The sequence below is a fragment of the Nicotiana tabacum genome, chromosome 12 (assembly GCF_000715075.1).
Source record: "Nicotiana tabacum cultivar K326 chromosome 12, ASM71507v2, whole genome shotgun sequence".
In the NCBI taxonomy this organism is placed as follows: Eukaryota; Viridiplantae; Streptophyta; class Magnoliopsida; order Solanales; family Solanaceae; genus Nicotiana; species Nicotiana tabacum.
In genome coordinates, this window is record NC_134091.1 from 128,538,108 (window position 1) to 128,610,196 (window position 72,089).

Below are 72,089 nucleotides of genomic sequence, written 5' to 3' on the forward strand. Positions count from 1 at the left end.
TTCAGACAGTATTTGGAGTTTTGTATAATCTACTAGATGCTCATGCACTTGTAACACCGGGTCTTGGCACACACACATTGGTAGAAGTTGGTATTTTATTATTTTCTTGGAATAAAAGTTTAACCAATGTACGTTTGACTTATTAGTTGGCTTGCTTAGCTGTAGTGTTGGGCACCATCACGACCTATAGGTGAAATTGGGTCGTGACAACATAGTATCAGAGCACTTGGTTCACGTAGGTCTCACAAGTTATGAGCAGACCTAATAGAGTCTTGCGGATCGGTACGGATGCGTCTGTACTTATCTTTGAGAGGCTATATGGTGTTAGGAAACTACCTTTCTTCATATTCCATCGTGCAATTGATGTAGTACTAAATATCCTTCTCTTATTCTCTCACAGATGGTGAGAACACACTCTAATGAGATTCCAGACCATGGAAGAGCTACTCCCCCAGTTGCTAGAGGCCGAGGTAGAGGCTGGGGGAGGGCTCCAGGCCGTGGTAGAGGGCGAGGACGTCCCAGGACCGTTCCATTTATGCCGCTAGTAGATCCAGCAGAGAATCCCATTATTGAGGAGCAGGGTGAGGTGCATGTGGCAGAGCCAGCTCCGGTGGACTTCACATCTGCACCGGGATTTCAGGATGTCATGGGTCGTATGCTGCGATTCATGGACAATATGACTCAGGCCGGTTTATTTCCGGCAGACCCAGCCACATCTCAGGCGGGCGGGGGAGCACAGACCCCTACCGCGCAGGCTCATGGACAGGCAGCTGTTGTATATCATACCTACGGTGCACTACCCGTGGGTGGAGTCCAGCCTGTGGCAACAGCTACACCTGAGCCCATGCCAGCTATAGTCGCCGATCCTCAGAAACTATTGGTCAGATGGAATAAACTACATCCTCCTGTCTTCGGGGATGAGCGACATGAGGATCCACAGGATTTCATTGATTGTTGCAAGGATAGACTGTATAACATGAGGATATTGGAATCCCATGGGGTTGATTTCGCTACTTTTCAGCTAGAGGGTAGAGCCCGTAGATGGTGGCAGTATTATGCTCTTGGCAGACCAGCAGATTCTCCTCCCATGACTTGGGACAGGTTCACCCGTATCTTCTTGGACAGGTATATTCCACCCTCCCAGAGGAAAGAGTTGTGGTTTCAGTTTGAGCAGCTCCAGCAGGGTCAGTGTCAGTGACTGATTATGAGGCGAGGTTTTCTGAATTATCTCACCATGCACTAATGATACTCCCTACTGAGGCGGAGAGAGTGCGAAGGTTTGTAGTCGGTTTACATACTGGTATTCAGTACACTATGGCTCGAGAGGTTGAGATGGGTACTTCTTATGAGCGAGTTGTGGAGATAGCCCGGAGGATTGAGGGTGTACGTCAGCAGACCCCCATATCCAGCACCACCACCTCCTCGAGGTGCTCCAGTATAACCTTATTTCAGTGTTATACCAGAGAGTTCTTATCGCCCACCAGCTATTCAGGGTTCTTTCCGTGGGTATTCAGGTCCCCAGGGCCAGACACTTAGTCAGCAGCCCATCGCACCGAAGAGTTGTTACGAGTGCGGGGATCCAGTCACATGCGGAGGTTTTGCCCCAGGCTTCGAGGTAGACCAGTATAGCAGGGTCAACAGCCTATGCTTACCGGACCAGTTGCTCCACCAGAAGTCCGACCACCTAGAGGCGGAGGACAGGTGGGTAGGGTTCGTCCTAAAGGTGGAGGTCAGCCAGGCGGAGGCCAGACAGTTGGCGCTCCATCTCGGTTCTATGCTTTTTCAGCTAGACCAGATGCAGAGGCCTCAGATGTCGTGATTACAGGTATTATTTTTGTTTGTGGCAAAGATGCCTCAGTATTATTTGATCCAGGATCTACGTATTCATATGTGTCATCTCTATTTGATCCATTCCTGGGTGTTTCTCGTGAGTCCTTGAGTACTCCTGTTTATGTGTCCACTCCTGTGGGGAGATTCTGTTATTGTGAACCAGATCTACCGGTCCTGTATTATTACATTCTGTGGTTATGAAACTAGAGCAGATCTCCTATTGCTTGAGATGACCGATTTTGAAATTATTCTGGGCATGGACTGGTTATCTCCATATCATGCTATTCTAGATTGTCATGCCAAGACTGTTACCTTGGCTATTCCAGCATTGCCTAAGCTGGAGTGGAAGGGTTCACCTGTTAGTTCATTTAATCGAGTTATTTCTTTTATAAAGGCTCAACACATGGTTGAGAAGGGTTGTTTGGCTTATCTAGCCTATGTTCGGGATACTACTGCAGAGACTCCGGCTATTGATTCAGTGCTTGTAGTTCGGGAGTTCCCCGATGTATTTCCGTCAGATCTTCCAGGTATGCCACCTGATCGTGATATTGATTTCTGTATTGACTTGGCTTCAGATACCCAGCCTATATCTATCCCACCGTATCGAAAGAATTGAAAGAATTGAAAGAACAGCTTGAAGAGTTACTATCCAAAGGGTTTGTCAGACCGAGTGTATCGCCTTGGGGTGCACCAGTATTATTTGTGAAAAAGAAGGATGGAACAATGCGGATGTGTATTGATTATCGCCAATTGAACAAAGTCACTATTAAGAACAAGTACCTGTTGCCGCATATTGATGATCTATTTGACCAGTTGCAGGGTGCTAGGGTATTCTCTAAGATCGACTTGAGGTCGGGGTACCATCAGTTGAAGATTCGGGATTCGGATGTTCCGAAGACTGCTTTTCGGACTAGATATGGTCATTATGAGTTTCTGGTGATGTCCTTCGGTTTAACTAATGCCCCGGCAGCGTTTATGGATCTGATGAACAGGGTATTCATGCCATATATTGATTCGTTTGTCATTGTCTTCATTGATGACATATTAATCTATTCGCGCAGTAAGGAGGAACATGAGCAGCATATGAGAGTAGTGCTTCAGACATTGCGGGAACAAAAGCTCTATGCTAAGTTCTCTAAATGTGAGTTTTGGCTAGAGTCTGTAGCATTTTTGGGACATATTATATCAGGCGAAGGTATTAAAGTTGATCCCAAAAAGATTGAGGCAGTTCAGAATTGGCATCGTCCCACTTCGGCGACTGAGATCAGGAGTTTTCTGGATTTAGCAGGTTATTATTGTCGGTTCGTGGAAGGTTTTTCAACTATTGCAGCATCGTTGACCAAATTAACCCAGAAGGGTGTTCAGTTCCGATGGTCCGATGACTGTGAGTCAAGCTTTCAAAAGCTCAAAACAGCACTGACTACAGCACCCGTGTTAGTGTTACCATCTGGTTCGGGAATATATACAGTGTATTGTGACACGTCACGCGTTGGCTTGGGTTGTGTATTGATGCAGGAAAGGCGAGTTATTGCATATGCTTCATGTCAGCTGAAGCCCCATGAGAAGAATTATCAAGTACATGATTTGGAGTTAGCTGCGATTTTTCATGCTCTAAAGATTTGGAAGCATTATCTTTATGGGGTGTCTTGTGAAGTTTACACTGATCATCGCAGTTTGCAGCATTTATTCAAGCAAAGGGATCTAAATTTGAGGCAGCGCAGATGGCTGAAGTTACTAAAAGATTATGATATTACTATCTTGTATCATCCGGGCAAAGCAAATGTGGTTGCAGATGCCTTGAGCAGGAAGGCGGAGAGTATGGGTAGTTTGGCTTTCATTTCAGCAGAGGAAAGGCCATTAGCCTCAGATATTCAGTCCTTGGCTAACAAACTTGTGAGGCTGGATATTTTAGAGCCCAGCCGAGTTCTTGCATGTGTGGTGGCCCAATCTTCACTATTTGAGCAGATCAAGGCTCGCCAGTATGATGACCCATACTTGATGGTTTTTCGTGAAACGGTACCACGAGGTGGTGCCAAGGAAGTTACTATTAGAGCGGATGGTGTTCTGCGACTGCAGGATCATCTATGTGTTCCTAATGTAGATGGACTGAGGAAAACAATCCTGGAAGAGGCACACAGTTCTCGATATTCTATTCATCCAAGTGCTACTAAGATGTATCGTGACTTGAGGCAACATTATTAGTGGCGACGAATGAAAAATGACATAGTTGAGTATGTATCTAGGTGTCTAAATTGCCAGTAAGTTACATATGATCACCAGAGGCCAGGTAGCCTACTTCAGCAGATGACTATACCGGAGTGGAAATGGGAACGAATTACTATGTACTTTGTAGTTGGGTTGCCGCGGACCTTGAGGAAGTTTGATGCAGTTTGGGTGATTGTTGACAGGTTGACTACGTCGGCACATTTTATTCCTCTTGTGACTACGTATACTTCAGAGAGGTTGGCCTAGATTTATATTCAGGAGATAGTTCGGTTGCACGGTGTGCCAATTTCCATCATATCAGATAGAGGCCCTCAGTTTACTTCACATTTATGGAGAGCAGTACAGATTGAATTGGGGACCCGTGTAGAGCTCAGCACAGCCTTTCATCCGCACACCGATGGACAGTCAGAGAGGACAATTCAGATTTTGGAGGATATGCTCAGGGCATGTGTGATCGACTTTGGAGGTCAGTGGGATTGTTTCCTGCCTTTGGCCGAGTTTGCTTATAATAACAGTTACCAATCTAGCATCGAGATGGCTCCATTTGAGGATTTATATGGTCAGCGATGTCGTTCACCTATCGGATAGTTTGAGCCAGGTGAGGCTAAGTTATATGGTACTGATTTGGTAAGGGATGCCTTGGAAAAGGTAAAGTTGATTCAGGGGCGACTTCGTACAGCACAGTCCAGACAAAAGAGTTACGCGGATCAAAAAGCGCGTGATATATCATTTATGGTAGGTGAAAAAATTCTCTTGAAGGTTTCGCCGATGAAGGGAATTATGAGATTCGGAAAGAAGGGCAAGTTGAGCCCAAGGTTTATAGGCCCATTTGAGGTGTTGAAACGAGTTGGGGAGGTTGCTTATGAGCTTGCATTGCCTCCCAGTCTATCGGGAGTTCATTCGATTTTCCACATATCTATGCTCCGAAAGTATCATGTCGACCTATCACATGTGTTAGTCTTCGGCACAGTTCATCTAGATAATAGCTTGGGTTATGAAGAGGAGTCAATTACCATTGTTGATAAACAGGTTCGCCAGTTGAGATCCAAGAAGATTTCTGCTGTAAAAGTCCAGTGGAGGGGCCAACCAGTCAAGGAAGCAACTTGGGAGGCCGAGGAAAACATGCGGATCAGATATCCAGACTTATTCAGCACTTCAGGTACAATTCTAAACTCGTTCGAGGACAAACGTTTGTTTAAGAGGTGGAGAATGTAATGACCCAACCGGTCATTTTAACTTTTAAAAACCTGTTCCCTAAAAATAAAACTTCCTATAGGTGCTTGTAATGATTTATGACTTGCAGGGATGGTTGGTTCGGGATTTGGAAGTGTTTGGGATGAAACCAGAACACTTGGTTCCTTAAGTTGGCCTTAAAGTGCTAAGTTTGATTTCGGTCAACATTTTGTGAAAACGACCCCGGAATAGAATTTTGATGATTCCAACAACTCTGTATGGTGATTTTGGACTTAGGAGCATGTTCAATTTTATTTGGAAGTCCGTAGTTAAATTAGGCTTGAAATGGCTAAAAATAAGAATTTAAGTTTGGAAGTTTAACCGATGAGTTGACTTTTTGATACCGGAGTCGGAATCCAGTTCCGAAAATTTTCATAGCTCCGTAATGTAATTTATGACTTGTGTGTAAAATTTGAGGTCAATCGGAGTTGATTTGACAAGTTCCGACATCGAATGTAGAAGTTGAAAACTCTTAGTTTCATTAAGCTTGAATTGGTGTATGATATATGGTGATATCATAGTCTTTCAATAGCTCCAGCCACCTCCTCTGCCTCAAATTGAGTTCCTTCTGCTTGAACAAATACTGCAAGCTCCGATGATCAGTGAATACCTCACATGGCACGCCGTAAAGATAGTGCCTCCAAATCTTCAGCGCGTGAACAATGGCTGCCAGCTCTAGATCATGAACAGGGTAATTGTTCTCGTGAACCTTTAGCTGCCGTGAAGCATATGCAATAACCTTGCCACCCTGCATCAATACCGCACCCAGACCAATACGAGATGTGTCACAATATACTGTATAAGATCCTGAACCTGTGGGTAACACCAATACCGGTGCCGTAGTCAAAGCTGTCTTGAGCTTCTGAAAACTCGCTTCACACTCGTCTGACCACCTGAACGGGGCACCCTTCTGGGTCAATCTGGTCAACGGGGCTGCTTTGGATGAAAACCCCTCCACAAATGGACGGTAATAGCCCGCCAAACCCAGGAAACTACAGATCTCTGTAGCTGATGTGGGTCTAGGCCAATTCTGGACTGCCTCAATCTTCTTAGGATCCACCTGAATACCCTCTGCTGATACAACGTGACCCAAGAAAGCAACTGAACTCAACCAAAACTCGCATTTTGAGAACTTAGCATATAACTGGCTGTCTTTCAGAGTCTGAAGAACGATCTGAAGGTGCTGCTCATGCTCCTCTCGACTGTGGGAGTAGATCAAGATATCATCAATAAACACAACCACAAAGGGATCCAGGTAGGGTTTGAACACCCAGTTCATCAAATCCATGAATGTTGTTGGGGCATTTGTCAGCCCAAATGACATCACTAGAAACTCATAATGCCCATACCGAGTCCGAAAAACTATCTTAGGAACATCTGATGCCCTAATCCTCAACTGATGGTAGCTAGATCTCAAATCAATCTTTGAAAACACCTTGGCACCCTGAAGCTGATCAAATAAATCATCAATCCTCGGCAATGGATATTTGTTCTTGATGATGACTTTGTTCAACTACCGATAATCTATACACATCCTCATCGATCCATCTTTCTTTTTCACAAACAATACAGGTGCACCCCAGGGCGAGACACTAGGTCTAATGAAGCCATTATCCAACAAATCATGCAACTGTTCCTTCAATTCTTTCAACTCTGGCGGGGCCATGCAATATGGCGGAATGGAATAGGCTGAGTGCCCGGAGCCAAATCAATGCAGAAATCAATATCTTTGTCGGGTGGCATCCCCGGCAGGTCTGCAGGAAACACTTCTGGAAACTCACGAACAACCGACACTGAATCTATGGAAGGAACCTCCGCACTAGTATCGCGGACATAAGCCAAATAAGCTAGAAACTCCTTCTCGACCATATGCCGAGCCTTCACATAATAGATAACCCTGCTGGCAGAATGGCCAAAATTCCCTCTCCACTCTAATCGAGGCAACCCCTGCAAGGCTAAGGTCACCATCTTGGTGTGACAATCTAATATAGCATGATAAGGTGACAGCCAATTCATACCCAGTATGACATCAAAATTAATCATGTCGAGAAGTAGAAGATCTACACGAGTCTCAAGACTCCCAATGGTGACCACACACGAACGATAAACACGATCTACAGCAATAGCATCTCCCACTAGTGTGGACACATACACATGAGCACTCAAAGAATCACAGGGCACAACCAAATAGGAAGCAAAATAGGATGACACATAGGAGTAAGTAGATCCCGGATCAAGTAGAACTGAAGCATCTCTACTACAAACTGAAACAGTACCTGTGATAACAGCGTCAGATGACTCAGCCTCGGGCCAGGCTGGGAAAGCATAACACCGGGGTTGGGCCCCACCACCCTGAACTACGTCCCCGGGACGGCCTCTAACTGGTTGGTCTCCACCTCTAACGGCCTGGCCTCTACCTCTAACTGTCTGGACCCTGACCCCTGCCTCTAGCTGGCTGAGCAGGTGGTGCAGCAACTGGTGCCGGAACCATGGCATGAGAACTCTGATGTTGTGAGTTGCTCGTTTCCCGAGGGCAAAATCTAGCATTGTGCCTCGGATCACCACAAGTATAACATAACCTCGGCTGCTGTGACTATTGACCCTGAAACTGACCCTGTCGACCTGAATAACCACCCTGATAAATTTGGAGTGGAGGTGCACTAATAGGAGCTGGTGGTGCACTGTAGGCTAGCTGGTCAGAATAATGCATCTGAGGGCCACGACCACTTGAGGCACCGTGGGATGCCTGAAGCGCTGAATGAAACTGCCTGGGAGGATGGCCTCTACCAAAAGTACTCCTGCCTCTAGATGAGGCACCACTGAACTCACTGGAATGATGAGGCCTCTTGTCAAACCCCTGACCTCCCTGAGTAAGAACCATCTCGACTCGTCTGGCGACATTAGCAGCCGCCTGAAAAGAAATCTCACTCCCAGTCTCCTTAGCCATCTGCAATCTGATAGGCTGAGCAAGTCCATCATAAACCTCCCCACCTTCTCTCTCTCGGTGGGAAGCAGAAGAATAGCATGACGGGCCAAATTCACAAAACGGGTCTCATACTGAGTAACCGTCATACCGCCCTGCTGGAGATGCTCAAACTGACGGCGACGCTCCTCTTTCAATGTGATAGGCAAAAAATTCTCTATGAAGAGCTGAGAGAACTGGTCCCAAGTAAGAGCAGGCGACCCAGCTGGTCTAGTCAACAAGTAATCTCTCCACCATTTCTTGGCGGAACCAGTCATCTGAAATGCAGCAAAATTTACCCCATTGGTGTCCACTATACCCATGTTCCGTAGAACCTCGTGACAACTGTCAAGATACTCCTGGGGGTCCTCTAAAGGAGCACCACAGAAGTGAACAGGAAAAAGCTTGGTAAACCTGTCCAATCTCCATAAAGCCTCAGAAGACATAGATGACCCATCTCCGACTTGTGCCGCAATAACCGGCTGAACTAACCCAATTGGTTGAGCCGCTGGAGCCTGCTACTGGGGAGCTATCTGCTCCGGAGCAGGAGTGGTAAGAGTCTGGACTCCTCCTCTAGCCTGAGAGACTGCTGGTGCCTTGGGAAATGCGCCAGTCTGGGCCACACTCTCCATAAGGCCCACAAAACTGACCAAATCGTCCTGAAGTACTGGGGTAGCAATGAACCCCTTAGGAACCTGAGCTGGTCTGACAGGAACAGTCTGGGCTGGAACCTCTTCGTCAATCTCTATCTGAGGCTCCACTGTTAGGGCTGCTGCTCGGGCCCTAGGCTGAGCCCTGCACCTGCCTCGGCCTCTGGCACGGCCTCGGCCTCGACCTCTACCCCACGTAGGAGCTATCACTGGAGGCTCTGGCTGCTGCTCAGCTGAGGAAGTGGTACGTGTTCTCGCCATCTGCGAGAGAATAAGAGTAGAAGAGTTCAATCAGTATTGAGAAAGTAAAATCGCATGACAAGAAAGAATAGAAGTGAAACTTGTTCCTAAACTTCATAGCCTCTGGAAGATAAGCACAAACGTCTCCGTACCGATCTTCCAGACTCTACTAAGCTTGCTCGTGAATCGTGAGACCTATGTAACCTATTGCTCTAATACCAACTGTCACGACCCGAAATTTTTCACCGACGGGACTGTGTTGGCGCCTAACATTCCACTTGCCAGGCAAGCCAACGTTAGAGAATCATTAAACCAATTCCTTATTTCCATTCAGTAAATAACAATAATTAACTAAAATAAAATATAATAAGTGCAAAATATCATAAAATAGTATTAATTACTACCACCCGGATCTGGAGTCACAATTCACGAGCATTCTAGAATTTACTATAAGTAATAGTCTGAAAGAAATACAACTGTCTAAATGAAAGAAAACAGTAGGACATAAAAAGATAGACGGGGACTTCAAGGTCTGTGAACGCCAACAGATCTACCTTGAGTCTTCGGACAGCGGACCAATAGCAAATCTCGATCAACCTGAGCCGGTATCAAAATCTGCATAGAAAGTGCAGAGTACAACATCAGTACAACCGACCTCATGTACTGGTAAGTATCGAGCCTAACCTCGATGAAGTAGTGACGAGGTTAAGGCAAGGCACCTACAATCAACATGTACAATTTAACAGTGTATACGCAAATAACAGGAATTAAGAACTAAACAGGAAGTGTCAGGAGGGGAGACGTACTAAGGGGAATACAGATAAAGAACTATAACATAATGATCACCGGAGCAGTCAATATACCATGAATCGACAGGAATAATGAATACAGTAAAGGAAAATGCACGGCATCACCCTTCGTGTTTTTACTCTCAATCTTACCATAAAACTAATAGAAACGGCACGGCATCACCTTTCGTGCTTTTACTCTCATATCATGGCACGGCATTACCCTTCGTGCATTAACACTCACAATATGGCACGGCATCACCCTTCGTGCATTAACACTCACAATATGGTACGGCATCACCCTTCGTGCATTAACACTCTCCCTTACCATAATGCAATGCATGAATAACAATAGGAAGATAGAATAACAAGTACAAACCTTACTTCAACATTTGGTTCCATAATATCAATCTCAACTTTGAAATAAAAACTCAATTATCACCAGAAAATTCCGTAAACATGATAAGAACGATAATTTGAACAACACCAGTATAACACGTAGCAATTTGTCATAGGAATAAGACAATATAAGAAAAACAGAGAAACATGGAAAACAAGTAAATTGGCGGCGCATAAGTACTCGTCACCTCACATATACGTCGCTCACATGAATTTCACTTAGCAAATAATCTAAGGTTCCTAATTCCCTCAAGTCAGGATTAGACACAATACTTATCTCGCTCCGAAGGCCACTTAATTCTCAATCACAGCTTTTCCTTTGGAATTCACCTCCAAACCACTCGTATCTATTCAAAAATGACTCAATAATATCAAATATTGCTAAAGGAATCAATTATATTTCATAAACTAAATTTTCTAATTTTTCCTCCAAAAAGTTGAAAAATCGACCCCGGGCCCGCTTGGTCAAAACCCAAGGTTCGGACCAAAATCTTTTTACCTATTCACCCCCGAGCCCGAATATGTAATTAGTTTTGAAATCCGACCTCAAATTGAGGTCTAAATCCCCAAATTTCCGAAATCCCTATTTTCTACCCTAACCCCTAATTCTACGATGAAAACTCTAGATTTTAGGTTAAAAATTCAAGAAATGTAATGGGTAACTGAAAGAAAATGGTTTAGAATCACTTACCAACAATTTGGGGAAGGAATGACTCTTAAAAAATCGCCCCTCACCGTTTGGTTTTTGAGAAAAATGAGTTTTTTGGCAAAAATCCCGTTTTGGATTCTGTTAAGTGCTGGGCGACAGTGTTCATCGCGTTCGCGAGAGCACTGTCGCGTTCTTGAAGTGTATGCCTGCCAAGCCTTCGCGTTCGCGAGGCAGTGATCGCGTTCGTGTAGGCTACCCTTCCCTGGTCTTCGCGTTCGCGAGACATTGCTCGCGTTCGCGATGAAGAAAAGGTTGACTCTCCCTCCCTAGTGCCTAACGCTACGCGTTCGCGATGGGCTTGTCGCGTTCGCGAAGGGTAACGCCCCCATCGCTTTGTGTTCGCGACCAAGCCTTCGCGTTTGCGAAGAAGAAATCCTCAGCTGCCCAGTTTACTCTTCGCGTTCGCGAGAGTGCCTTCGCGAACGCGAAGAAGGACATGCCAGAACACAGATTCTGCAGAAAAACCAGATTTACAAATATGCACACAAGTCTAAAAATATCGTACGGACCTGCTCGCGCGATCAAATCGCCAAAATAACACCTAGAACTCTAAATTTAGCACCAATTCAAATAAAATTCTCAAGAACACTTTAAAATTTTTATTTTCTCAACTGGACGTCCGAATCACGTCAAATCAACTCCGTTTCTCACCAAATTTCACAGACATGTCTTAAATATCATAATGAACATGTACCGGGCTCCGGAACTAAAATACGAACCCGATACTAACAATGCCAAATATCAATCAATTCTTAAAAACAAATAATTTCCAACCTTTTAATTTTCATCAAAGATTCATAACTCAAGCTAGGGACCTCCAAATTCGATTCCGGGCATACGCCCAGGTCCCATAATTTGATACTGACCTACCGGGACCGTCAAAGCATGGATTTGGGCCCGTTTACCAAAAATATTGAGCGAAGTCAACCAAAATCAACTTTTAAGGCAAAAATTCTTATTTTCATTAGTTTTTAACATAAAAGCTTTTTCGGAAACCTGCCCGGACTGCGCACACAAATCGAGGAGGGTAAAAAATGAGATTTTTAAGGCTTAAGAGTGCAGATTCGAGTTCTAAAACATAAGATGACCTTTTGGGTCATCACAGTATATTTTGATCTTACTTAGTTGATCTTCTTCTAATTTTTGTGTATTATAATTCTTCTAAGGATTTTTTATATTTGTTAAATGTAACAATTCATAGACCACTAACGGTTGAACCCGAAAGAGAATTCTCTGTAAAATTTGTCTTAGGTAAATTTTATATCGGAATCAGAAAAGAAAAATCAGGAGTCATGTAAAGACGAGTTCAGAATTCAGCTGCATATCAATGTATTGATTTTTCTTTAATTTTCAGATTTATACAAGACTAAGTTGAGGGAGGATATCAAGCAAGCTCGAGAAAACATGTATATGACTCAAACTCAACTTGCTAAGGTATATCTGATGTTTAATCTGCAGCTTACATAGACAGAAAATTTGGTAGGATTTAAAGTTTAATTTATAAGCTGATAGTGTAAATTTGAACTTGCATTTTTCTTATGTTAAGTTTTATATGCTATTGTGAATTTTAATTTGTGATACAGTGGCTAAACCAAAAATCTAACAAGGAATTTCAAAAAAGTTCAAAAAATGACGAACATGCAATTTTCTTATGTTAATGTGATTCAAAAATTTTATTATACATAAAAAAATTCACATTATTTACACAATATAATTTTTAGACGGCATATGATTTAATTGAATCTTCATTGCATGCGACTCCATAACTGCTACCATAACATGTTAGTTACTATTTTCATAAAACTTACCTAATAATGTTTATCAAGAGATTTATCTGTAATTATTATACTCTGTCAGTACATAAAACTTAAAATTTAAAACTCAATTTGATACTCCCTCTGTCTCATATTATGTGCCGTATTTCTCTTTTATACGCCCCTTAAGAAATTAATTAGGAAAAGGATTGGACTATTCTACCCTTATTTATGTCTTAAGATATAATCTCTCTTCATCGAATATTTATTCTATTTATGTGTTATCTCCATCTTCAAGAACAATTATTACTAAGGGTAAAAAAAAAAAAATAATTAATTTTGTCTTGAACTACTAAAATGACAAATAATTTGAAATAATTATTTTTAGTAACCACGACTGTTAATATGAGATGGAGGGAGAAACTAACCTATGTTTTTACTATACTCAGAAGCTAAAAGTGAAGGTGCAAATCATTCAAGATTACGAGAATAGAAAGACAATCCCAAAACAAAAAGATGATCTCTCAATTGGAGAAAGCTCTTCGGTTGAAACTTCACTGAAAGAAATAAAGTGTAGGAACGGCGGCCTTCCCCGCACCTTACGTGAATGTGAAATATTTTACGTATCGAGTTGCTCTTTTTCGACTATAGTAGATTACTTTATCTTCTTTTTTCATGTTAGTAATCCACGTTTGGTATATTAAATTGGAAAAATGATCAAATATACTCATCTACTTTTGAATATTATCTGCATTTAACCTCCGTTATATTTTACGTGCGAATATACCCATACTGTTAACAAACTTATCACAAATACCCCTAACCCTAACGGAACCTCCATCATCACCAACTGCCGCCCCTCCAATCTTCTTCTTCATAAATTAACTTTCTTCTTCACCTCATCTTCATATTTCAACCCATATATTTTGCTAGAAAATACTGATTATGAATTCAGTCCAAATAAAAAGCTAAACTCTCACAAAATTATAAATTATCCAAAACCTTTTTAAACCAGGTTTAGATGAATGAGAGTGAAGGATTTTTATCTAATTGTGTTTACATTAGGCGGTGAAGGGGTATATTTGTATGTAAAGTATAACTGAGGTTAAATATATATAATTTTCGAAAGTATAGGAATATATTTGACCATTTTCCCTATTAAATTTTGTTTGCACTCTCACTGTATAAAAAATCCCGGAAGTCAAATGGCAAATGGATTAAATTATGTATAACAACCAACCAATCACCTACTCCCTTGTTTCAATTCATTTGTCTTTCTTTCCTTTTAGTCTGTTTTGTTCGATTCTTATAATTTTTAATTACAATATTTTCAGTTTAACAACACTTCATTATAGGAAATAATATGATATGTTTAACATTGTAAGATTCAAATAGTATTTTTAGTATGTTATACACATTTTTATTTTAAGATCGTAGAATTTAAAGGTCTTCTTTATCTTATTAAATTTTGTGTCGAATCAAAATAATAAAATGGATAGAATATAAAAGATAGTGCTCAAGGCTAAAACTCAATGATTTTTGAACTCAAAACCTTTTCTTTTCGTAATAGTATTATTCGCCTATTTTTATAAAGTCGCGTCATTATCTTTTTTTTTCTCTCATCTTACCCTTTCTTATTATTATATAATACTATTTTATCATTTACCCTACCTTTTTATATAATAATTTTACCTTGTACTTTACTCTTTTTTTTTTTTATAATATTGCAAGTTATTCTTCATAGTGTTAGTGCATGATATCATAAAATGACGAAAAACAATACAATCTATCTAAATATTGCATACATCAAAACGATACAGTATAATACAACACGATACATTATGAAGCGATACATAACAACCATTCAAACAAGCTGTAGATCACTGAAAATAGTAGCAGGTTATGAACAACATCTTTATCGCTAGTTATACAAACTCTAAAACAAATTTAATTTTCTTTTCATCTGCATATACTTTTATGGACAAAGTTACTTAATACGGTAACAGTGGGAGGTTGCAGGTACACCACACAATAACTGAGATGGGCTCGTAAGGCTTTTCCGGAATTTCTCCCGAGCCTGTTAAAATTTTTGTGGATTCTGTCATATTACCAATTTGTACTAAATAACAAGCTAATGAGTCTCCTAAATAAATAAAGTAATGTAATAAAGAGAGTAAGATTTCACGTTAGATTCGTATAGAAAGGAATTGTCCCATATCTAGTATATTGGCAACCATTATATTAAAAAAAAAATCTTTTTGTTCCATAATAGAAAAAATAAAATGCAAGTGTTGAAGCTAGAAAAATTACGATGACTATTAATTCAATTCTCTAAGAAATTGGAAACATGATACAACAACAACAATATACTCAGTATTATCCTATACCGTGGGGTCTGGGGAGGGTACTATGTATGCACACCTTACCCCTACTTTGTGAGGATAGAGAAGTTATTTCCAATAGACCCTCGGCTCATGAAAGCATAAGCACCACATTAATGAAAATATAGACATAAAAGGACAGTACCAAAAAGTCATATTAAAGCAGAATAAAACAACAAGATAATAAGGTGATCAACAATGGAATAAAATAACGGTTAGTCATAAAAACATACTACCAACAGAAAGTGAAACTGCGTGCCAATACTACTGTTATGAACACCATATACTACCTACTCTACTACCCTAATTTTCGACCTTCATACCTTCCTATCAAGGGTCATGTCCTCGGTCAGCTAAAGTTGCGTCAAATCTTACCTAATCACCTCTCCTCACCTCTTCTTTGGCCTACCTCTACCTCTCCCTATGCCCTCCAATGTCAACCACTCACACCTCCTCACTGGGGCATCTGTGCTCCTCCTCCTCACATGACCAAACCACTTAAGCCGCACATCCCGCATCTTGTCCTCAATAGGGGTCACACCTACCTTGTCACAAATAACCTCATTTCTGATCCTATCTAACTGTAATGATCCGACCATTTGTTTTGAGCATTACAGCCTCGTTCCCCTATTTACTGCTAAATTTATGCTTTACAGTTATTATGTGACTTGCCAGGATAATTGGTTCGGGTCCGGTGAGGTTTTGGAATGAAATGGAACACTTAGTTCCAAGGTTTAAAGTTTAAGTTGAAATAATTGACTGGATGTTGACTTATATGTAAACGACCTCGGAATAGAGTTTTGATGATCCCAATAGCTATGTATGGTGATTTTGGATTTAAGAGCGTGTCCGAAAAATTATTTGGAAGTCCGTAGTTAAATTAGGCTTGAAATGGCTAAAATAGAAATTTAAGTTTGGAAGTTTGACCGGGGAGTTGACTTCTTGATATCGGGGTCGAAATTCGATTCTGGAAATTTGAACATATTTGTTATGTCATTTATGACTTGTGTGTAAAATTTGAGGTCAATTGGACTTGATTTGATAAGTTTTGGCATTGAATATAGAAGTTGAAAATTGTTAGTTTTCATTAATCTTGAATTGGGGTGTGATTCGTATTTTTAGCGTTGTTTGATTTGATTTGAGGCTTGTACTAAGTTCGTATGATATTTTAGTACTTGTTGGTGTATTTGGTCGAGGTCCCGGGGGCCTCGGGTGAGTTCCGGATGGTTAATGGATAAAAAGTTCAACTTGAAGCATTGTTGGAACTGTTGCCGACCGCACCTGCGAAGCTTTTGATCGTAGGTGCGAAGCCGCATGTGCGCACAAGACATCGCAGAAGCGGCCAAGAGTAGAACAGGGAAGTACTCGCAGGTACGAAGAATTTGCCCGCACCTGCGAGGCCGCAGATACGAAGGGAGGGGCGCAGAAGCGAAAAATTGTGAGGAAGCCAGGCAACGCACGCAGGTGCGGAATTTTATCCGCAGATGCGGAGTCGCATCTGCGCTTAGCTCGCCGCAGAACGAAGGCAGACTCATGGGCAACCGTAGAAGCGGAGTTTTGAGCTGCACCTGCGAGACCACATATGCGGCTAAGTGAGTCGCAGGTGCGAAAAGCCCTAGACATAATATATTCGAAGGGTCCGAGATTATTTCTCATTTTTGGACTTTCAAGCACGGCTTGGGCGATTTTTCAGAGGAAATTCACGGGGAAACTTGAGGTACGTCACTTGTGATCATTGTTAGTCAATAATATTGAATTATCATTGAGTATTTTGACTAGATTACGTATTTTTGAGGTGAAATTAGAGGATTTGGACCTAGAGATTTGAAAATAAGATTTGAGGATTTGAAGGTCAAGTTAATGTCGAAATTTGGTAAATTTGGTATGGCTGAACTCGTGGTTGAATGTGCGTTCATATTTTATAACTTTTGTCGAGTTCCGAGACATGGGAAACACGGGCAATTTTTGAGTGTAATTTCGGATTCTGTTGAAAAATTAGTATTTTCAGATGGAATTAATTCCTATAATTTGTATTGACTGAATCGAATTAATTGTGAATAGATTCGAGGCGTTCGGAGGCTGATTCGCGAGGCAAGGGTATAGCAGAGTAAAGAATCACACTGTTTGAGATAAGTAACATTTCTAAACTTGAAGTCCCCGAATTTTGCGTTATATCAATTGTTGGAGGTGACGCACATGCTAGGTGACGAGTGTGTGGGCATGCACCATAGAAATCATGACTTACATAAATTCTGTGGAGTTGCAAAATTAAAGAATCATGTTATTATCCGAATATTCTCCACGTGTTAGGGAAATTGAGTTGAGACTTGTATTAAAGATCATGTTTAGGCTACATGTCAATATTTTAGGACTCATGGGGTCGTGTTGTTGTTGAATTTAATTGTTTAAAAATACACATTTCATACTCAGTCATGTTCATCCATTGTGAGGATATTGATGGGATCGAGTTGTGCGCCGCAGTAGGCCATATCAGCTTTCTATATTTTATTATTATATTGATCGGGGTTGCCCGCTGCAGCAGGCCTTATAGGCTTTATTATTATATGGATCGGGGCTACCCGCCTGCAGCAGGCCATATAGATTTTATATCACGCTTGGGCTGAAGGAGCCCCTCCGGAGTCTATACCCCCACAGTGAGCGTAGATGATTTATATTCGGGATGGACTTCCTAGGGCATGGACTTGCCTTATTTATTTATCATTGTGATGAATTTTCCTGGACATGGATCTTGTCCGAGTCATTTAAATTTGGGGATAAATTTACCCCTAGAATGGATTGGCCTTATACAGTATTGAGTGACTGACTGTCAGTTGATGTGTATATATATATGGGATGGAACTTTTCTAGGATGGATTGGCCATATACAGTACTGGGTGATTGAGTATTTTGAGATTGTGAGTACTCGAGGTTTTTTACTATTGAACTTGAAAGCATACCTACATTTCTGTACTGTTATTTCTATACTTGATTGTACCAGTTGAGCTCGTCCCTACTTTCAGCCCAAAGGTTAGTCTTGTTACTTATTGAGTTGGTTGTACTCATACTTCACTCTACACCTCGTGTGCAGATCCAGTTGCTTCTGGATACAGTGACTGTTAGATCTCAGAGTGTTATCAATTGGAGACTAGCAAGGTAGTTGCTTGGCGTCCGCTAACCTTGACTCTCTTCCTTTCAGTTATTGTACTGTTTTATATTTTCAGACAGTATTTTTATCAGTCAGACTTTGTTATCATTTAGATACTCATGTACTTAGTGACACCGAATTTTGGGAATGTATTAATATCTGTATTTGTGAGATTTTATATGGAATTCAAATATTATGGTTTCAAACTGAAAAGATATTGTGGTTGTTGAGGTTGTCGGCTTGCCTAATATTTAGATATGCGTCATCACGACAGGTTAGAATTTTGGTTCGTGACACTAACTTGGTGTGCCCACACATCCATCTCAACATCCTCATCTCTACTACCTTCATCTTCTGGACATGAGCGATCTTGACTAGCCAACACTCAGCCCCATACATCATCGTTTGTCTGACCACCACTCTGTAGAACTTACCTTTCAGTCTTGGTGGATCCTTCTTATCACACAAAACACCGGAAGAGAGTCTTCGTTTCATCCATCCCGCCACTAAACTTACACTCCAAGTATTTTGTCTTGGTCTTGCTCAACTTGAAACCTTTAGACTCCAGGGTCTGCCTCCATACCTCTAATTGCGCGTTCACACCATCTCACATCTCGTCAATCAATACAATATCATCTGCAAATAGCAGGCACCACGGTACCTCCCCTTGGATGTGGCGCGTCAGTACGTCCATCGCCAGAGCAAACAAAAAGGGGCAGAGTGACGACCCCTGATTCAACCCCATCATAACCGAAAAATGATCCGAGTCCCCATCCACTGTCCTCACTCGGGTCTTTGCTCCATCACACATGTCCTTAATCAACCGTTCGTAGGCAATAAGTACACCTCTAGCCTCCAAATATCTCCACAAAATCTCACTCGGAACTTTATCGTACACCTTTCTAAGTCGATAAACACCATATGCAAGTCCTTTCTCTCCCTGTACTGCTCCATCAATTGAAAACATGATATTATCCAAAATGATGCTGAAAATTACTTTCGAAAACTTAGGTGGAAGGACTATTCCACTGCTTTTTTGATAGGAATCTAAAATGCAAAGCCTCTTAATTGCGAAAGTAGACATCAATTACGAAAGTAGCCATCAATTAATATCTAAACCACGTGTTGGCTATTTTTGGTCGTATCATTTTTGCACCAAATCTGAATGCTTTTCCAAAATTTCACATTCCAATTGCTGCTTTTTCATTGTCGACTTTTTCATTGTTAATCTCAATCGTGCACAAAATGAAAATAGAAAAATTACTAATCTATCTACATCTATATATAATAAAAGGAGAGGCAAAAGTACACTATTAAGACAAGTGGCATAACCACAAAAAGCCAAGTGACATTGTTAAGACAAAATAAATAACCTTTTTAACTAAAAAAATATTTTTAAATTTTGAATTAATTGGTCACTCTATTTGAATTAATAAATATAGATATCTTATAATTCATTATATTAAAAAAAACGAAAATATATAATAAAAACAATAACTACTCATTCAAACTGGGGAGTAGTTTCAAGTTGGAGTTTTAAAGTAATTTTAAAATAAAAATAAGAAAAAAATAAATTAGCTACAATAAGAAAACGAAAATATTAATAATAATAAAAAAATACGTATTCAAGTTGGAGAATAGTTTCAAGTTGGAGTTTTAAAATTATTTTAAAATAAAAAAGAAAAATAAAGAAATAAAAAATTGCCAATTCAAATTGGGTGTGGTTTCAATTTGGAGTTATAAAATTATTTTAAAATAAAAAACGGGATTAAAAAAATAAAAAAATTACCAATTGTTAGTTTTCATTAATCTTGAATTGAGGTGTGATTCGTGTTTTTAGCGTTGTTTGATTTGATTTGAGGCTTGTACTAAGTTCGTATGATATTTTAGGATTTGTTGGTGTATTTGGTCGAGGTCCCAGGGGCCTCGGGTGAGTTCCGGATGGTTAACGGATAAAAAGTCAAGTGGCATTCAAACTGGAGAGTAGTTTCAAGTTGGAGTTTTAAAATTATTTTAAAATTAAAAAACAAAAATAAGAAAACATTAAGTTAGCTACAGTAAAAAGCGAAACTATTAAAAAAAGGAGAACAAAAAAAAAAACTACCTATTCAAGTTGGGGAGCAGTTTTGGTTACTCCCTTTCTAACTAAAAAATCTTTGAATTTTAAATTTTGAATTAATTGGTTACTCTATTTAAATTAATAAATAAAGATATATTATAATAATCTATAATACAAAAAAGGAAAAAACAATTACCCATTCAAGTTGTAGTTTTACAAATATTTTAAAAATAAAAAAAAATTAGCTATAATAAAAAAAGGAAAAAAAAAATATTACCCATTCAAATTGGGGAGTAGTTTCAACTTGGAGTTTTATAAATATTTTTTTAAAAAAAGAAATATAAAATTAGCTATAATAAAGAAATGAAAATATATAATAAAAATTACCCATTCAAATTGGGGAGTAGTTTCAAGTTGGACTTTTAAAATTATTCTAAAATAAAAATAAAAGAATAAAAAAATAAAGAAACTTTCAATTCAAATGAAAAATACAAAAATATAAAGATACTATTAGGATATTATACATAAGATAAGCATATATATTATTAAAAATATTTTATTATATATATAAATGCTTATCTCTTTATACTTTTGATGAATTCAAAATTATAATTTAGTAAAAAAATATTACATTATATAATTTTTTGTTAAACTACAAAATTTGAAAATTACTCAAATAAGTATTACAGTAGAATGGAATGTATAAAAAGAGGGGGATAGAGATAATTTTATCATATTTATATTTTGAATTAATTAAAAAAAATAAAAGATAAATAAATAACACTCAAAGAAAATTATCAATAGTACTAAGTACTTGCTAATTCAATAATAAAAATAAAAAGAATTAAACAATTTATTTGATTACTATATGATGTGTATCCTTTAATTTTGTATAGGTTGTGTTATATTTCTGCATACTATATTAAATGATAAAATAAAACTAATATTTATTAAGTTAATATGATATATTAGATCATAATTTTATAAGATTAATATTCTGTCAAATTATCTGTGTATTGCGCGGATTCTTATACTAGTATATATAATAGGAGAAGCAAAAACAATATATTAATATAAGTGACATAACCACAAAACGTCAAGTGGCATTGTTAAGACAAACTAAACTACCTTTCTAACTAAAAGTTTTTTTGAATTTTAAATTTTGAATTAATTGGTTACTCTACTTGAATTAATAAATATAGATATCTTATAATTATATATTAAAACAAAAAAATAAAAAACAATAAACTACTCATTCAAATTGGGGAATAGTTTAAGTTGGAATTTTAAAATTATTTTAAAATAAAAAATAATAATAAAAATGAAAAGCTACCAATTCAAATTGGAGATTAATTTCTTTCTAATATAGTAGTGTGTGTGTGTGTGTGTATATATATATATATGTCACGACCCAATCTCACCTAAAGGTCGTGATGGCACCGGACACCGCTATCACGCAAACCAACAATACAAACTTCACTTAATTACACATTTAGTATTTGTGAAATCAAAATTTCTTTAATGAAACGGCAATGATATAACTCATATAGTAAATGATAAATATTTTTAGCAACTAAATTTCTAAATAATTCGTAACTGTTCCCAAAATCCGGTGTCACAATTGCATGAGCATTTACTAAGGAATTAAAAATAAAATACAACATCTGTCGAGAATACAAATTAGACAGAAAAATATAAATAACTCTGAAGGAGACTCTGTTGGCTGCTGATCGTAATATAGAATGCAGCTCACCTAAGTCCCCGCATTTTAACCACACCTCTATGCCCACAAGGCCGCTAGACATATTTGTACTTGTACAATAAAATGTGCAGCAAGTGTAGTATGAATACGTAAACAACGTGTACCCAGTAAGTATCAAGCCTAATCTCGAAGTGGTAGAGACGAGATGGCCGACTTTGACATTCACTATGGGTCAATAATAAAAATTAAAATAAAAATAGAATATCTAAATCAACATGATTCACAGAATTTACAATAATTTATTTAACCAGCAGAATTAATTAAATTCCTTCAAATGCAACAATTCTAAATATATTAATTAAATTCCTTCAATTCCAATAAATTTCTAATTTATCAATTAGTCTCATTTACAGGAATAACAATAATTCCTTAACAAGCACGAATAATAATTCTTTAAATTTCAAAGATTTTCAATTTATCAATTAGTTTCACAGGCTACAATAAACTATAAAAGTATCGTGTAATTATTGTTATTAAGCACGATTTCTGCCGAGGTCGTTCGGCCCGATCCAGAGTATTGTGTACACTGTCGAGAGACGTGCGACACGATCCATATATGCATCTAGCTTGCCGAGGCGTTTGGCCAGATCCACAAGAAAGGAGGACATTTTCTTATGTACCTCCGGAATAAGTGTATTTATTATAAAATTTATTCGAGAGACTAACAATTTATTTCAATAATTAATTAATCTAAACAAAAATTAAGCATATAAAAATTTTATCTTTTACTACCTTTCATAACAATTCACAATATATATACATCAAATAATTTAATTAATAAAGAATATAATTTACACAAGTAATTCATGCTTTGAGTCCTAAACTACCCGGACTTTAGCATTAATAGTAGCTATATGGGGTAAATTTCTCCTTCACAAGATTAGACAAGAGACTTACCTCGTCTTGCTCCAATTTAATCCACTAGTAGGCCTTTTCCTCGATTATCTAACTTCAATTGGCTCGAATCTAACCAACAATAATTCAATACAATCACTAAAATTTATAGGAATCACTTCTATAAGAAAATACTGCATTTTCATTAAAAATCCCGAAATTAATTAAAAATTCGTCTGTGGGGCCCATATCTCGGAATCCGGCGAAAGTTACGAAATCCGACAACCCATTCAATTACGAGTCCAACCATACCAATTTCACTCAAATCCGACTCCGAATCGATACTGAAATCTCAAAAAATCGTTTCTAGGAGATTTCTAAAAAATTTCAATTTTCAATATCAAAACACTAATTAAATAGTGAAAATAATGATATATTTATGTATATAGACCAAATCCGAGTTGGAATCACTTACCCCAATGTCTTTCCTTGAAAATCTGTCAAAAGTCGTCTCTGCTCAAGCTCAAATTTGTCAAAAATAGCAAATGGGTCGAATGCCCCTATTTTTATAACTTACAAATCAGTCCAGTCCGATCAGGGAGCTCGATCAGGGAGTCCGATCAGGGAGCTCGATCAGGGAGTCCGATCAAGGGAGCTCGATCAGGGAGTCCGGTCATGGGAGCTCGATCATGGGCCTCGATCTTAGGCTCGATCACAACCCAGAATTTCCAGCATAAGAGAAAAATTGCAGGAAATGTTTAAGTCTAATTTTTTATTTGTTAACCATCTGAAACTCACCTGAGGCCCTCGAGAATTCAACCAAATATATCAACAAGTCCTAAAACATCATACGAACTTATTTGAAACCTCAAATCACATAAAACGACGCAAAAATTATGAATTATGCTCCAATTCAAGCTTAATGAAACTTAAAATTTTCAACTTCTACATTCGAAGTCGAAACCTATCAAATCAAGTCCGATTGACCTCAAATTTTGCACACAAGTCATAAATGATATAATGAAGCTGTAAAAATTTTCAGAACTGGATTCCGACCCCTATATCAAAAAGTCAACTCCTCGGTCAAACTTCCAAACTTTAAATTTCTATTTTAGCCATTCCAAGTCTAATTTCACTATAGACTTCCAAATAAAATTTTGATCACGCACCTAAGTCCAAAATCACCATATGGAGCTGTGAGAATCATCAAAATTTTATTCGGGGTCATTTGCACATAATGTTGACCGAAGTTAAATTTGGCTTTTTAAGGCTAACTTAAGGAACCAAGTGTTCCGATTTCAACCCGAACATTTCCAAATTCCGAACCAACCATCCCCGCAAGTCATAAATCAATAAAAGAATATTCGGGGAGTTTTATTTTGGGGAACGTGGTTCTAAATGTTAAAATGACCATTTGAGTCATTACATTCTCTCCCACTTAAATATACGTTCGTCCTCAAACGTGCTAAGGATTATTCCTGAGTTGCACAAAATCATTGTGTAACACCTCGTGCACCTACCCGTGCTACCACACCCGGTTTAGCACATTAGCTCGAGCAAATCTGAAGATTCTCCCCTTTATTTTGGCAAATAAGCCTTAGAGCCAAATTCTAACATCCAGAATTTTCCACCATGCTCGTTTCCAACTTATGAACACCGTATCAATCACTACACGATGCACCAATACAGGATTGCATACCTTGGTTGAATTTAAACCATGAACCGCACCATTCACATGCCCATAATAACATACTCGATAACAATAGTCGAGATTCCACGAATTTGGTGTCCACAACACATCTCATGATACATATAAGTCATGTTCCAACTCTCGCAATGCTTCCACGATGGAAGAAATGTGTATAAATTCATAACCAACTGTCGAGTCAATAATTTACTGAGTTTCTCCTTCAGACAAGGACCATTATCTCATTCTGAGCTGAATAGCAATGTTTATTCTTTAATATACCTTATATAATTCTGATTGCTTTCATTTCAGGTCTAATAGTCTCGTCTCACCCAATATAAACTACGCAGGAAATAAGCTGCCTCAAACCCTGACCAAGGTCTCGTATGACGCTAACAATGCGCCAACATGCTACAAACTGGAATGTGATACATTAGGAAAAATGAACTATGGAAAGAACTACTCAATTCGCGTAACTAATTAGACAACTGAAAAGGTGTCATGAACCTTCCTCAGAAAATGGGATACAAAACACACCAAATAGAATATAGGGGACTGTACTCAACATCACACTGTTGCGGCATGCAACCCGATCCAAATAACATACTCGTGGCGGCGTGCCACCCGATCCGCACAAAAAGAATCTATAAGGAAATACTTACCGAGTTAGAATGCTCATTACTACAAAAAATCCGAACATCGGACACAAGCACGCTAAGTGCATAACACCATCCCTGGAAGGACCAACAGTGACATGCGCTACAAAACTCAAGCACGACTAAGGTGCGACATATGATCTGAATCTCGAGAGCCATCCTGCTCACATAACACCATCGCTACGTGGAACCTCAACACATAAGAAATTTATCAAGACGTTTCACAACTCACACGGCACAATATAGTATTACATGAAATAACCGACGACGAAACGACATCCAGCATCTGAATACTCCTCCATAGGGAGCGCTTATGCTGAAATGAACACGCCCATCCTGATATAAAGCTCATATTCATATTTAAATCCATCCACAGACCTCAAGCCGATTCTGGTCGCACCGTAATAGGCTAATAACTTTTCAAGTATCCATAATACCCCTTTTTCCCATAACACACAAGAACAACCATCATAACCGGAACAAACTTCCACAGTCCACAACCAAATGAACCGAGCACCCTCCAGGCATAAATTCTCAAATTAGCGATACCGCCACAATCTTCATACTCAGTTATTAAATATTTAATCAATCAGGTGACTGCTTGTCACACTTATACAATCTTCCAATAGAATACACTCCCACGACCTTCCGCAACAGATAAAAAGTCTGCACATCCATACCACCGGCTATACTAATACTGTAAGGAGAATCAAGGATCCGCAAATAAATACACAAAGCCTCTTACACATAACACCGATCTCAGGTGACACTAAAGACAATACCAGCTTGCTTTAAACCTCTAAATCCTTTTCTGCTCATTCGAGCTTGTGACACTCTTGTCAAAACCGAACTGCAACCTCGATCCTCAACTTCCATATTCCCATACCATTCACTGTACCTAGCATGCCAATACTCGAGAGTACAAGAATTCCATCATAACTCTTGAACCACTAACAGACCCAACACTTCATCATATAGCAACCTTTTGCTTAACTCAATTCAGGAGACCCATTGCAACACGCGACTGAATTCCCATATCCGCAGGAAATAAACTCCTCAAGTAGTGGTCTAAACCACCAAAACTCTCCTGGAATCCATCTGCACATAACATGCCATAATACTTGAATTCCTCCAAATACAATCAATTACGGCGGCCGTCAAGCCTCGCACGTACCGCCACAAATCACACGCATAACTCAATGCGCTGAAGGAACTGATCATTGCCACCATCATGCCAATTCAACCATTGTTAGCTGACCCGTCTTTTCTCAATTTGTTTTTAACTTGCCTTAGAAATGATAATAGTCCCAGTCATTACATCATGAATTCAAATTCGCACTCATCCCGAGTGACTTATTTCATGAGATCACGATGTTTCAAAACCCACGAATCATCTCATACTCTTTCTTGTGCGCACTTTTACATCTTCAACTAGTACATCCCTTCTGATACTTTTAAGAATCTGAAGTTATTTTCTTCCGTTTTTCTACTGCTACACCACAACCTGAAGATAACGCAGAGTACTCCAAGTCCCATTTCATAATCTCCTGTAAAACCTCGATACTCAACCATACTACGGACTCGAAATCCTTAGACACCGTACTTTAAATTTTTGAATCCACTACGACCGTTGTTGAGAGTCACTTGCTCTGACTTGTTCCCAAACATGATAAACTCCAAGGCCTTGTTAACACATGGACACTTTATCAAGGAAACACCTGACTATCTCACTTCCCATGTGCATTACATCTATACGAAGCATAAACTCAGAGTCTTCCCAAAGCCTGAATATGAATCGATAAGGCCAAATATGGCACACATTCCCCCAAATCCTTTGCTCAAATTACCATTGATGTTTTCTTTCCTTAGTTGAAATGACCCACCAATACACCGATAACCAGAAACCTCACAAATAGTCAACCATGCAATCCAATTGTAGACGGTGGGGCTCTCCCACTTAGCTTGAAGCTACAATTACATAAATTCTGGAATCTACCGAGATTCTTTCTTCATCGTTTTCATGATTTTGCACACGCAACTCGCCTCTATTAACCTTTAATAACCGCTCCAAACCACTAGCCACATTTACATATTAAATCTCTTACCGGGTAGCCAGTAGAATTCTTCGCAGAAGCTTCGTCAACACCACGCGACCGCTAACCTATTCACAGGAGATAACCCGCATGTGAAAATTACATGCCGACATATTCCAATGTCGCTGCACTGGGTGCAATTACTACGAAATCAGTAGATCATCCTGAGTCCGAGCTCATTAACCAGCTGCACCAATCTGTTCACTCCTCATGGACATCAACTAGAGGTGCAGCGATACATCCCAATCCAAAATCATGTTGTATCCCTCTTCATATTAAGCAATTCCCTCCTGTCACGCCCAATCTTCCTCAATATAGCAGCCAATATTACAACTTTAGTTCGTAGACCTAGTCATGTCCATCATGAATTCAAAATCACTTCAAACTTTCCTCAAGTTGTGTAGTTATCCTACCACGTAACCTATGTGCTACCTTGCCACTCTCCCACTTTGGTCAAACCCTCTCCTTTAAGCAACTACTCGACTTTTGTTTCTCACACTTGGCCTTCTAGGAACTTAACCACCACAAGAAACCTTCCACATGTCCTTCCTCATCCTTCGCTGCCCAAATATTGTATCAAATCAACATCCATTTCTATAACACCTGAACTAACAAATTGCTACCAGCCTTAATCCTCCTAGAAGATCATCTTCCTTAAGCCGTGACATTATAAATATCAATTGAATCCTGAAGTATTTCACAATGCTATTTCCGACAACTACTTCCCCGATACCAATTCCTAACACCTCGTCGTGAAGGCGAGTTAAAGAAAACCATAACACCGGCGAACCTTAACGTATTTAACCAGGCGATGACACCACATCACAATTAAAAATTTTACCACGCTCGAAAATATCAAGACTCATTACTCCATCAATACCAAACCTGAACATTCATAGTACGATTACCTTCCCTTTGCTGGAATTAAACGTAGAACCTTTTCATCATATACTGAGAATAACCTCTTTTTTTCAAGTCGTTCACTGCGTCGGTACATAAATGAGCACCCCGTCATAAAAAGAATCAAACAATTTATTTGATTACTATATGATGTGTATACTTTAATTTTGTATAGGTTGTGTTATATAATAGGAGAAGTAAAAATACTATATTAATATAAGTGACATAACCACAAAACGCCAAGTGGCATTGTTAAGACAAACTAAACTACCTTTCTAACTAAAAGTTTTTTTGAATTTTAAATTTTGAATTAATTGGTTACTCTACTTGAATTAATAAATATAGATATCTTATAATTATATATTAAAACAAAAAATATTAAAAAAATAAACAACTCATTCAAATTGGGGAATAGTTTAAGTTGGAATTTTAAAATTATTTTAAAATAAAAAATAAAAAAAATAAAAATGAAAAGCTACCAATTCAAATTGGAGATTAATTTCTTCCTAATATAGTAATGTGTGTGTGTGTGTGTGTGTGTGTGTGTGTGTGTGTGTATGTCACGACCCAATCTCACCTAAAAGTCGTGATAGCACCGGACACCGCTGTCAGGCAAGCCAACAATACAAACTTCACTTAATTACACATTTAGTATTTTTGAAATCAAAATTTCTTTAATGAAACGGCAATGATATAACTCATAGAGTAAATAATAAATATTTTTAGCAACCAAATTTCTAAATAATTCGTAACTATTCCCAAAATCCGGTGTCACAAGTGCATGAGCATTTACTAAGAAATTAAAAATAAAATACAACATCTGTCTAGAATATAAATTAGACAGAAAAATATAAATAACTCTGAAGGAGACTCTGTTGGCTGCAGATCGTAATATAGAATGCAGCTCACTTAAGTCCCCGTATTTTAACCACACCTCTGCGCCCACAAGGCCGCTAGACATATCTGTGCATGTACAATAAAATGTGCAGCAAGTGTAGTATGAGTACATAAACAACGTGTACCCAGTAAGTATCAAACCTAATCTCGAAGTGGTAGAGACGAGATGGCCGACTTTGATACTCACTATGGGTCAATAATAAAAATTGAAATAAAAATAGAATATCTAAATCAGCATGATTCACAGAATTTACAATAATTTATTTAACCAGCATAATTAATTAAATTCCATCAAATGCAACAATTCTCAATATATTTATTAAATTTCTTCAATTCCAATAAATTTTCAATTTATCAATTAGTCTCATTTACAAGAATAACAATAATTCCTTAACAAGCACGAATAATAATTCTTTAAATTTCAAAGATTTTCAATTTATCAATTAGCTTCGCAGGCTGCAATAAACTATCAAAGTATCGTGTAATTATTGTTATTAAGCACGATTTCTACCGAGGTCGTTCGGCCCGATCCAGAGTATTATGTACACTGCCGAGAGACGTGCGACACGATCCATAGATGCATCTATCTTGCCGAGGCGTTTGGCCCGATCCACAAGAAAGGAGGACATTTTCTTATTTACCTCCGGAATAAGAGTATTTATTGTAAAATTTATTCGAGAGGATAACAATTTATTTCAATAATTAATTAATTTAAACAAAAATTAAGCATATGAAAATTTCATCTTTTACTACCTTTCATAACAATTCACAATATATATATACATCAAATAATTTAACAATTCACAATATATATACATCAAATAATTTAATTAATAAAGAATATAATTTATACAAGTAATTCATGCTTTGAGTCCTAAACTACCCGGACTTTAGTATTAATAGTAGCTACGCACGGACTCTCGTCACCTCGTGCATACGTAACCCCCGCAATTAGCAACAATTATTTAATTTAATCACCTATGGGGTAAATTTTCCCCTCACAAGATTAGACAAGAGACTTACCTCGTCTTGCTCCAATTTAATCCACTAGTAGACCTTTTCCTCGATTATCCAACTTTGAGTGGCTCGAATCTAACCAACAATAATTTGATGCAATCACTAAAATTTATAGGAATCATTTCTATAAGAAAATACTATATTTTTATTTAAAACCCCGAAATTAATTAAAGACTCGCATGTGGGGCCCACATCTCGAAATCTAACAAAAGTTACGAAATCCGATAACCCATTCAATTACGAGTCTAACCATACTAATTTCACTCAAATCCGACTCTAAATCGATACCGAAATCTCAAAAATTTGTTTCTAGGAGATTTCTAAAATTTTCCCAAATTTCAATCTCAAAACACTAATTAAATGGTGAAAATAATGATATGTTTATGTATATAGACCAAATCCGAGTTGGAATCACCTATCCCAATGTCTTTTCTTGAAAATCTGTCAAAAGTCGCCTCTGCTCAAGCTCAAGTTTGTCAAAAATGGCAAATGGGTCGAATGCCCCTACTTTTATAACTTACAGATCTGTCCAGTCCGATCAGGGAGCTCGATCAGGGAGTCCGACTAGGGAGCTCGATCAGGGAGTCCGATCATGCGAGCTCGATCATGGGAGCTCGATCAGGGAGTCCGATCATGGGAGTCCGATCATGGGAGCTCAATTAGGGAGTCCGATCATGGGAGCTCGATCATGAGAGCTCGATCATGGGCCTCGATCTTAGGCTCTATGATGATCCAAAATGTCATCTTTAAATTTAATAATTAATTATGTATTCTAAGACCTCAAAAAATACTATTTATCATTTCTAAATTTGCGTGCGCAATTCGTAAAATTTCATGGAAAGTTTTTATGTGAAAAAATGGATTAAAATGTGGATTAGAGTTTTAAAACTCAATTGAGTTGACTTTGGTCAACATTTTTAGCAAACGGACTCGGATCAGTGTTTTGACAGTTCCAGTAGGTCTGTATTGTGATTTGGGACTTGGGCGTATGCCCGAAATCAAATTATATGGTCCCTAGCCCGAGATATAGAATTTTGAAGAAAAATTAAAATGTTTTAAGTTCGAATAGAGACCAGATGTCTAATTATGTGAAAACGACCCTGGAATAGAATTTTGATGATTCCAACAGCTCTGTATGGTGATTTTGGACTTAGGAGCGTGCTCGAAATTTTATTTGGAAGTCTGTAGTTAAATTAGGCTTGAAATGGCTAAAAATAAGAATTTAAGTTGAAAGTTAGACCGACGAGTTGAATTTTTGATACCGGAGTCGGAATCCAGTTCCGACAATTTTCATAGCTCTGTTATATTATTTATGACTTGTGTGTAAAATTTGAGGTCAATCGGAGTTGATTTGATAGGTTCCGACATCGAATGTAGAAGTTGAAAACTCTTAGTTTCATTAATCTTGAATTGGGGTATGATTCATGATTTTAGCGTTGTTTGATGTGATTTAGAGGTTCGACTAAGTTCGTATGATATTTTAGGACTTGTTGGTATATTTGGTTGAGGTCCCGAGGGCCTCGGGTGAGTTTCGGATGGTTAACGGATCAAAAGTTGGACTTAAAAAGCTGCTGCAATTTCTCTTCTGCTGTATATTCTGGGCTGTGATCGAGCCCCAGATCGAACCCAGATATCGAGCCCACGATCGAGGCCTGAGTTGAAGCCAGGGACGAGACTCAGTATCGAAGTCAAGGCTCGAGGGCATGATCGAAGGTAAGACTCGAGGGCTAGGATCGAGACCCATGCTCGATGCCCTTATCGAAGGCTCAAGCTCGATGCCATGATTAAGGCTATGATCGAAGGCCCAACCTCGATGCCCAGATCGAGGCCATGACCGAGGTCCAGGCTCGAGCCTGTGATCGAAGCCCCGATCGAGGCCCAGTTCGAGGACCAGTTCCGAAGGCTGCTTGGTAGTTTTATAAAAAGAGGGCATTCGTCCCATTTGCCATTTTTGACGAACTTGAGCTTGAACAGAGACGACTTTTGGTAGATTTTCAAGGGAAAAACATTGGGGTAAGTGATTCTAACTCGGATTTGGTCTACATATATAAGTATATCATTGTTTCACCATAAATTAGTGTTTTGAGATTGAAATTTGGAAAAGTTTAGAAATCTCATAGAAACGAAAATTTGAGATTTCGGTATCGATTCGGAGTCGGATTTGAGTGAAACTGGTATGGTTGGACTCGTAATTGAATGGGTTGTTGGATTTCATAACTTTCGCCGGATTCCGAGATGTGGTCCCCGCGGGCGAATTTTTAATTAATTTCGGGATTTTTATTAAAAATGTAGTATTTTCTTATAGAATTTATTTCCTATAATTTTTAGTGATTGTATCGAATTATTTTGGCTAGATTCGAGCCAGACACAGTTGGATAATCGTGAAAAAGGCAAAATTGTGGATTAAATTGGAGCAAGACGAGGTAAGTCTCTTGTCTAATCGTGTGAGGGGAAATTACCTCATAGGTGATTAAAATTAAATAATTGTTGCTAAATTATGGGGGCTACGTACGCACGTGGTGACGAGAGTCCGTGCGCAGCTACTATTAAATGCTAAAGTCCGGGTAGTTTAGGACTCAAAGCATGCCTTACTTGTGTAAATTGTATTCTTTAATTTGTTTATATTAATTGATATCTATATGAATATATTGTGAATTGTTAGATAAAGATATTAAAAGATAGAAATTTCATAGGCTTGATTGTCTGTTTTAATCAATTAATTGTTAAAAGAAATTGTTCTCCTCCCAAATTTGTCTTATAATAAATATACTCTCCTTCCGGAGGCACATAAGAAAATGTCCTCCTTTCTTGTGGAGCGGGCCGAATGCCTCGGCAGGATAGATGCATCTATGGATCGCGCCGCACGTCCCTCGGCAGTGTACACGACACTCTGGATCGGGCCATACGTCCTCGGCAGAAATCGTGCTTAATAATAATAATTACACGATACTTTAATAATTTATTTCAGCTTGAGAAGCTAATTAATTATTTGAAAAATCCTTGAAATTTAATAAATTATTATTCTTGCTTGTTTATGGAATTAATTGTTATTCCTGTAAATGAGATTTAATTGATAAATTGGAATTTTTCTGAATTGAAGGAATTTAATTAATATATTGAGAATTGTTACATTTGAAGGAATTTGATTATCTCTGCTGATTAAATAAATTATTGTAAATTCTGTAAATCATGCTGATTTAAATATCCTAGTTTTATTTCAATTATTATTATTGACCCATAGTGAGTGTCAAAGTCGGCCATCTAGTCTCTACCACTTCGAGATTAGGCTTGATACTTACTGGGTACACGTTGTTTACGTGCTCATACTACACTTGCTGCACTTTTTGTGCGGGATCTGAGACAGGTACTAGTGGAGGACCTATCATCACATACCCACGTCATCCCGAGGTATAGTGGTGAGATGCCTTTCTGAGCCGTTCTGCAGCTACCAGTGTCTCTTCTTATATTTATATTCTGTCTATTTCATTTCAGACAGTATTTGGAGTTTGTATAATCTACTAGATGATCATGCACTTGTGACACCGGGTCTTGGCACACACACATTGATAGAAGTTGGTATTTTATTATTTTCTTGGAATAAAAGTTTAACCAATGTACGTTTGACTTATTAGTTGGTTTGCCTAGCTGTAGTGTTGGGCGCCATCACGACCTATAGGTAAAATTGGGTCGTGACAGGCTCGATCACAGCCCAGAATTTCTAGCAGAAGAGAAAAATTGCAGCAAATGTTTAGGTCCAATTTTTAATCCGTTAACCATCCGAAACTCACCCGAGGCCCTCGGGACCTCAACTAAATATACCAACAAGTCCTAAAACATCATACGAACTTATTTGAAACCTCAAATCACATAAAACGATGCTAAAACCATGAATTATGCTCCAATTCAAGTTTAATGAAACTTAAAATTTTCAACTTCTACATTCGAAGTCGAAACTTATCAAATCAAGTCCGATTGACCTCAAATTTTGCACACAAGTCATAAATGACATAACGGAGCTGTGAAAATTTTCAGAACTGGATTCCGACTCCGATATCAAAAAGTCAACTCCCCGGTCAAACTTCCAAACTTTAAGTTCCTATTTTAGCCATTTCAAGCCTAATTTCACTACGGACTTTCAAATAAAATTCTGATCACGCACCTAAGTCCAAAATCACCATATGGAGCTGTGAGAATCATCAAAATTTTATTTCGGAGTCGTTTGCACATAATATTGACCGAAGTTAAATTTGGCCTTTTAAGACTAACTTAAGAAACCAAGTATTCCGATTTCAACCCGAACACTTCCAAATTCCGAACCAACCATCCCCGCGAGTCATAAATTAATAAAAGAATATTTGGGGAGTTTTATTTTAGGGAACGAGTTTCTAAAAGCTAAAATAACCGGTTGGGTCATTACAATATATATATATATATATATATATATATATATATAAGAGAAATAAATTATATTATGATGTCAAGTGGCAGAACCATAAGACGACAAGTGTATATTTTTAGAACAAAACTCCAACAAAGTTGGAGATTTAAAATTACTTTAAAAGAAAAACCGAAATTAAAAAAATTAAAAAGTTTCCAATTCAAATTGGGGAGTAGTTTTAAATTGGAGTTTTAAAATTATTAAAAAAAAAGAAAAAAAATAAAGTAATAAAAAACTTTCAATTCAAATTTAGGAGTAGTTATTATACTAAATTGGTAATTTATTAAAAAATCATATGTCAATTTAATAATGTTAAGTTATGGATAATACAATTAGATAAGCAAGGAACAAAAAATAAATAAAATATTTAGTTATGGGAAAAAGAAACAAAAAACCAAGTGGCATTTTAAAGACAAAATAAACTATCTTTCTAACTAAAAATCTTTTTGAATTTTAAATTTTGAATTAATTGGTTGCTCTAGTTGAATTAGTAAATATAGATATCTTATAATTATCTATAAAAAACAAAAAAAATAAAAATAAACTACTCATTCAAATCGGGGAATAGTTTCAAGTTGGAGTTTTAAAATTATTTTAAAACAAAAAAAATAAAACTGAAAAACTACCAATTCAAATTGGAGAATAGTTTCTTCCTAATTTAGTGTGTATATATATATATATATATATATATATATATATATATATATATATATATATATATATATATATATATATATATATATATAAAGAGAGAGAGAGATAATTCTATGATGCCAAGTGGCAGAACCATATGACGACAAGTGTGGATTTTTAGAACAAAGTTGGAGATTTAAAATTACTTTAAAATAAAAAATGAAATTAAATTTCTCATGTAGAAAATTTTAGTTAATAAATAGAACTCATAATTTCATAATGAAAAATACAAAAATATAAAGAAACTATTAAAATATTATACATAAGATAATATATTATATATAAAATACAAATTATTAATTATTAAAAATATTAGTATGTTCTTTATGAAAATAATAAAAGGCTTATCTCTTTATACTTTTGATGAATTCAAAACTATAATTTAGTAAAAAGAATTATATTATTTAAATTCTAGTAAAATACAAAATGAGAAAACTAATCAAATATTATAGTAGAAAAGAATGTACGAAAAGAGGGGGATAAAGATAATTTTATAATAATTGTATTTTGAATTAATTAATAAATAAAATATAAATAAATAACACTCAAGAAAATTATTGATAATTAGACAATTGAAGAATTTTGAACAATTAAACATAAGTATAAAAAAAAGATATTTCCAGAATAAGAAAACACATACTTCTGTTTATTAAAAGAGAAGTAATATCAAAATATTAAGCCAATTGACAAGTTAATAAAAAGTCTCATTAGTAAATGTATAGTAATAAGTACTTGCTAATTTAATAAAGAATAAACAAGGAATAAGTAATTTATTTGATTACTATATGATGTGTATCCTTTGATTTTGAATAGATTTTATTATATTTCTGTACACTATATTAAATAATAAAATAATAACTACTCCATCCGGTACACAATAAGTAATTTTTTGTATATTTTCACGCAGATTAAGAAATTCAACTTTTAATTTTAATTAGCAATAAAATTGTCTGTATTAACATTTACTATCTTTTCACATAAATACTCCTTAATACATACTCCAATACTATTTACTCCAAGGACACTGTAGGAAATAAATAATTAATTCATTCTTGAAATCTAAAAAGGTAAGATATTTTGGACCACAAAAAGATCAAAAAATCACTTATTGTGGACCAAAGAAATTAATATTTATTAAAATAATATGATATTAGATCATAATTTTATAAGATTAATATTCTGTCAAATTACGTGAGCATCGCAGGTTCTAACACTAGTAACAAATAATAATATGAAGAATTTAAATCATTAATCCAGCAAACAATAAATTGAAATTATAAAACTAAAGTAATAAAGTAGTAATAATTTTACATCCGGCGCCGGCGAAATATAGCAGTCGGACGATTTTCGCCGCCGCCTCTTCTCTTGCAGCTATCATCACACACAGAGAGAGAGTTCTTTCTTCTATCAAGGTGAAAAACGGTTTTGGGCTTTTGATTGGGCTATTTAGCTCATGTTAAGTGGTGGGCCTAAAACTCAAAACTGACCCGTTTCTTTTACTTCTGTTTTTTCCCCATATCAGCATTTTCTACAGAAACACCAATGGAGAAGAAAGGGAGCAGCTCGAGGATGAATATAGCCATAATCCATCCCGATCTCGGAATCGGTAATTATTATTATAAACGTATTTTAATTTCTTGATAAATCTTTTGTAATTGCATTTTGTTGAATCATTTTTTTTCATTCATCAAAATGATTTATAGGTAGGAAATCATGAATTCCAAAATCCTAGACCTATAAAATAGGACAGTTGTGGTAGCTTGACGGCCAACATAATGATAGTCGTAATGTGGTAAATCCACTAAAATTAAGCTCATTGGATGTGCTCAGTGCTAGAATACAATGGAAATATATATATAATATTTTGGCTAAGATTGAGTGGGTTTACAAAGCCGAGCTCAATGAGTTTAGAATTGAGGTGTAGTTGAATGGTTCTTTGATAAGGAAAAGAATTGTAGGGAGTAGATGAAAGTAATTAACATCATCCAAAAGAACTGGAGTTAATGAATTGATATTTCTTGTGTGTTTCAAAACGAATGAGGAGTTAACACTTAACAGTCCATTGGGTTTTTTTCTATCTACTTTTATATTATTAGACATCAAGGTTGCATAGGGAAATAGAATTATTAGTCTGACTATGTGAGCTTAGCATATTCCGTCTCAAGCTCTGATAAAGGAAGAGAGTTGCAGTAGGTTGATGCCTGGTCTAAAAATAATCATTATATGAATCCTTTCAAATATGAGTTAGTTGGGACTCAGGGTGCTGCATAAAGAGGAAGCATAGATGATTTTACGATGCCAACATGCCTTTCTTGACCTTTTGGCTAAGATCATTAGGATTTATATAGCCGACCCGAACTAGTTCGGGATTGAGGTGTAGTTAGATGGGTTCATTTATAAGGACGAGAATTGTAGGGAGCAGGTGGTAGTAATTTACATCCTCCCCATTAAATTGTTTTAGTTAATCGACCTTCTGAAAGAATGATTTTTTCACAAAAGAGTGTTCTCTGTGGCTTGGTAACTCCCTGTCTTTCATGCGATTTCTGTTTTTTTTTTTAAATTGTTGATTACTTGGTTTGATACTTTGCCGTACAAATCAAGTTAAGTCTCTTTAGATGCGAGCAATAGAGGTGTCTAATAAATAGGATGGCATTATGCATCTGAGGACTGTATTTTCTTGTAAGGTTATTTTGCACTTTTATCATTTTAGCATGGATGACAGATTCTAAAGCTGTTGATATGCAATTAGCCTACTCTCTTCCCTTTGGGTTAGACATTTCACATTTGTCAGCTTTTCAGTACTTTATGTTTTCACAATCCAATTGGTCCTTGAGGATGGTTGATCGAATCTGTAAAAATGAGTGGTAAGTTCTTAGGCTATTTTCTTGGTTGTACAAATTGTGGTTTAAAATTTCCTTGAAATGAAGAAAAGAAAAGGAACTTGCATTAAGATTTTATCCTTTACGATTTATTCACAGTAAGAGATGCATCATTTTGCACTTAACTAATTAACTAGGCTAGAAATTTTCTCCAGTTCATGTTGATAGGCTTCGTCATGACTTTTAAGACCTTCTACCTTCAGCTGAACATATAAATATCTCTTGTATACTTGTAGTAATGCTTCTGCAATATCTAAGTGTGTACGTTGTGACTGTCATATGCTTGTGAGCATAATTCTGTGGTAACCTAGTCTATGCAATGTGCAGATCTATGGGTTAATGGAGGCTCATCTTATGCGTGTAGCGTGTCTCTGACATTTTGTGATGTTCAGGTGGAGCTGAAAGGCTAATTGTTGATGCCGCTATGGAACTTGCTTCTTCGGGGCACAAAGTTCACATTTTTACTGCACACCATGATAAAAATCGATGTTTTGAGGAGACTCTGTCTGGTCAGAATTCTTACTTTATATTCTCTCATCGTACACCCGAAAAGAAAAATGTATTACGCCCTTTGTTGACTGATATAATATACATTTACACCCTTTGCAGGTGTCTTCGATGTTACAGTATATGGTGCTATCCTTCCCCGTCATATCTTCTATCGGCTTCATGCAGTTTGTGCATACTTGCGGTGCATGTTTGTTGCTCTCTGCTTGTTGCTTATGTGGCCTTCATTTGATGTAATACTAGCAGATCAGGTCTCTGTTGTTATTCCGCTATTGAAGTTAAAGAAGTCAGCAAAGGTATTTGGATGCTCTAATAAAATCAACTCCTAAGATATGTCATAGAGATAAAATGAAGTTTATACCTCATGCAGGTTGTATTCTACTGCCATTTTCCAGATCTCTTGCTGGCGCAACATACAACTGCACTTAGGAGGATATACCGGAAACCTATTGACTTCATAGAAGAAATAACAACAGGTCTTTCACGACAGTCTGTCTTTTATCCGTGTTGTTTGTTTTTTTCTTTTATCAATGTTTTACTTGTTTTTTCTCATCTGTTCAAACATCTGCATCTCTTTACTTGCTTGGTGAAATTATAGGAATGGCAGATTTGATCCTGGTTAACAGCAGGTTTACTGCATCTACTTTTGCGGAGACCTTCAAGAATCTAGATGCGCGTGGGATTAAACCAGCTATCTTGTACCCAGCAGTCAATGTGGATCAGTTTGAGAAACCTAATGATTCCAAGTAAACACACATTTCCTTCTCTTGGCACCTTCTAGTTCTTGGTTTGATTGCAATAACACAATACAATCCCTTCCATGCACTTTCCCCTCTAAAAAAGAGAGGGGAGCTCTCAAAAAACAGATGTTAGTATAACTTCAGTTGTTCGTTTGTTTTAGGTTAAATTTTCTATCCATCAATCGATTTGAGAGGAAAAAAAACATAGAGTTGGCAATATCTGCCTTTGCCATGCTTCACACCCATGAAATGCATGATCGTCAGGGAGTTAACATGAATGATGTTTCCTTGACTGTTGCAGGCAAGTTTATTTAATTCTAAGTTCGATGTATTTTGCATTATCCACTGTCATTTTCTTGTGTTCTGTTTTCATTCTATCATCTCTTTTATTTGCGGTTGGTATTTATCTTGTATGGTTTATTTGCATTATTAAAAGACTCAGAAAGTAACTGCTTTTACTATCTTGTCTATTTCTAGTGCAAAAATATTCTGATATTCCATTACAGATATTCATAGATCACGGATAGCCAATAGATTTAATGAATTTCTATGTGTATATAGCTTGTCTGATCTCATATGTAAATGAAAAGGATATTCAGTGCCCTGAAACTATACAAATATTGTTTTATGCTGTTTTGTGATTACTGAGATGTTGCTCAGTTCACGAATTTAGCGATAAGCCTTATTTTCTCAGTTATGTTGCCGAAAATTGCTTTGTTGCACTCAAAATTATGAAAATGTTGCTCTTTGATATGCCGTTAACACCTTTAAATAGATGGATTTGAAGATTGCTTCATTAAACGAAATCCAAGATACCTGTTGTCTACTATCAGTGGCAGAATATATGCTCAAAAGAAATTTTTATTGGCTTAGAAAAATTACCATAAAACCTGTTGTAATTTAATGGAGTTATTCCTGCTTTTTATTTCAGGCGGCTTTGATAATCGCCTCAGAGAGAATGTTGAGTATCTGGAAGAACTGAAAAAGTTGGCACAAAGGGAAGGTGTTTTTCATCGGGTCAGATTTATTACATCTTGCTCTACTGCTGAAAGAAATGAACTCCTTGCCCAATGCCTATGTGTTCTTTATACACCAAAGGTATGTCCGATTTTGTTATCTCTTCGACGACGGAAAGCGAACAGCCTTTCTTTAGAGAGTGACTTATAGGATGAACAGTTTTTGCCTTAGAATTTGCCCAATGCCTATGTGTTCTTTCTTGAGAGAGTGACTTAAAGGAAGAGCATCCTCATCTTTTCTCAAATTTTTTCACCTTGAAAGCAGGATGACCTTTTCTTTTCTTCTTTTTTCCTTTTTATTCTTTTTTGGAGGAGTAGGATGAGCATTTTGGCATTGTCCCTCTGGAAGCAATGGCAGCCTACAAACCGGTTATTGCCTGCAACAGCGGGGGTCCAGTGGAGTCAGTAAAGCACGGAGTAACCGGCTTCCTCTGCGACCCTAGCCCACAGGAGTTCTCTTTGGCAATGGCTAATCTTATTCAGGATCCTCACATGGCAGAGAAAATGGGGCAAGATGCTCATGAACACGTCACTGAGTCATTCTCTACCAAGATATTTGGCCAGCATCTGAATAGATACCTGGTTGATGTCGCACGAGGTAAGAATGAATAGCATCCTTTCGGACTACTACATTCAAAGGAGTGGACCTATCAGGAAGTTGTTGTTAGATTAACTCACAGGGTGATTGTACTACACTTATTGTGATACAGAAATAGCTCCCAAAAGTTAGGACGACTTTTTGTTTTTATCCTTTTAATGCTTATGAAAAGGTGTACATTACATAGTAAATACTAGAAGGTTATGGCTTTGTGGATGTGGTTTCTCGGCATTCTTTTTCCTTTTACTTGCTTAAAAGGATTCTTTTTTGGTCTCTCAAGCTTACTTAGCATAGGCATTTCATCTTATACCTGATTGATGAGATCTCTCAATGAACTGAATGTGTTATTCTTATGCTAAGAACAATTCAGTGAATGACATTCATCTGATTGATGAATTCGCTCGTCCGTAATGAAAATATTAGTATCAATTTTTGTATTCTTTTAGTATCCCTTCCCTGAACCCCGCGCATAGCAAGAAATTAGTACGACACGCTGGTCTTTTGTTTGTCTAATTAATTGAGAACATTTACAGAATTTGTGAATATACAATTATCGTATAAGTCAGTTTAATTGCAGATTTGACCATATGTCATTGGCATAAATCTTGTCACAAGTTGAAGATGATTTGATGAATCTGTATTTTTTACCCTAACCGACTGTGGAATATCAAATTTAGTGGTCTTTTAGCAGTCAATATTGATGGCTATTAAAAGCAGTCCTCCAAAGGCAGAATGCGAAAACAGAATGGAAATATTGCTCACTGCTGCTTCCTTCTTTGAGACTTAAATACTGCTTCCATCCTTAATACTGCACTATGATAATTTACATGCATTTCGTATTCTGCAAAAAAACTGACTTATTTTAAATTATGTACACGTCATGAATATACTCAAAATTACAAAACCAATGAATTAATTAAAAAATTATCAAAATCTGAAGGAGAAGTTATTGGCCGTCGATAGACCACCAATGGCGATTTGCAAGTTATTCTCATGAACTCATGCTTAGGCCGGAAGTTCATTTTCTCCATTGTTATTTGTCGAGACCTCTACTTTCCCCCATTTTGTCAAAAAAGTCAGTAGCAACATGCCCAAAGATTGGCAAGCTAGACCAGAAATCAAGCCCAACCATAAACCCTGCATCAAATATTTTCCAAAAAAAAAAAAATACTTGGTTAGAGCAACAAAAACTAGGTTACATTTGTAGAAAGAGTATAAGATCTATGACAGGGAAAGTCTATAGATTTTTAATACGATCATGTTAAATGACGTGCAACATGTAATAATTTGGTGAGTCATAGAACAAAGCAAATAACCTGCTATAAATAGTGGTCGATGCACTTAAATTACCTGAGCGTGGAGTTTGAACTTGAAAGCAAGGAGGCCAGCTATTGGCATGCCAATGAAATAGAAAGTTGCCAAGTTGATGTACATAGCCAAATGCTGCCATCCGCATCCCCTAGTTACTCCTGATCAATTCATTTAGAGTTTCTGTTTTAGCAGGGTCTACTGAATGTGTAAACTAAAATATAAATGTCTCGCATAATATCATGCATTGCAACTATAACAAAATATTTAACCTGATAGGATTCCTTGAACGAAATCGAACACAAAGGAGATTAAGAGGAGAGGTGTCATGGAGGCAAATTTGTGAATTATCTCCGTGCTATCGCTGAAGAGGCCAGCCCATGCATTATGCCCAAAACCCAGAGCAAAATCAACTACAATGGCAAGAAGAATAGATAGCTTGAGAGTAACAACCATAGCATTCTTAGCTCTGTCAGTATTTCCAGCTCCTAACTCGTTCGCCACTCTGGTGCTGCATATGTTTTAGAATACACATTTGGTATTAGCAAAAAATTAAGGGAGAATTAACAAACAAAAGGTTCAGAATTTGGACAACTTTTTGTTGGTCACATTACCTCGCAGCTGCACTCAGACCATAAGATATCATGTAGGCAATGTTTTGCGTATTTACACTGGAAGGTCACAATTCAAAACAATTGGTATTAGCAACCAAAATTCAGCTTTCAAAACTATGAAAATGTGTCGTTGACAAGGAAAGAAGCTTACCACATTGCAACAACGGAAGTATTTGTTCCTGAGTTTGGCATCAAACCAGCCAATAACACAAGTAGCTCGAAAGCCCAGTACTCCAAACTGGTATACAGCAAAATAGGAAATTATTGATAAGACTTGGATGGCAATGTGTTTTATTGTAATAACACAGAGTTTAAGTTTTATTACAGTGTAAAAGATATTTAAAGTCAAGTAACTTAAAGGATAATTGAAGGTAACTCTATGTAAATAACTGTTGATTAGTGACCTGAGAAAATGGTAAGCGGACTGCTATACATGCTAACATGCACTTATAATATAAAAGAAATTTATATTGTCAGTGCATATTACTTAATAAAAAAATGACAGCTAATTCTCACCACACCATGGCAGCAGAGGGCAAAGCCAACTTCAAGTTTGTTAAAATATGACGAAATGGCTCAAATGAGTAACCAACTGGCCTTATATGGCTGAATCTCTTGGAGAAAAGCACGTATATACCCAAAGTGAGGAGTGAGATCCAGATCGAAATTGAAGCTGCTAATGCTGCTCCTTTGAAAGCAAGACCTGTCCAATTTACCAACGCATAGGCAATGCCAATGTGGATAACCAAAGATCCAACTGAACACAAAGCCAGAGGCATGATGATTGACTGTGCCTGAAGAAATCTTAAAATGTTTTGCAGAAAGCTATATGCAAACAATCCAGGAATGAGGAACCTCAAGAACACGCCGGCTTCTTTAGCTATGTCAGGCTCTTGATGGAGTAAAATCAGAATTATATCAGAAAACCACCAGATAACAGCAATCACTGTAGAAAAGAAGAATGATATGATGCATGATGTTTGTAGATGCACTCCCAGCATTCTGTACATTTTTGCTCCGTATCCTTGGCCGCATAATGTCTCAAGTGCACCACTTAGGCCAACCTAGATTGTTAATCGACAAGTTCAATATTATTTTTTTAAATAATTAAGTAACTACATGTTGGACTGACAGCAACTTCCCAAACAGAATTATTATGCAGAAGATACGAATGCCCACACCACTGCAATCTGGGTTGCCACACTCTAATCATAGAATCATAAGGCCCAAACAAGTTAAACCGGTTAGTAGAATGCAACAGTAGTCCTCTCACATTATGTGTATGACCCCTTAGCTGCATGGTGTTGGAACATATTCCGGGATCCCATACACAAAAAAATCATCCACTTTCTAACTAAAACAAGATATATTTAAAGACATGTACTGTAGTGGGGCGATTATCTCTAGCAGCCACATGAGCATACAATTGAGATTGAGTGTGCAAGGAAAAACTCCCCTTCGAGCTATTAGGCAGAATGTTTTCAATAGGAAATGAAGTTACTGATCCTCTGATAACATTTGAATAATCCATCTCAATTGTATCCAAATCATTCTTAATTTTCAAGAAAAATTCACCAAGATACGGATCTTTCAAGGCATAAATTTGAGATGTCTCGCCCACATTTTCCATGAAAAGTGTATCAAGATACATCTATTCAACAGATTCAAGTTCGGCGTTTCTTCCATTTAAGCCACTATTTAAAGATTCTACATTGGTATCCCTAATTGGCAATTTTTCTAACACCTCACAAGCATCATTCTTGCATTCACCTTCCATGAAAAGCACATTGAGGAACATCTTCTAAAGCTTCAGCAGATTCTATAAGAATGAAATCTGAAGAAAAGAACCCTAACTCGAACTTATACTGCACTGCTTAGCTAACAACTCAAGTAACTAACTGTAACTATCTTCTAACAGTTCTAATTACTTACTGCTTCTGCCTATTCAGCTCTTTTTCTTACCTCAGCTCTAGAATTGCATCAACATGATACAAAACTTTTCTTGATAATCTAGTTAATTGTTAAAGCTTTAAGTATGAGTGGTTCAGACAAGATTTGGAGTACTATCTCAGGCATGAATCCGAACACGTAAAACTCAGCGTCTTTTAAATATTTTCGAGTTTTGTCGTTTAAATAGATAAGTCAGTTACAAAAGAACAAACCATTAGCTATAATAAAACAAACTAATACTACATCAAAATTTATAAAAAAAAAAAAAAATTAAAAAAACTTGTCTACATAAGGCATGTGCATTATTAGCTCTATCCCCAAATGTCACCGAATATCATGTGTTTCCTTAATATAAGGTCTATCAACATTATAATTGTTTACACCAGCAGTGTAATATAATAGATTGTTTACCATTTATTCTAAGCTTACCAATAAATATTATTAAACATAGTTACCTATAATTACCTTTTAAGCTGCCTGATCATGTGTAAATGTTTTTAAAACTTAAACTAAGCAATAAGTATGAAAGTTGTAGATATGCATACCATGAAAGAGAAACCAGTAACCATAGCCCAGGAATTAGCAAGATTTGACGAAGCAAGTTCAAGCTTGCCAAGATGACCCGCGAACATGACGGACACAAGGTTAATGAAGTAGAAACAACTGTTCACTACAATCATAGGTAACGAAAACAGCAACTGATTCTTAGCTTCTTTTACGTCGATCACGTTTGCCCACCACCTGTTTGATGAAATGTCTCTTTCGTTGCTGTCGCCGGACGATAATGATGGCTGTAACATAGGACTTTTTGGACTAGATGAACAATCTTCGGAAGCCATTGCCACTTTCTTGTTTTACTCTACTGCATCAGTTTAGTCGTCGTCCTTTTGTTATAGTAGTTTGTTTCTTTACCGGCAAGAAAAGTGTAGTTCAGAATTCGACCAAAGATAGTGCAGTTCGATTTGGGATAGAGAACTTCTCTTAACAGTAGGAGAGAGTTGCATATGAGGGGTTTAAAAAAGATTAAAAAAAACGACGGGTCAAATAGTATTAGTAGTTTTTTTTTTTTGTTGGTATTTATGTTATCTTTTTTGTTTTTATACACTCCTTAAGAAAAATATTAAATAACTCTAACCATAAGAGTATACGTTTGTCAAATTTATACCTTATAATAGTTTCACTTTGATTATTAGTAGTATTTACTAATTGAAGCAGTGATGATTGATTAGAGTAATATAGTACGTAAGATGAGTTAGTTTGACTCGACACGGAGTTTAAGAAAAAAAGAATACTTTTAAAATTTGTGGTTTTAAAAATTTAAGGGGTAAAAATTTTGTGGGGCCATGACATTTGTGTGGTTATAAAAGCTTCTCATTAAGAGTAAAATGAGCAAAATAAAAAGTTTAAAGTTGAATTGTTTTTAAATTTAGAAATGTGTCATTTATTTTGAAACAACGTACCTCATCTAGTTTGAAACGGAGGAAGTAATAATTATTTTCTATTTTTCTAAAAGATAAAATGTAGGGAAAAAAGGTTTGCCTAATATTTAAGAGCTTCTACACTAACAAACGAGATCCGAGACCTCTTTTAAGGACGGAAAAATCTCATCCACCCCACTACACCTTTTATCATGTATTTCATCAACTAATTAGTTTTTAATAAAAAGCTGCTAGTTAAAAAAAATTAAATACAACGTTTAGCTGACCAAACATGGACAGATCTAGCCTTAAGCCTACGAGTTCCCTTATATTTGTTATAATAAATTTACTAAATATTTATAAATATCTGACTGTGAATCTAGTTATTGTTGTATATATAAATCGAGGTTCTTAACAACATGACTGGTCATTTTGAGTATTATAGCCCCTCTCCCTTATTTATTGCTGATTTCATGCTCATTTATTGTTATGTGACTTGTTGGGGTAGTTGGTTCGGTTCTAGGGATGTTTCGGGATGAATTGGGACACTTAGTCCCAAGGTTAGAAGTCTAAGTTGAAAGAGTTGACCGGGCGTTAACTTATGTGTAAATGACTCCAAAACGGAGTTTTGATGGTCCCGATAGCTCCGTATGGTTATTTTTGACTTAAGAGTGTGTCCGGATATTGATTTGGAGGTCCATAGGTGATTTTGGCTTGAATCAGCGAAAGTTGTAATAATAGAAGTTTCATAAATTTTAAATACTGAGTCACAAACATATGGTTGAGACGAACGAACTGTCAAAAATAATCACAAACTACTTGTATACGGTCAAATCCGAGTTTTTCCTCCATGTAATTGGTCGAGATTGGAACATGATGAACCGAGGGTCGTCATTGTAACATCAAGATAAGAAGCAAAATCAGGTTATCGAGTTCAAGATTTAGAGACTAATCAATATCGAGCTCGAGTCAATATCGAGCTCGAGTCAATATCGAGCTGTGATATGAAGTAGTGTTATCAAGCTCAAGAGTCAGAGACCGATCAATACCGAGCCCGAGTAAGTATCGAGCTCGAATCAATATCGAGCTCGAGATCTAGAGATCGACCAATACCAAGACCGACCAAGATCGAGCTTAAAGACAAAGAGCCGTTGCAACCGCACTTAGGGAGAGAATCTCGGCGAGAATTAAGGAAATGCTAATTAATTAATCTATCATGGGATCTCTAATATGTATTTTTTATTATATCCAAAGTAGCATTTTTTCACTATATTAAGAGTGGGTATCATTTCTATAGAGGGGGAAACATCCAGACAAGAGACATTAATACATTCTCACATCTCAAAGGTTATTGAGATTTACACAGAAATATAGCAAAGATTATCCTTTTTGGGCTTTGGACATTGATTCATCTTGCTTGTTTATAAACCATTCCCTACTCAACTTGGTTTGTATTTCATTCCTTTTTACAGTCAATATTCGATATATTTCTACTCATTTTTTTGATTTATACCAAGTTATACCACGTATCCTTAAAATTACGTATAAATTTAACTCTATCTATTTTTCGGTTAAACAGTTTGGCGCCCACCGTGGGGCTAAGGATAACAGTAGTTGTTTGATACAAATCTCTACAAAATACACTATTTTACACTTGCTCCTGGAAGTATCTTTGATTACAGGTTAAAAATGACGAACTCTCAATTAATGGCTCTACCTATCGACAATGAAGTTGGGCTTCAAGATGAGAACAGCAACCTCACGACGGGGATGAAGGGCCACCAGTCGATCTCGTTGGAGCTCGGGCCATAGATCCAATTGATGATAATTCGCATGTGGCCATCAAAGCGAACCAGCATTCCGACCCCGAAAATAACATTCATGGAGGAACTCGATCTGCAATTCGAAATACCCAAAATGTTGGAGACGACGGGATCAACCTGCGTATGACTTTCGAAATATTACAAGCTCAGCACGTAACGATAGCTCAGTTGCAGAGCTAAAATCAGACACCAAGCAGGGCTGAGCCCGGTCCACCTTGAGAAGTCACACACGAAACGGGGCCAGTTGTAGTAAGATCAAATGAACAAGAATCGGGGACTAATCCCTAAATTATTAAGGTGTTAGAGGAACTGACAAAACGAATTGAGTTAGTAGAAAAGAGGATTGAAGCAAACGACAAGAAAGTAGAAACTTATAACTCCAGGGTCGATCAGATCCCGGGGGCACCACCGATATTGAAGGGCTTGGATTCCAAAGAATTCGTACAAAAGCCTTTCCCCCCGAGTGCGGCTCGTAAACCGATCCCAAAGAAGTTTCGCATGCCCGAAATTCCTAAATATAATGGAACGACTGACCCCAACGAATATGTCACCTCTTACACATGTGCCATTAAAGGGAACGATCTAAAAGATGACGATATCGAATCCGTACTACTGAAGAAGTTCGGGGAAACCCGGCCAAAGGGGGAAATTATATGGTATCATAATTTACCGTCTAACTCTATCGATTCTTTTGCTATGCTTGCAGATTCTTTCGTAAAAGTACACGCCGAAGCCATAAAGGTCGAGACCAGGAAGTCAGACCTCTTCAAGGTAAGGCAAAGGGACAGCGAGATGCTAAGAGAGTTCGTATCTCGTTTTCAAACGGAACGAATGGATCTACCACCGGTCACTGATAATTGGGCTGTACAAGCTTTAACTCAAGGACTGAATGAGCAGAGCTCGATGGATTTACGACAGTTGAAGCAGAATTTGATTGAGTACCCGGCTATTACTTGGGCCGATGTACACAATCGATATCAATCGAAGATCAGAGTTGAAGACGACCAGTTGGGGTCTAGGTCCATTATTAAAAGGGACATCGACCAAGAACCAAGGTCAAGCAGGGATCGATTTCGGCCATATAACGAAAATCGGGGGAGCATCGGACCTGGTCGGAACCATGTGAGAAACGAAAGAAGAAATGATCAAGGTCGAGATAATCAGGGGTCATGACCAAAAACGACTTCGACATGCCCGTCAGGAAGCACAGAGCATGTCGGGCCTAACAATTGAAAGTAACTCAACTAAAAGCGATACTACTGTTGAGGTACGACCCTCGTTCGTTTCTCTTTTTTGATGCTTCAAAACTAACAATTGTAGGTAACTTAGAACAGCAGTTCAGTGTTAAATATTGCGTCAATAATATCAGAGGTTTCTCTATCTGATCAACCTCGAATAAAGGGGGGCGTCGCCCTCGGATATTAGCTGCAGCAAAGAAAAAGATTTACGTTAAAAGGTCTTCAAGAAGACAAGATTATTGTACGGTCAAATGAACCGTGCCCGCGTAGATTTCTCAAGCCTTAAGCATAAAATATGTACGCATGTAAGATTATTTCACACAAGAATGAAAAGAGGCCCCTATAAGAATTTATTGCATCTGATTTCTATGGATCTATCGAGCCCAAGGGCTGCCATTAATTCGAGTTTGAGAAATCATTTTCACTCGACTACAAAGCCCAAGGACTACCTTATTTCGAGTTCGAGCAAGTCCTCACTCGACCACTAAGCCTAAGGGCTATTCTTATTTTTAGTTCGAGCAAATCCTCACTCGACTATAAAGCCTAAGGGCTACCCTAACTCGAGTTCGAGCAACCATTCTCACTCGGGGACTATCTATCAAGCCCAAGGGCTTCCATTAATTCGAGTTCGATAAATCATTCTCACTCGACTGAAAATCCTAAGGGCTACATTAATTCAAGTTCGAGCAAACACTCACTCGACCATAAAGCCTAAGGGCTACCTTAATTCGAGTCCAAAGAAGTCACTCTCACTCGACCGAAAAAGCCTACATACTACCTTAGCTCGAATTCGAGCAAATCATTTCACTTGAACTCTATTCGTCGAGTCTAAAAGCTATCTCAGTTCGAGTTCGAACATTCACTCGGGGACTACCTACAAGAAAAGACCGAGTTTGAACATTCACTCGGACCTTCAAGTAATTGTCCCGTGCTAAGGCACTTTTTGGCCTTTGTATAAATTAACGAGAAAGGCAAAAGATTCAGAGGCCATAAAAGAAAGAAAGTTTTATATATACCAGAAATCATTTACAAGGGCACCATGGCCCAATCAAGTTTTTCTATAAAAGACCAAAATGGTCTTAAAAGAAAGAAGAAAAATACTAAAAGGACTTAGTCTTCTCTAGGAGAAACATCTTCACCCTCGAGGCCTCCTTCGCTCTCAGAACCGCTCATACTCCCGATATCATCATCATCGGGAAAAGCCAACACCCTGGCTTCGGCTTTGAGCTCTTTTTCATTCTCGATCTCGGCTGTAAGATCGAAGCCACGAGCATGGATCTCCTCTAGAGTCTCCCTCCAAGATTGGCATTTAGCATGCTCAGCAACCCAATTTGCTCGAGCTTGAGAAGCCTCGGCAACCTTTTTTTCTCGAACCTGAGCGGCTTCAGCATCGGACCAATAAACAGCCACCATTGCATCAGCATTAGCCATGGCTATTTCGGCCTCCGATTTGGCCGCTCCCAGTTCTGAGGCCATTCTCTCTCGATCAAAAGTCATTGAGCCCAACTGAGACCGGAACTCCTCTATATTCTTGGCTTGCACCAAGGATTTCTCTTTTAAGCTTCAGAGTTGGACCTCAGCTGAAGCCAGCTGTGTTCGGGCAGTCTCTTTCTCTGAGGCGAGGCGGTTCATATTCTTCTTCCACTCCTCGGCCTCCGATTTCACTACATCCACTTTAGCACGAAGCTGCCTAATCACTTCGAACTTTTGCTCAACCTGCGGGACCAAGTTATTATCCATCAATTCCGAGTCAATACCATTAAAACCAAAGATTCTTTGTGCCTGTTCGGCCAGCTCAGTTTGTTCTTTCCGAGATACTTCCAGCTCGACTTGAAGTCTTTTTACTTCTCCTTCTCTCTGCCTACCGAGAAGCTTTAAGGCTCTCTCTCCTCGGTAAGCCTTCGAATTTCGGCCTTGTACTGACTCAGCTCCCCTCGGGATTGAAGAAATGCCTCGTGATGAAGCGCAGAAGCCTACGAAAATAAGAAGGGATTATGTACGGAAAAGAAAACACAAGTATGAAAATTAGCAAAGAAAATATGAACTTACCCGGTTCAGGGCTTGTTGGACTCGTTAAAAAGGCAAGGCACTCCCACCTCGCTCGAGCTCTTTTTCGGAGCCTCCGAGTCACTCGGACCGATGATGTCTTCTACACCGATAAAATAACCATGGAAAAGATCCTCCCCTCCATAAGTCCATAGGCTCTTTCCCCGTGACAAGTACCCACAGCTTGAGCGTCACGTATCATCGATTGGGAGAAAGAAGGGAAAGAGGGGGAATCCCCGATCTCTATCGCCTCGAGTAGGTCTTTTGGGGCACTGTATCAGTCTTGGGGAGAACCAAGCTCAGTTTGCGCACCGGCATTCGCTGCCTCTTCGACGGTCTCTTTACCCTGAGGTAAAAGATCCTCGGTCTCCAAAGGCTTAGGAACTTGGGTCGAAGTCCCCTTCCCGACCTCCTCAAGCATGGTCGGAGCGGTATCAATCCCACCGATACCGAAGTATTCTGAGTATCGGTGCTAGCCCGGGCACGAGCCAACAGCTCAGAATCACTTTCTTCTTCTTCTTCATCCCTTAGACTCAGGACCGACTCCATAGTCAAAGGGATTATGTTCACCTTGGGTTTTAGAGCCACTCACTTTTTGGGTTTCTGACCCTCAGAGTCCGAGGCCCTTTTTCTCTTAAACACCTTCTCCGATTTTGAGATAGGCGGTAGAATGTTTTCATCACCTGATGGGGGTCTCATAACCGCATATTTTTCGAGACCTACAAAGAAAGGAAAGTGAGAAAAACTTATTCACGAAAAAAATACTAGATCAGATCGGTGAGCCAAGATAAAAGTTTACCATAGGTACGAGCTTCCCATCGACCCTTCGACAAATCGCGCCATGAGCGCTCGGCAAATGATGACATCGAGACCAGGTTTTTGACCCAGTTCTCGAGGTGGGGAATCACTCACGGCATCCAAGCAACGGCTGCATCAATAAAGATACTAATAAGAAAGGATGAAGAAGTAAAACAACAAACGGAAATATAAAACAGGATCATACTCACGTTTCATGTTCCATTTCTCAGCAAACGGCATGCTCTCAGCCGGGATCAGGTCCGAGGTCTTCACTCGAACAATTCGGCCCATCCAGCCCCGATCCTTGTCTTCATCTATTCTCGAGGTGAATACCTTGGTGGCACGACGTTGAAGCTTTATCAACCCGCCTCGGTGAAGTCGAGGGTTGTATAATCTTATGCGGTGGTCAAGGGTGAAGGGAAGCCCATCGATTTCGCTCACAAAAGAAAAAGGATCAAGATCACGATCCTCAAGAAATAAGGATGAATTTGGCTGAGGGTCACCTGATTTTTCTTGAAAAAGTCGATGATGACTGGATCGAGGGGACCCAACGTGAAAGGGTAAGTGTAAATACTCAGATACCCTTCCACGTGAGTAGTGATTGATTCCTCCGGTGTCGGTATCACGACCTCTTTGTTTACCCAATTACATTCTTTCTTCACCAGATCGAGGAGACTTTTTGGTATCTAGCATATGTATCTCGATACCGGCTCGCATCGACCGGCAACCGAAGAGGGTTTGTCAACATTAAAATCAGAATCAATAACACACACCCCAAGAATGAGTTCTTCAAGACGTGGCTCCACCACCGTTTTCTCACTGGCCGACCGAGATGAGGAAGCAACCTCATTCTGATGAACGATTTTAGATATCTGGGCCTTCTAGGTTTTCAAAGAACAAAGAAGACGGGAAATTGAAATATTTCGGTATTTGATGAAGATCAAACAAAGAACTTTTCAGAACCTGGAAATAGATAATTTTGGAGAAGACGAAGAACTGTGAAGGATAGAATGAGAAGAGTTAAAAGTAAAAAGTTTAAAATGATTAAGGAAGGGGGTTATTTATAGATTTGGTGATGATGGTTCAATATCAGCAGTGGTCGACCATCATCTGACACATATTTAATGCCTTGGTAACTGAACCCACGGGACATTTATCACGTACGTCATGGTCGGGCTCGATGCGGACATCGGTGTATATCTAGTCATATCGTTGGAAAGTCATATCGTTTCTCGTCACTTTCTTTACGAGAAACAAGAAAACTATCTGTATACGGTCAAATCCGAGTTTTCCCTCCGTGTAATTGGTCGAGATTGGAACATGATGAACCGAGGGTCGTCATTGTAACATCGAGATAAGAAGCAAAGTCAGGTTATCAAGCTCAAGATTCAGGGACCAATCAATATCGAGCTCGAGTCAATATCGAGTTGTGATATGAAGTAGTGTTATCAAGCTCAAGAGCCAGAGACCGATTAGTATCGAGCTCGAATCAATATCGAGCTCGAGATCCAGAGATCGACCAATACCAGGACCGACCAAGATCGAGCTTAGAGACAAAGAGACGTTGCAGCCGCACTTAGGAAGAGAATTTAGGCGGGAATTAAGGAAAGACTAATTAATTAATCTATCATGGGATATTCACTATGTATTTTTTACTATATCCAAAGTAGGATTTTCTATAGAGGGGGGAACATCCAGACAAGAGACATTAATACATTCTCACATCTCAAAGATTATTGAGATTTACACAGAAATATAGCAAAGATTATCCTTTTTGGGGCTTTGGACTTTGATTCATCTTGCTTGTATATAAACCATTCCCTACTTAACTGGGTTTGTATTTCATTCCTTTTTTACAGTCAATATTCGATATATTTCTACTCACTTTTTCGATTTGTACCAAGTTATACCACGTATCCTTAGAACTACGTATAAATTCAACTCTATCTGTTTTTCGGGTAAACACTATCTTGTCATCTCTGATCGATCTCGGACTAATGTAAGAGAAGGAAAACTAACTTACACAGTGCAGCTCATAGCATAAAAAGAGCTTAATAAAAAATTCAATATGGTGTTTTAGAGACCAAATTAAAAACCAAGTTCACTGGTTTTTTACTTCTCAAATGCCTCAAAATATACTTTTATCATGGGGAAATATTGTTTGTTTTTTTATCAAGTTCACACAGTTTTCTCCAAAAACTCTCACATTAAAGGTGGGTGTAGGATTTAAATTTTATGGCTTCAATAAGATTTTTGAATTTATTGTATTTTCAAAATTATGGGTTCAAGCTTGCTATGTTGTTAGTGTAATTTTAGTGGATTTTTATACATGAAAATATGTTATACGTCGAAAGTATTAGATTGAGATGACCTGAATATCATAATTAGGGGTGTTCATGGTTCGGTTTGGATAGGTTTTTCCCTAAAAAAAAATCAAACCAAATAAGTCGGTTCTTCAAATATTGGAACCAAACCAAACCAATTAAGTCATTTTTTTATCGATTCGGTTTTTGTCGGTTTTTTGATTTTTCGGTTTTTATCCTGTTTTTTCTTAAATATGAGACATACACTACCAAACACATATTCCGGCGACTACATTTTCAACGTAACACTATCAAACCAATTGTTCTTTAAGAAATCTATCATTTATCAAGATATAGTGATGATAATTGAATCAAATAGTGATGAATAACTTAAATATTCAATTGAAAATCAATTACTTTTAACATGAAATAATTTTTTTTACTTAGCAAAAGAAAACTATCAATCAAACTAGAATGTAAAGGCAAATAATTAGATTATTATAATAGCAAAGAACTGGACTAAAAATACAAACGACTAATACGTACCATAAAATTTTAGAAACTTTATATAAAAATACACACACACACATATATATATATAGGTGTAATAATAAATTTAATAGCTACTTCTATAGTCGGTTTGGTTCAGTTTTTTCGGTTATATTTTTTATTAAAATCAAATTTGATCGGTTTTTAAAATTCAAAACCAAAATCAAACCTAAAAAGATTCATTTTTTTTGGTCGGTTTGATTCGGCTTTCGAATTTTTATGAACACCCCTGGTCATAATGTTATATCCATTATGTCTCACACTATTAAAAGTATTCAATGCCACTACAACTAAATAAATAAAATCACTTTTTACGCTGAGACTTTATTTACACAGTTACACCTAACAGAATTCCTGTCTTTGAAGTTGTCACATCACTTATGATGTTTCTTTTCTTAGCACAAACTAGAAAGGAAGATAAGAATCTTACAATTTCAGGCATTAATAATCAGGAGTGATAAGTCTGTCCCCATATCTGAGCAATTGGTTGATGAAAATTTCCATGGAAACACAAAAGATTGTCACGTGAAATTTTTATTGCCAATTTGTACATTGCTTGTTCTGGGAAATTAATTTGATCAGTGTTTGTTGTGTGTCTCTTTCTTACGGATTAAGGGTTTGAACTTAATCGATTCTGAATTCTATTATGATTTGAAGTGTTAATATTAGATTCTAAGTTTAAAATTCGTACATATTTAATTAATTTCTTGACATATATAATTTTAAATAAACCTATTAAGTTTGACGGAAACTATAAGTTTCCTTATAGCTCCGTCCCTGCTTACATGAGATATAGAGTATAGATTGAAAATAAATTCATGGAATGATTTTTCTATTTGCTATTGTTTTTCAATTTTCAAATGTGCTCCGATTTGTTAATCCATTAAAATCGATAGGAATCAACAAATTGTAGCTAGGGTTTCATGAAATGTAAAAGAGAAACAGGAGAAAGACCTTGTATTCAATACTCAGTCAAATTGACCAAAACTCCTCTGGAATGTTCTGTTGCCCCTCTTATATATTTTGGGCCTTTGTGCAACTCAAAAATAAAGACTACTTACTAAGGCTACTCACTAAAGCTATTACGGTAATATATAAATAAACTGGGCCAGGCCCAAATACACTTCATATAACTCCAACACCCTCCCTCAAGTTGTAGGGTGGGCACACACCCAGCTTGCTAGTTAAAGCACGATGCTGCAGACCTGCCAAAGACTTCGTGAAAATATCAGCCAACTGTGAACAAGTACGAACGTGAAACAAAGAAATAAGCCCATCAGCCAATTTGGTACGAATAAAATGACAATTGACCTCGATGTATTTAGTACGCTCATGGAATACCGGGTTCTTCGCAATGTGAATTGCAGCTTGGCTGTCATAAAGAACTGCGATTAGGTCAACAACAGAAACACCTAAGTCATCTAAGAGTCTGACTAACCAAGCCAATTCAACCACTACTTTTCTTATTGCATGATATTCTGCTTCGGCTGAGGACAAGGAAATAATATGTTATTTTTTAGACTTCCAACTGATGAGACTATCACCCAATTGGATGCAAAAACCAGTAACAGGTCATTTAGATTCAGAACAAGCAGCCCAATCACTGTCACAGTTAGCAATTAAAGAAAATGAAGAAGAATTATTCAAAAGCACTCCAAAATCATAAGTGCCCTTTAAGTATCGTAAGACATATAAGGCAACACCCATATGTGGAACTCTAGGTGTCTTCAAAAATTGACTCAAATGTTAGACAGCAAAGGAAAGATCTGGCATGGTATGAGTCAGAAAGTTCAACTTCCCAATTAAACTCCTATATGTGTCAGGTCGAGGAAGTAGATCCCCAACATCAAAATGCAACTTGTGATGAAGTTCTAGAGGACGAGTAACGGGAGACACTTTACTACAATTAAATTCACTAAGCAAATCAGAAACAAACTTCCTTTGATGCAAAAGAACATCTGACTTGTGATAACATATCTCAATACCCAAAAAATAATGCAACATCCCCAAATCCTTGATCTTCAACTGGGCATGGAGAAAACTTTTGAGGGCAGAAATTTCAAACAATCATCCCCAGTCAAATAATATCATCCACATAAACATCAAGGAAAACAGTGGAAGATTCAATTTTCTTAACAAACAAAGAATAGTCATTTAGTGACTGAGTGTAACCTCTAGAACAAAGAACTTGAGATAACTTAGCATACCACTACCTAGAGGCTTGCCTGATCCCGTAAAAGGACTTTTGTAACTTGCAAACCAAGGGAGCAGTCCCCGAAGATGAACTAACATAAAGACCAGGAGGAAGCTTCATGTACACTTCCTCATCAAGATCCCCATGAAAAAAAAGCATTATTAACATTGAATTGAAATAGAGACTATTGTCTTTTAACAGCAACAACAACCAAACATCTAATGGTACACATCTTAACCACAAGAGAAAAGGTCTCAGTAAAATCAACCCCTTTTACTTGGGTATTACCTCTAACCACTAATCTTGCTTTATACCTTTCAACACTCCTATCAGCTTTATATTTGATTTTGTACACCCATTTACACCTTATTGGCTTCTTCCCAGGAGGCAATTCAATAATTGCCCAGGTCTGATTTGCCTTTAGAGCTTCAAACTCTTTACTTATGGCCTTTTGCCAAGCTGGTATGGCAGCAACCTGAGTGAATGAATGAGGCTCTACTGCAGTACTTTGTGATGTTGAAAGAGAGGCAGTGGTGGAGCAGGAAACAGAGGGAGGAAGTAGAACAATGTATTCCTTAAAATGAGAAGGAACTTCATGGGTTCTAGAGCTCCTTAGAAGTTCAGGAACAGAGATGTTAGAGATAAAGTTCAATCTCTATAAATTAGGATAACAATCTCTATTAGTTAGGATAGCTATGTTCTGTTAGCTATATTTTAGGATATATGATTGTTTTCTATTGAGTACATTGCTGAATATATATAGAGAAATCCATATCATCAGGAGAGAAAGAGACATCAGAAGATGTAGAAGGAAAAGGCATGTTTTCAGAAGGGGAAGAAGTATCAGAAGATGTAGTAGGAACACAACGGACTATCAAAAGTGTGTAAAGGAACATGAGAATGTAAAGGAACATCTAATGGTGAAACAAGATAAGGTAGAGCATGAACATAACAAGATTTAGAAGAAGAGACAGGGGCAGAAGGAAAAATAACACAAGAAAATATAGATTAATAAAATACATCACGACCCAATTCTTCTATAGGCCGTGATGGCGCCCAACGTTACTGCTAGGCAAGCCAACAGTGAATTAAACCATGTTATTTATCTTTAATTAAGTTTTCAAGTAATTAAATTCCATTAATTAAAAGGTTAAGAAACATCAAATTTTAAATAATTAGACGAAAGCAGCTGAGTGCAATCATAACAATAGAATAATCCAAAACTATATGTCTGCTAGTATGTATGCCAAGACATGGTGTCACAAATGTATGAGCACTAATAGATTATACAAAACTCTAGCTACTGTCTAAAATGAAAATAGACAGAAATAAATGCAAACGGGCGACTCTAGGAATCAGCTCACCACTAGGCCTCGGGATATCTGGGATGCGCGCCGGTAGGACCTCCAGATGCACCTGCCTTAGATCCTGCACAATTAGTGCAGAAGTGTAGCGTGAGTACATAAACAATATGCACCCAGTAAGTATCTAGTCTAACCTCGAAGAAGTAGTGATGAAGGGTCGACTTCGACACTTACTATGGGCTACCAATATGAATAAAGAAATTCCAAATAAGCATGAGTTATGCAAATAATAATAATAACTCATTAACATGCAGAAAGTAAATAATCCTTTAACACATGGTAAGTTCCAAATAAATTTCTCTCTTATATAATTTTAGCCTCTCAAGCCACGGAAGGATATCAATTATATGATTACACTTCGAGTGTTATCATGCACGATTATGCTGAGGTCATACGTTCCGATCCAGAATAATGTGTACACTGCTGAGGGTCGAGCGGAACGAACCATAGATGCATTCATCTACTCCCGAGACGTTCGACCTGCTATACAAGAAGAGAGGATACTTTATAAGCAACCGGTTTATGAGCTAATATAAGGATAATAAACAACGAAACACAGTTTTCATTAACGGTCAAGTAACCCGTCAAAACTCAAGTGAGTGAAATTCGGTCCTTTACAATTCCTCTAGAAAGTTCCAATATAATTTAGGCACTTTAATTAACAAGTAAGGTGCAAACATTACAAATATTTCATAATTCGGGTCCTAAACTACCTGGACATGAGCATGATTAGTAGCTACGCGCGGACTCTCATCACTTCGTGGGTGCGTAGCCCCCATAATTAGAAGCAATTAGCAATTTAAAGCACCTATGTGGTAAATAAGGTTAGGCAAGAGACTTACCTCGTCTCAAGGCTCACTTTCCGGTCTTAATTTCGTCCTAAAGCCTAAACTCAGTGACGAACAATCCAAAACTAGTCAAACGTGATATAAATTAATCAATACATGTTCAAAAGTTAATTTTCTAACTATTAGAGTAATTACCCAACCCCAATTAAAGGATTCCTAAAATTCATCCCCGGACCCAAGTGCCCATAATCCTGAAATATTTGAAGAAAGTTGTTACCTATAACCTCACGAACTCAAATATATAATTTTCACTGAATTCCATAACCATTTTCGTGGTTAAATCCCATTTTTATCAAAACCTAGGTTTTTCATCTAAACCCACAATTTTCACAAATTTGCATGTTAAAATCTACCCATAATCTATGTATTTAACTTACATTGGATAGAAATTACTTACCTCCAAATAGAGAGTTAAAACCTCTCTCTAAGAGCTCCAAAAATCGCCCAAAGACTGCAATAAATGAACTCAAAAATAGCTGAGTCCCGACATAAATGAAGGTTCTGCCCAGCAGAACTTTCACACCTGTGGTCCCTGGGCCGCACCTGCGGTACTGCTTCTACGGAACTAGGTCCGCTTTTGCAAAATTCCTCAGGCCCAACGCTGGCCGCTTCTGCGGACGGGAACCCGCTTCTGCGGACGTGAAGCGCATCTACGGCCTTCGCGCACCTGCGGCTCTTCATCGTAGAAACGAGGTCGCTTCTGCGCACTCCTCTTCGCTTCTCTGGACCACTGGCCAAATTTTCCAAGGCCATTTCTGCGTCCAAATACAAGTATATGTGGGCTCGCACCTGCGGCCAAAAGCTCGCAGGTGCAGGCACACCAGAATGGGTGCACCAACAGCCCTTTTGAGTCCAAATTCAATCCGTGCATCGACTGAATTGCATCCGAGGCCCCCGAGGCCTCAACCAAACATACCAACAAGTCCGTAAATATGAGACGGACTTTCTCGAACCCTCAAAATGCAGAAAACAAAACCAAAACTAAGAATCACACCCCAAACCAAAATCTATTCAACTTATGAACTTAAAGTTTTTCCAACTTGCTCTGAACGCGCCGAATCATACCTAAACTACACGGAATGACACCAAATTTTGCGTGCAAGTCTTAAATCACCATACGGAACTATTCCCAAGCTCGGAATCCCAAACGGACCTCGATAATATCAAAACCTACTCTAAACTAAGTTTAAAGAACTTTAAAACTTTCAAGGTGCCAACTATCCATATTAAGCGTCGAAACGCTCCCGGGTCATCCAAAACCCGATTCGAACATACGCCCAAGTCCAAAATCATCATACGAACCTATTGGGACCTTAAAATTCTAGTTTTGGGGTCGTTTACTCAAAACATTGACCAAAGTCAAACTTAGCCCTTTTAGCCATCCTTAAGGAACTGAGTATTCCGATTTCAATCCGAACCCTTCCAAATCTCGAACTAACCATCCCCACTAGTCATAAAATAGTAAAAGCACATACGGAGAGTCTTATTTAGGGAAACGGGGATCTAGAAAGAAAAACGACTGGTTGAGTCGTTACATTCTCCACCTCTTAAACAAACTTTCGTCCTCGAACGGGTCTAGAATCATACCTGGAGTACTGAATAAGTGTGGATATATGTTCCGCATGTCCTCCTTGGTATCGTAAGTCGCCTCCTTGACTGGTTGCCCCTCTACTAACCTTTACTGCAGAAATCTTCTTGGACCTCAACTGGCGAACCTGCTTATCAATAATGGCAACTGGCTCCTCCTTACAACCGACTATCATCTAGCCGAATCGTGTTGTAGTCTAACACATGCGACTTGTAAACATGGTACCTTCGAATCATAGGCATGTGGAAAACCGGATGAACTTACGACAGACTGGGAGGCAAGGCAAACTCATAAGCAACCTCCCCAACTTATCTCAACACCTCAAATGGACTTATAAACCTTGGGCTCAACTTGCCCTTCTTTTCGAACCTTATGATCCCTTTCATCGGCGAGACCTTCAAGAGAACTTTCTCTCCCACCATAAAGTATAAATCACGTGCCTTATGATCCGTGCAACTCTTCTGTCTAGACTGTGTTGTGCGAAGTCGCTCCTAAATCAACTTTACCTTTTCCAAGGCATCCTTCACCAGATCAGTACCATATAACTTAGCCTCGCCGGGCTCAAACCATCCGATGGGAGAACGACATCACCGACCATATAAAGCCTAAAATTAAGCCATCTCAATGCTAGACTAATAAGTGTTGTTGTAAGCAAACTCGACCAAAGGCAAGAATCGATCCCACTGCTCTCCGAAGTCATTCACACATACTCTGAGCATATCTTCCAAGATCTGAACTATCTGCTCTAACTGCCCGTCGGTCTGCGGATGAAAGGTTGTGTTGAGCTCTACTCTGGTCCCCAACTCACTCTGTACTGCCCTCCAAAAAGGTGAAGTAAACTGAGGGACTCTATATAATATGATAGAAACAGGCACACCATGCAAACGAACAATCTCCTGAATATAAATCTGGGCCAACCTCTTTGAAGAATACGTGGTCATAACCGGAATGAAATGTGCCGACTTGGTCAACTTGTCGACAATGACCCAAACATCATCAAACTTCCGCAAGGTCCACGACAACCTAACTACGAAGTCCATAGTAATGCGCTCCCATTTTCACTCGGGTATAGTCATTTGCTGAAGTAGACCACCTGGCCTCTAATGCTCATACTTAACTTGCTGGCAATTAAGGCACATCGCTACACACTCAAATATGTACTTTTTCATCCGCCACCACCAATAATGCTGCCACAAGTCGTGATACATCTTTGTAGCGCCTGGATGAATAGAATATCGAGAACTGTGTGCCTCATCTAGGATCTTCTCCCTCAAGCTATCAATATTGGGAACACATAGGCGACCCTGGAGTCGTAGAACACCATCCTCACCGAGAGTAACCTCCTTGGAACCACCCTGTAGTACCGTCTCTCTGAGAACCAACAAGTGCGGATCATCAAACTGGCGAGCCTTGATCTGCTCGAATAGTGAAGACTAAGCAACAACGCATGCAAGAACTCAGCTGGGCTCTGAAATATCCAACCTCACAAGTCCACTAGACAAGGACTGAATGTCCAAAGCTAGTGGCCTCTCCTCCGCTGAAATGAATGCCAAACTACCAACAGTCTCCACCTTTCTGCTAAAGGCATCTGCAACTATATTCGCCTTGCCCAGATGATAAAGTATGGTAATATCATAATCCTTTAGTAACTCGAGCCACCTGCGTTGACTCAAATTGAGATCCCTCTGCTTGAACAAATGTTATAAGCTGCGATGATCGGTGTAAACTTCATAAGACACCCCATAAAGATAATGCCTCCAAATCTTAAGTGCACGAACAATCATAACCAACTCCAAATCGTGTACAGGGTAATTCTTCTTGTGGGGCTTTAGCTAATGTGAAGCATATGCAATAACTTGCCCCTCCTGCATCAATACACAACCTAAACCAACGCGCGAAGCATCGTAATATATAGTATACATCCCTGAACCGGAGAGCAACACTAACACTGGTGCTGAAGTCAATGCGGTCTTGAGCTTATGAAAGCTCGCCTCGCAATCATCGGATCATCGGAACGGAGCACCCTTCTGGGTAAATCTAGTCAAAGGTATTGCAATAGATGAGAAGCCCTTCACAAACCGACAATAATAACCTGCTAACCCCAGGAAGCTCCTGATCTCAGTCGTGGTGGTAGGACGAGGCCAACTCTAAACTGCCTCGATCTTCTTGGGATCAACCTTAATACCCTCGCCCGATATCACATGCCCCAAGAATGCCACAGAATCTAACCAAAACTCACACTCGGAGAACTTAGCATATAGTTTCTGTTCCCGTAGGGTCTGAAGCGCCACTCTCAAATGTTGCTCGTGCTCCTCCAAGCTTCGTGAGTAGATCAAAATGTCATCAATGAATACAATGACAAATGAATCAATATAAGGCTTGAACACCCATTTCATCAAATCCATAACGTTGTCGGGGAGTTAGTCAAACCGAAAGGCATCACTAGAAACTCATAATGACCATATCTAGTCCGGAAAGCCGTCTTCAGAATATTTGAATCCCGGATCTTCAACCGATGGTACCCCGATCTCAAGTCGATCTTAGAGAACACTCTGGCACCCTGCAGCTGGTCAAACAAATTATCAATACATGGCAACGGGGTACTTGTTCTTAATGGTAACTTTGTTCAACTGGCGGTAATCAATGTACATCCGCATAGTCCCATCTTTATTCTTCACAAACAATACCGGTGCACCCTAAGGTGACACACTCAATATGACGAACACCTTTTCTAGTGTAAGGCCCCATAAAGTTTACCTAAAAACTCATGACTTTGTGGTGTCGTGGTAGACTTACGGTATAGACTTTTTGGATTGAACGGTGTGCTGGGATGATACTACTACATCGTACGCCGCGCCGCCCCATGCAGCACAGCTGTGCTAATTTTGAATTTTTATAACCCGACCCCCATTTCATTTATCTAGCCTAAGGGTTCATTTTTTGGGGATTTTCTGGTGTTTTAGAGAGAGAGGAGAGCAATTCTAGAGAGAGGAAAGGGAGGACTAAGGATTTTACTAATCTGCCTTGAATCAAACCTTAAAATTGCATCAAAGGGTTGTAAGGGCTTCAAAGAGGTAAGAATTACTTTCCCCAATTCTTCAATTTTCAAATTTAACTAGAAATGGGTTATTAGTAAGATAACTTTTGGGCATGGGAGTTGTCCATATTCAAACGGGTGTAAGGAGACTATTGAGATAAAAATGGTAGATAATGGGTTTGGGATGATAGAACCCTCCATAAAAGGATCTTGGAAGCTTAATGCACACCTAGTGTTTAATAAAATGTTCAAATGAGCTAGAACCATGATCATCTTCCTAATTTTAGTTCAATTTGTTATATTTCTAAAATAGATTGAAGTTGCTAATATTTTCGGAATATTTTAGAGTGTAAGGAAGATAAAGTGAGGTATGTTGGCTAAACTCTTCTTTAAGAATTGAACCCCCCCTCCCCCCCCCCATTACGCTTGTAAGTTCCAAGATGTTTGTTATAAATCGAGTTTTCCGAATATGTTTTGTAACAAAGATATATGTTCAATTCGTGTTTCAAATGCTCTTATCATGTTGTATTATAAATTGAGGATGTGTTCCAAACTATGGATTGTGTATATCAATGTTATAACTCCAAGCCGTGATTCATGTGAAAGTTATTATGCCAAATTATGTAGAGATTGTGATTGGGATTACACCTCCACCCGCATACATTGGGGTGAGGCGGCAAGGCCGCTTTGTGTATGATTTTGGTATTGTTGTTGCACCACCACCCGCATATATATATATATATATATATATATATATATATATATATATATATATATATATATATAGGGGTGAGGGAGGCATGGCCGCTTTGTGTAGGTATTGGTATCGTTGATGCATTTCCACCTGCATATATTGGGGTGAGGCGGCATAGCCGCTTTGTGTAGGTTTTTGGTACTGTAGTTATACCTCCACCCACATATATTGGGGTGAGGCAGCATGGACGCTTGAGTAGAGTTGTGGTATTGTGCTTACACCTCCACCTGCATACATTGAGGTGAGGCGACATGGCTGCTTTGTGTAAAGATGGTTATAGAGGATCTCATCTTAACTTCTATAAATATTATAGACAACTCTTGATAAGCTTGCTTTGGCTTAAACGACTATCTATGCTAATCTATTGTCGCCCTGATTTATCATATTCATATTGTACTTTTGAGTTCTTAAATTGGTGTTTGGTTTTCATACTAGTATTATTCAACATGTACTAACGTACATTTTGTCGGGGGCGATGCATGTTTAATGGATGCAGGTGGTTCCACATCGGAGGATATTGACCAGTGATAGCGGTGCTCATTCTTCCTAGCTGACTTGGTGAGCCCCATCTCATTCCGGGGTTGTGCATCTTTTGCTTCGTATGTGTTATCGTGTTTTGAGGTATAGCTGGAGCCTTGTTGCCGGCACTATCATTTCACTCTTTGGTATCTTTAGAGGCTCTGTAGACTTAGTGTGAGTTGTATATGGGTGTTGGGAATGTTAATCAAGTTGTGTCGTGATTGAATCACTTGTTCCACTTTGAACCATGAAGGGGTGTGTGTGTGTGTGTTGAGACTTATAAAATGGAGTAATTAATGGTAATAAACTTGGTATTGTCTACATGATCTCATTGTTGTTTAATTAACAAAGTTATCTATACTCTTAAAATCATGGGTGAGTTGGGTAGAAAGTATTCAATAGGCTTGCTTTACCGGGTTCACTCGGTTGAGTGCCGGTCACGCTCCCCGAGTTTGGGGCGTGACAAACTTGGTATCAGAGCCTAAGGTTTTAAAGTGTCCTAGGATGTCTCGGAGCCGTGTCTAGTAGAGTCCTTCTTATCAGTGTATTGTCGACCACATCTATAATTAGGATGTTACTTGGGCATTTAGGAATAATACCCTTCTTTCATGTTTTGGATCGTGCGATAAAGCTGATTGTAAGATTGTTCCTCCTTTAACTCGTGTGTTGCTCTAAATTTTAGTACATGACGCTTAAGAAGAAAGCAAGAACTGGCCAAAGAGCCAATGTCACCCAAGGAGTGGCAGTGAATTATATATTTGATGATGCGGGTGAACACCCGAGGGGTGAGGATATCCCTCCAATTACTACACTGCCTGACTCTACTACAACTGATCAGACCGCACATGTCCCTACACCTACTGAGGGTGCGACGGTCCCTCCAACTGATATTCCAGTTCTACCTCCAGCTCCAGATTTTGATTTTGGTGTTTCTGATGGGGATCTTAGGGGAGCCATACAGATGTTGGCTCAAATAGTGGCCTCCCAGGCCTAGAGATCAAATGTTGCACCTACTCCTTCCAATCAGCTAGGGGATTCTGCTAGTTCCAGGATGAACAGGTTTCTCCAGTTGGATCCTCCAGTGTTCACCGGTACTGATCCTGAGGAGGACCCCCAGGACTTCATTGATGAGATGCACAAGACTCTCAAAATTATGAGCGCTACTGAGACAAAGGGAGTGGATTTGGCCTCCTACCGCCTGAAAGGGGTGTACTATTCTTGGTTTGAAATATGGAAGGAGTCCCGTGAGGAGGGAAACCCTCCAGCGAGATGGAGTAAGTTCACTGATGCCTTTATGGATCATTTCTTGCCTGCCGAGACTAAGACGGCCCATGCTGCTGAGTTTGAAAGCCTGAAGCGGGGTAGTATGAATGTGTGGGAGTACCATATGGAGTTACCGCGCATGTCCAAGTATGTTATTCACATGTTGTCCACTATGGAGGCTAGAGTGTGTCGGTTTTTACAGGGCCTTAGCTCTTTGGTTATTAATGAGGCCGCTACAACTGCCTTGAATTCTGATATGAACTACGGTAAGATGGTGGCATTTTCTCAAGCCACAGAGACCCGTAAATTGAAAAATAGAATGGAGCGTCAGAGTAGCAGCAAAGCCCGGACTGCGGGCAACTTTAGTGGTTCTTCTGTTGGTGGTGGTGGTAGGTTGGCATTCAGGGGAGGGTCATCAGGACCATCTCAATCATTCTCTCAGTCTTCGATGAGTGCACAGTCAACTGGATCCAGTCAGGGCAACAGGGGACCCCACCAGCAAGGTCATCCCGACGGAAGATTTCAGCAGCAGCGGAGGCTCCCATGTCCTAAGTGTTGGAGGATGCACTTTAGGGCCTACTTCATAGACCTACCTATATGCTATGGGTGCGGTGTGTGGGGTCACATTCAGAGGGATTGTCGCTCGTCCCGTCGGATTATGGGTAGAGGTGTGGCGCAGCCAGCTAATTCTGTAGCTACTACATCCACAACACCTCCAACTCGAGGCACCTCAGTACCCGCAGGGCGTGGTGCAGCTAGGGGTGGTGCACATAATTCAGGAGGACCCAGCAGATTTTATGCTATACAGAGGCGTCGGGATTCAGAGGCTTCTCCAGATGTTGTCACAGGTATATTGACTATTCAATCCCATGATGTATATGCTCTTATTGATCCCGGTTACACCTTTTCCTATGTCATTCCTTATGTTGCTATGGAATTTGGGATAGAACCAGAACAACTTCATGATTTGTTCTTTGTATCTACTCCGGTTGGTGAGTCTATGGTGGTTGCACGGGTTTATAGGGATTGTGTTCTCACGGTGCATGGTCGGGACACCATGGATGATCTCATTAAATTGGGGATGGTTGATTTTGATGTAATAATGGAGATGGACTGGCTTTACTCATGTTTTTCCAAGCTTGATTGTCGAACTAGAACTATGAGGTTTGAATTTTCAAATGAGTCAGTGATTGAATAGAAGGGGGATAACGTGGTGCCGAAGGTTAGGTTTATTTCTTACCTTACAGTCACGAAGATGATTAACAAGGGGTGTATCTACCATTTGGTCCGAGTTACGGACACCGATGTTGAGGCACCTACACTTGAGTCTGTGCCTGTTGTGCATGAATTACCGGGAATCTTTCTAGATGAACTCCCTAGGATTCCACCAGACAGAGAGATTGATTTTAGGATTGATGTGATGCCAGCCACGCAGCCTATATCTATTCCTCCCTACATAATGGCACCGGCAGAATTGAAAGAGATAAAGAAACAATTGAGAGATTTGTTAGAAAAGGGTTTCATCCAGCCGAGTGTGTCACCTTGGGCTGCATCGGTCCTTTTTGTAAGGAAAAAAGATGAGTCACTGAGAATGTGTATTGACTATCGGCAGCTTAACAAGGTCACGATCAAGAATAAGTACTCATTGCCAAGGATAGATGACTTGTTCGACCAGTTGTAGGGTGCTAGGTACTTCTCCAAGATCGATTTAAGATCCGGATATCACCAATTGAAGATTAGGGAGCAGGATATTCCGAAAACAACTTTTAGGACCCGGTATGGGCATTTTAAATCTCTGGTGATGTCTTTTGGGCTAACAAATGCCCTGAAAGCTTTCATGGATCTTATGAACCGAGTCTTCAAGATTTTCCTCGACTCCTTTGTGATAGTGTTCATTGACGATATTCTTGTATATTCACGAAGTCGAGAGGATCATGCCAATCATCTCAGGATAGTTCTACAGACTTTATATCAACACAAGTTGTATGCAAAGTTTTCAAAATTTGAATTTTGGCTGGAATCTATCACATTATTGGGTCATGTCATCTCTAGAGAGGCAATTATGGTTGGTCCTTAGAAGATTGTGGTTGTGAAGAATTGGCCTAGGCCCATAACTCCAATAGAGATTCGCAGTTTCCTGGGCTTAGCGAGGTATTATAGAAAGTTTGTGAAAAGGTTCTCTACCCTTGCCTCTCCGTTGACTAAATTGATGCAGAAGGAGAGTAAGTTTCAATGGTCCGATGCTTGTGAAGGAGTTTTCAGGAGCTAAAATCAAGATTGACTACAGTACCGGTGTTGACCCTACCATAGGGTACAAATGGTTTGTGGTGTATTGTGATGCTTCAAGGATCGGGCTTGGGTGTGTATTAATACAACATGGCAAGGTTATAGCTTATGCTTCTAGGCAACTCAAGAATCATGAAAAGAACTGTCCAACACATGACTTAGAAATTGCAGCGATGGTATTTGCATTGAAGATTTGACGTCATTACCTTTATGGGGTCCATGTGGATATATTCACGGATCATAAGAGCCTTCAATATATTTTCAAACAGAAGGAGATGAATCTGAGGCATAGAAGATGGCTTGAGTTACTCAAAGATTACGACATCGATATCCTGTATTACCTGGAAAAGGCCAATGTTGTGGCAGATGCTCTTAGCCGGAAATCTATGGGTAGTTTGGCTCACTTGGAAGCATATCAAAGGTCGTTGGCCAAGGAGGTTCATCGATTGGCTAGTTTGGGAGTTCGTCTTGCGGACTCAAGTGAAGGAGGGGTAATTATGCAAAATTGGGCTGAATCATCGCTTGTTGCAAAAGTCAAAGAGAAGCAATACAATGATCCATTGTTGGTACAATTGAAGGAGAGAATTCATAAACATAAAACTATGGATTTTCTCTCGGCATGGATGATGGTACACTAAGGTACCAAGGGCGGTTATTTGTTCAAAATATAGATGGTGTCCGGGAAAGAATCATGACCGAAGCTCACACTTCTAGGTATTCCGTGCACCCGGGCTCTACAAAGATGTATCATGATCTCAACTAAGTCTATTGGTGGAATGACATGAAAAGGAATGTGGCGGTATTTATGGCAAGGTGTCCGAATTGTCAGCAAGTGAAGGCCAAACACCAACGGCCCGGTGGGCTGGCACATAATATAGAAATTTCGATGTAGAAATGGGAAATAATTAATATGGACTTTATGGTAGGACTACCGCGCACTCCGCGCAAGTTTGACTCAATTTGGGTGATTGTGGATCGACTCACGAAATCAGCACACTTCTTGCCAGTTAAATCTACCGACACAACGGAATAATGTGCTCGGTTATATATCAAGGAAATAGTCATGTTGCATGGCACTCCAGTTTCTATCATTTCTGACCGAGGGGAACAGTTCACAGCTAACTTTTGGAAGAAATTTCAGTAAGGTTTGGGTACTCAGATGAATCTTAGTACAACCTTTCATCCACAAACTGACGGGCAGGCAGAGCGGACTATTCAGACGCTTGAGGACATATTACGTGCTTGTGTTCTTGACTTCAAGGGTAGCTAGGATGATCATTTTCCACTCATAGAATTTACCTACAACAACATTTATCATGCTAGTATTCAGATGGCACTATTTGAGGCGTTATATGGTAGGAGATGTAGATCTCCCATTGGGTAGTTCGAGATTGGGGAAGCTGAATTGATAGGACCAGACCTCGTGCATCAGGCTATGGAGAAGTTCAAAATCATTAAGGAGCGGTTGAAAACTGCTCAGAGTTGTCAAAAGTCCTATTCGGATATTCGTCACAGAGATTTGGAGTTCAAAGAAGATAATTGGGTATTCTTGAAGGTTTCCCCCATGAAGGGTATAATGGGTTTGGAAAGAAAGGGAAATCGAGACCAAGGTATGTCGGACCATACATAATCATTCAGAATTGGTCAGGTGGCGTACAAGCTTGAGCTACCACCTAAGATGTCATTAGTGCACCCGGTATTTCAGGTGTCTATGTTGAAGAAGGTAGTCGGAGATCCATCGCTTATTGTGCCAATTTAAACTATTGAGGTTAATGAAGAACTGACCTATGAAGAAATTCTAGTTTCCATTCTTGATAGGCAAGTCCGAAAATTGAGAAATAAAGAAATTGCCTCCGTGAAGGTGTTATGGAGAAACCAGCAGGTTGAAGAGGCTACTTGGGAGGCCGAGGAAGAGATGAAGAAGAAATACCCTTATTTGTTTGAATAACTATGTAATCCTTCTATGAAATTGCTGCCTATGAATTTTGTATCATTTGTACAGTTGATTTAAAGGTGTTCCTTTCTAGTTATATGTTGCTTATGAGGCCATGGTTAGCATTTTTTTGTGTTATATTACGTCATTGGGTTATGTATATGTTGTTAGGATGTGTTTCTCGGGTTCTCTGGTAGGTGGATAGGCCCAGTTACAAGAAAAACTACGGTGAAATTTTTGGAAATTTGGGGAGTTAGTCAAAATTTGGGGCTGCTAGCATGTGATATGGCATGTAAATCGCATCGGATACTAATAGTGGACTTTGGCCCTCATTCGATGATGAATGATATTAAGTGGGGGAGGATGTAAGGCCCCATAAATTTTACCTAAAAACTCGGGACTTTGTGGTGTCGGGGTAGACTTACGTGTTCATGATTGTAAAGATTCTTCTCGGCGAGCTTGCGAGCCGCGGAATGGACTTTTTGGGTTGAACGGTGCGTTTGGGAGTAAAGGAAATAATTTTCACGCTGGGATGGCACTACCGCTCCGCACGCCGCGCCGCGCCACCCCATGTAGCGCGGTTGTGCTAATTTTGGATTTTTATAACCCCGACCCCTATTTCATTTATCTAAGCCTAAGGGTTCGTTTTGGGGGAATTTTTTGGTGTTTTAGAGAGAGGGGAGAGCGATTCTAGAGAGAGGAAAGGGAGGACTAAGGATTTCACTACTCTACCTTGAATCAAACCTTAAAATTTCATCAAAGGGTTGCTAGGGCTTCAAAGAGGTAAGAATTTCTTTCCCCAATTCTTCAATTTCAAAATTTAACTAGAAATGGGTAATTAGTAAGATAATTTTTGGGCATGGGAGTTGTCCATATTCAAAAGGGTGTAAAGAGATTGTTGAGTTAAAAATGGTAGATAATGGGTTTGGGATGATAGAGCCCTCCATAAAAAGGACCTTGAAACCTTAATGCACACCTAGTGTTTAATAAAATGCTCAAATGAGCTAGAACCATTACCATCTTCCAAATTTTGGTTCAATTTGTTACATTTCTAAAATAGATTGAAGTTGCTAATATTTTCGGAATATTTTAGAGTGTAAGGAAGCTTAAGTGAGGTATGTTGGCTAAACTCTTCTTTAAGAATTGACCCCCCCTCCCACCCC

At 38.5% G+C, this 72,089-nt stretch overlaps 2 protein-coding genes across 3 annotated transcripts; one reads left to right on the plus strand and one right to left on the minus strand.

The window, feature by feature from the left end:
* Positions 1-36,628: 36,628 nt before the first annotated feature.
* On the plus strand, positions 36,629-41,366 carry LOC107792493 (uncharacterized). Of its 2 annotated transcripts, XM_016614713.2 has the most exons (9): positions 36,629-36,765; positions 36,876-36,959; positions 38,625-38,741; positions 38,842-39,035; positions 39,110-39,215; positions 39,338-39,485; positions 39,641-39,780; positions 40,411-40,577; positions 40,814-41,366. In XM_016614713.2, the coding sequence occupies exons 2-9, from the start codon at positions 36,896-36,898 to the stop codon at positions 41,105-41,107; spliced, it is 1,230 nt and encodes a 409-aa protein (XP_016470199.1). In that variant the 5' UTR covers positions 36,629-36,765; positions 36,876-36,895; the 3' UTR covers positions 41,108-41,366. The 2 variants fall into 2 exon arrangements, with proteins under 2 accessions (XP_016470199.1, XP_016470200.1); XM_016614714.2 differs by lacking the exon at positions 36,629-36,765 and having other exon boundaries at positions 36,874-36,959; positions 38,560-38,741.
* Positions 41,367-41,868: 502 nt separating this feature from the next.
* Positions 41,869-45,971, minus strand: LOC107828492 (protein DETOXIFICATION 19-like). The gene is made up of 7 exons (XM_016655815.2): positions 45,511-45,971; positions 43,532-44,079; positions 43,167-43,253; positions 43,016-43,072; positions 42,674-42,912; positions 42,444-42,562; positions 41,869-42,230 (listed from the first exon to the last, which is right to left on the minus strand). Exons 1-7 carry the CDS (start codon positions 45,802-45,804, stop codon positions 42,099-42,101), a joined length of 1,476 nt encoding a protein of 491 aa, XP_016511301.2. The 5' UTR covers positions 45,805-45,971; the 3' UTR covers positions 41,869-42,098.
* Between the last annotated feature and the right edge of the window lie 26,118 nt (positions 45,972-72,089).

Excerpts from the sequence above, each read along its gene's own strand:
- LOC107792493 (XM_016614713.2), top strand. The coding sequence starts at position 36,896 with ATGGAGAAGAAAGGGAGCAGCTCGAGGATGAATATAGCCATAATCCAT. Across the intron at positions 39,036-39,109 it reads AGTTAAAGAAGTCAGCAAAG|GTTGTATTCTACTGCCATTT; the intron begins GTATTTGGATGC and ends TACCTCATGCAG. Across the intron at positions 39,486-39,640 it reads GAGAAACCTAATGATTCCAA|GTTAAATTTTCTATCCATCA; the intron begins GTAAACACACAT and ends CGTTTGTTTTAG.
- LOC107828492 (XM_016655815.2), bottom strand. The coding sequence starts at position 45,804 with ATGGCTTCCGAAGATTGTTCATCTAGTCCAAAAAGTCCTATGTTACAG. Across the intron at positions 44,080-45,510 it reads TTACTGGTTTCTCTTTCATG|GTTGGCCTAAGTGGTGCACT; the intron begins GTATGCATATCT and ends TTAACAATCTAG. Across the intron at positions 43,073-43,166 it reads ACTTCCGTTGTTGCAATGTG|TGTAAATACGCAAAACATTG; the intron begins GTAAGCTTCTTT and ends GTGACCTTCCAG.